A 72,089-nucleotide genomic window follows, 5' to 3' on the forward strand; every position below is an offset into this window, starting at 1 on the left:
GCAGCTTCTCTTCTGGCAGGGCTGGCACACAACTTCAATCTGAGACATCTCCTGGATGGGTCAAGAGGGAGCTGATGTTGATGACTTCTTCTGGTGGCGACTGAGATGGCAACACGGGGTCGAACTCTTCTTCAAGCTGGACTGGCTCTTGTAGCTCCTCAGAGGGCGGCGGTGCTAGCGGGGTGCTTGCAGCTTCTTCTTTGATCTCACAGGACGGTGCTAGAATCTTCTTCATGGTGAGGGGCTCAAACAACTCTAGCGGGGGATCTTGGGAGGATTCGGGGTGCTCTTGCTTATCCATAGCCTTAGGGGAGACTGGAATTCCTTCCAAGACTATGGCTCCTTCCGGGAGTTCCCAAGCCTTCTTTTCTCCTCTCGTAGAGACCGGGTGACCTTCAAGAATCTGGGGGTATTCTACTCTCCTGGGTTGAACTGGGTTGGATGAAGCGGGCTCTTGGATCCGCAGGGCTCTATGTTGGTTATGGGTTACCAAGTAGGCCTCCATCAACTTCTGGACGTGCTCATCCTTGGCTTGCTTCAGGGCTTCAACAGCAATGACTTCACGACTCTCCAAGGCAGTTGCACGGGCTTGAGCTGTGGTGAGATCCACATGGAGCTGACGGTTGCGCTTCTCTGCATATTCTGCTCGGGCAATCATCTGACGGTGGTGCCGAGCCAAGAAATCATATTGTGCATCCAGGGTGAGCAGGTATGCAGTGAGGTACACGACTGTGGGGTCATCATCAAGCAGCTGCTTCCCTTCCAATGCACGCATCCTGGCCATCCAAGCGGGACGGTCTCTCTGAAAGGGCAGAAAGAATCTGAGCGGGGTGTCGGCCACTTCTTCTTCGTAGATCTGACACAGGGCCCTCAATGCCTTGTGAGCGACGACTTGGCAGGTGTCTTTGAATCTGTGCCCAGCAGCAGTGACACTCCATTCCACATGGTGTGGACTGGATCCAATGTATACAGTCACGACACATTTCTCTGTGCCATGCTCGACGAATTCACGACCATCATACTCTAGCTGGCTCCTGATTCCAAGGCGGACTGTGCATGCTCTCAGCAACTTGGGGAAACCATCTTCATTCTGGCAGAAGCTGGTTTGGCACTGAACCTCCATCTGACTTCTGAGAGAAGGGAAGGGGGAAAACATTTTTGAAATGAAGGGATGAGAGCAAGAATTTTTTTTAAGAAAATAGTTTGGACTCAAAAACTTTTGATCAGGCTAAGGGTTACGTCCTGCGGCCAACCTAACACCTCCGATACCACCTGAAGCGTCCCAATCCTCTGGGACTCAAATGTGATACAATTACTAGTCCCAGGAGGCTAGTAAACACATTTATACATCAGATGATTTCAGATCTGCTTAAACGAGACAAACCTATAAAGGTGGCGATCAACTTTAAGAGTTGGTCCACAACTCGGGACATATCATCAGAGTGGGGCTGAAGCAGCCCGATATACGCAGCGAAGCAAATCAGCGGTCCAACAGCCACAGGCAAGGTTGGGAACAGTCGTAACTCTTACCCGATCTCCTTTCTCTGAAAAACAACAAATAAGCAAGGGTGAGTACAAACGTACTCAGCAGCCCACCTTCACCCGCGGAATGGGGAAATCAGATATAATGCATGGAAAATGTGGAGCTCAGGATATTTTGCAGAAACAGCAATATTTTATGCAGAGTTGTTTTGAAAAACATTTTGTATTTTTGCAAAGCGCATCCTCTCCAAAAGGAGCAGGAAGTTTTTCAGTATTATAACAAAATCCCCTGGACTAAACCATCCAGGTATCTCAGCAGTTTCCCACTGGTTTTTCTTTTCAAAAACAGCTACTGGACTTCCCGTCCACCATAGCTTACGGCTCAACCGCCGAACCTTTTAAAAACCACTTTTCTCAAACACACCCTTTTTTTGGAAAACAAAACATTAATTGCCATACCATACCAGACTCGTCCATTCCTGTGGACACAGACTATTCGAATAGGTTTTCAAACTCTGCGCAGAGGTGTACACTTTACCCACTAGTCCGGCTCTGCGATCTCATGATCAATGAGATCCGAATCCGAATCTCTTTCTTTCCCCGCACGTCCTAACCTTAATGGTTATCCGGAAGGAGTCAGGCCACCACCATGTCCAAACCGGACAAAACTTTCCCCCTCCTTATCCTCCCGGTGCTCCCCAGCCTTCATAACCCTGGGGTTGGACCGTACGAGTTCAGATTGAGTGACTGCCCACACAGTCTCGAGTGGTTGTACTATTAAAGAGTACAGGTAGTGAAGATGACAAACCGGTCCTTATATGAGGGGACAATCCTTCTGCTCACGCCTAAACCAGCTGAGCCAACACCTTAGGCCCTCCCCTAAACCAGGGAGTCCCTGATTATCCCACTCAAAAGGTGATAAGGGTGAAAACCCTCCATCATACATATTTTGAAAAGCATTTTCTTTTGAAAACTCACCCTTTCCTCAAATCATTTGTAACAAATATATCAAGGATTGATTGCGGCAAGCGGCTGGGTGGCCATAATAACTTGTCTCAAAATCATATCATGCATAAAATAACAGGCTGAGGGTTGTGGTTGAAACATCATAGGTAATTTATGCATCAAAGGGATCCAGTGAGATTGCCTTGCTTATTTGGCGAAGGGGGAAGGGGAGCTCGCAGAACTGGCTTCTGGCTCCACCGCCTAGCGTAGACTTGCAGATCTGGCCTCCACGAGACGGCACGAACGCTCCGATAACTATGCAACATGAACAAGCAAACATACAAACCAGCAAGTATACCAACAAATATTTAGTATAGTGGTCAGAAAAGCGATATATGGATGGGTAGAGTCTTGAGTAGAATCTGTGTCATGTGGTGTTGTGATATTACTGGTGGTGGAGCGGAGGTGCTTACCAGGAGGGTGGACTGGAGGCGAAGCGACACTATGCGTGTAGCCGGCAGAGCGGAGTAACTGAGTGGGTGGGGTGTTTGCCTTGGTTGAGGGTGTTGAGTGTGTGTCGAGAGGGAGAGGGTAGTTGGGTGTATTTATAGCTGGGTGTATGTGGTGTAGCACAGTGAAGTTCACTGTTGGTGAGAATAGTGACGAATGAATCGTCTGACTTAGTATGAACAAGAGAGTTATAGGCAGAATATGGGACAAGAGTATTTTGGGAGTCTTCTGGAATATGAACCATGCTTAAGAGATGACATGGTTGGATAGGGAATAGTTTGATAAGAATTTAGAAACAAAAATTATTGGAATCTGAGTTTGGAAGCCCGGTTCGAAGGAATCTCAAAGTCAAGCATGCTCAACTTGGGGAAACCTGGGATGGGTGACCAGATGGGAAGTTCCCACTGGAAGGAAAACCACAGTCACCGGAGTTCGTATGATTGGAACATGGGTCTGGCTGGTCTTAGGTGGACTGGACAACATGATGGATGAGTAGTTGAAATTTGGGATGACTAGATGACCGATGAATAGTAACGATGAATAGTGGCGATGGAAAAGTAATTATAGATATCATCGATGAATAGTAACGATGATAAATAGTAATAATAAATAGTAACGATGATGAATAGTGTATGTGAATAGTAACGATGAATAGTAATGATGAATAGTAATGGTGAATAGTGATAGTGAATAGTTCGTATGGACGAACGATGAATAGGAACTATGAACGAACGATGAACGATGAATAGGGACTATGAACGAACGATGAACGATCGAATGATCGAACGATCGGAATTTCGGCAGCATAACGGCAGGACAAAAGATTATCTGGAAGAACGATGAATAGGGACTATGAACGAACGATGAACAATGAATAGGAACTATAAACGAACGATGAACGATGAATAGGAACTATGAACGAACGATGAACGATCGAATGATCGAATGAACGAACAATCGGAATTTCGACAGCATAACAGTAGGAAAAAGATTATTTGGACGAACGAACGGACGAACGATCGAACGATCGGACGAACGGACGAACGAACCATGAACGATCGGACGAACGATCGAACGATCGGACGAACGAACGAACAAACTAAGAACAGGGGACGAACGATCGAAGAACGATCGAATGATCCTTGTGCTAGTGTGTGCTTGTGTGGAACATGGAGTGGGTGTGTGTGTGGGGGGGGGGAGAGTTGCCATGAAATGGCTTGGGGTGGGATGAGAGGAGGCCCTTGCCCCTCTATTTATAGCCATGGTGGGGGGATTAGGGGGAGGGATGAGAGGATTAGTGGGAGGATGAGAGGATTAGTGGGAGATTAGCATGTATTTGTCTTGTATAAGTGAGATTAGCTTGTAGAGCTCACCGTATGACACTGGAGGCATACGTATACGTATGAGCATGAGGAAAGTTATGAAGAAAATATTTGTGGGGACTTGAAAAATGATTATGAAGGTATTTCTCAAGAGGAAAATATCTGGAGATATATCGGTGGAATATTTGGACAGTATTTCTGGAAAGAACTTGAAGGGGATTACTCGGGAAATATCTGGGCGGTATTTCTGGAAGAATTTGAGGGGGATCACTAGGGAAATATTTGTAGGATATTTTGAGGAGGATTTTGGAGAGAATATAGACCACTATATTTTATTTGTTGATATCAACTCGCAAACAAACATTTTGAAATGAAATTTGAAATTCATTTTGAATTTAGAGCGAGTTTGAGAAAATTCCAAGATTTAAATTTTTGGGATGCTACAACAAACTTCCTACGATCTTCCACAATCTTTGGAGACTCACAAGCAACACCTAGCCGTCTAGGAGCTTGGAGCTCCAAGAGAAATGAATCCATAAAGAACTTGTTCTTGCACCGAAGCTTGAGAGATAGATAAAAAAATGAGAGTTGAAATCGTGTTTGAGATCTAAAAACTTATCTCACATCAAAGGCTCTTCCCACCGATCCAAGGGAGGAAGACTTGGGGTGCGAGATCGGAGTTGAATCGCTTTGAATTGAAAGGAGAGCTACCGTCCATGGGTCTAGGGTTGAGTCTCTTAGGGTTTGGAGAGAGGGAGGGATACTTATATAGCTGTCCCGAATTAGATTTAGCAGTTATAGGGCGGCTGTGCATATCCTGGTTCAACTGGTATAAATCCCAATTAAACCACAATTCAACAGAGAGCTCACTGCAAAATCCTGGTTGAACCTAAATTCCAATCATGGATGAACTTGGATTCTCAGAAAACTCAAACTTGGAACAAAACCAAGATAAACTTTGCAAAGGTTGAACTACAAACTTCCCCTAAGGATTAACAAGGGTAAAATAGAAGTTTTGAATCAAGGATTTTGAGCTTTTTAGTGCAAGTACCAATACTCATTTGTGGATCCATCTTGATAGTACGACAGTTCCTAAACTCAAGAACTCAAATAAAATCAAACTTATTCTCCAATAGACACTTGGAACTCCAAACTTCAAATCTAAGCAATCATCTTATCTCATTGAGTTCCAATATGCTGCAATGGTCACCAAAAACATGTCCAAACACTGGAATGACCCAAACTCTGATTCTTTCTAGATTTTTCACATTTTGGTCATTTCTATCAAAGTCTTGCACAACTATGAGCCCTTTCGAAGTTCTTTCTTTGATACCTCTTCCTTGGACTTGTTACCATGCTTCTTCACTTGTTTTGAGCTAGCAACCCCCGTGTCATATGATTTGAATCATTTCATCACATATGAATTAAACCGATGACTTCAAATCACATATTCTAATGTTGTGATCTTCGTCACTGTATAACTCTTCATAATCTGATTAGTTTGTCGACATCTTGCAAGTACTCTCTTCTTCACCTTAGCCATGGTACCTCGGTCCACAAGCCATCTACTTGTCCTTCACCTTCGCTTAGTCCCTTGAAGCCCTTGCCTTGCCTATTTTCACCATATCATACTGTCTATAAGTCACATTTCATTGAGCATCATTTCTTCAATATTGTCAACCTTGCTTGAATGTCATCTAGATATGAGTGTTAAGATCAATCAAGCATCAATGTGGTCCTCATAGAAACATATATGTACCAAAAATCAATATGGTCAAACCAATTCACGATTCCTTATATCATATTCCTCATATCCTCTCATTTATTTCAATCTCTATCTTCAATAAAGAACTTATATGTACCAAAAGATCACTCATCCTTATATGACTTCTATCTATCTTGATTTGTCCCTTGACTAAATACAAGACTTGCTTCTCCACTTGATCAAGCTTTCCTTAAGCCATACCTCTTGAGCGTACATTGAACCCTTTGATGTCTAATTATCTGATAGATGATCTTTTGACTTTTGATCTTCTTGGAATATCCCATCTCCACATATCCAAATGACCTTATTTATAGGATATCCTTATCATTGTTTGATGTCGATCCTTTATACTTTTCTATCATGAATAACCCATGTATATGATACATTTTCATATCAATCCTTGTCTCTTGACTGTTTTCAATCATGATTGCTTTTTATACTTTCCTAATCACCACTTAGCAAATTGATTAGCCCTTTAAGAGTGTTGTTATCTAAATCACTAAAATCCACAAAAGGGCTATATGCACTTTCAATAACCCACTAGGCTCGACCACCGTGACTACCATGTGGATTCACTACTTGATTCCTAGTATCCTAAGGCAAAGTACCTATAGGCCTAGCAGCATGCCTCTAAACAAGAGAATCATGTACACTATAGGGAGAGTGGTAATGTTCCTTTTGTTTACCTCTAACTCCTACGTTCTTCTCTCTTCTTACTAAATCAAAACTCAACCAAGTGACCTTCCCTATGATAATACTCATAGTGATACCTCACCTCTCTCCTAGGTGGTGTTCTCTTTTGGGTATGGTTCACTTTGGGTGGCTGTGGTGATCTAGGAAGGGGTCACTAGAGATGTTAGGGAGTGTCAAGTGGGTTCTTTGGGTGGTTTAGTTTTAGAATCCACTTGATTTTTAGGTGAAGCTCTTAGAGGTTCTTCGAACACTCCATCTTTCATGTCTGGGGTGGTAGGTTTGGGTGGTGTGGGTTTGATATAGTTGGGAATGATTGTATGTTTTTAGTAGATGTCAAGCCACTACACAACCACATCCACCAATTCTCCTCCTAAATTGGCTAACCATCATGCCCAACTAGGGCTCACTACTAGACATCTAGCACATGACTGACCGAAGGAATCTATTTTCTTCTTTAGTTTGCATCTAGTTGCATGTTAAGAAACAAATTTGAGCTCCAAAGCCTCACACAACATACAATTAGAAGCAATTGGTGCACTCACTAAGTTGGCCTTCTCAAGCACGTCTATCTTAGCATTCTTCTATGCTAGCTCAGTCTACAAAGCAGGACAAGTTTGACAAGCACCCAACAAGATAGATCTAGATTTTAACTCATCACACTCAGCTAATAGGGTGACATACTTATCTATAGTGTGTTAATGTTTGACATGTGAAGAGCACATTCTTCACATTCAACCTCATCATTCACTACCATAGAAGCTGTACCAAACTAAAATTCCTTGAGCGTAGCCTCATACTTGCTCTTGTACCCTTTCCTATTATGTGTCGCAAGCCAAAAAAACTTGTTCTGACTAGCTAAAGTAGTCATTAGCTTATATACCTCAATGGAAAGTTCATTAGCAAAAAGTGATACCTTAGAGGTAGTGTCGTTATCGTTGTTCTTGCCATCGCTACTCAACATGTCCCCACAAAGGCCTCCAATGGTGTTGGTGAAGAAGCGTAGCCTGTTCAACTTGTCCTAGACCTACTTCTCTAACTCGTCGTCTCTCAAAGGGGAAGACGCGTGGTCTAAGAGACTAAGACAGAGTTGTTGTCAAGATTGCTAACGGAGGCAAGGAAGGCATGCTCCTTGAGCTTGGCCTTGTTGAGATACTTCTGCTTGAGTGCCTCCTTGTTGAACCTCTCCTTAGAGTTGTGCTTGCTGTAAAAGTACTCACACTTGCCCTTACACTGGAGAGAGTGGTACTCACACTTGCTAACCCCTTTCTTGCCCTTCATCTTAGGGTGGTTGGCAATTATGTAGTCAGGTTCACCATAGTTGAAGCAACCATCCTTGCCCTCACCATACTACTAGTTCATGTTCTTGTTGTTGTGAAACTACACAAATTAATTGATAACAAGTGCTAACGCCTCATCCCTAAGAGACTCACCCTAGTCCTCTAAAAATGATAGCAAAGAGGCTAAAGCAAACAAAGTAGGAGAGGGTCTAGCCAAAGAAGGACCACCACCTGAGATAAGGTCCATTATGGGTGCGCTAAGATTCTTAATCTTGGTCGAAGTCTAGTGGTCAATATCTATGTATTTGAGCTTGCTAAATAGCTCATCCATGGTGAGGTCTCATAGTTTGGCGACTCAATGATATCCGACACCTTCACCTCCTAAACCCTCTAATCTAAGGCATGAAGCAAGTTGAGAGCCCTCACAAGATCATCATAGGGTAGTTGTGCCTTGTTTGTGCACATCTTATTCACAATTGATTGGAATTGTTAAAACATGGAATCAATGGACTCCCCAATCAACTAAACAAAGTCCTCATACTCTCTATGTATGTCTCGAAGAGCTTAGTCTTGAGATGATCATTACTCATATGAAATTTCTCTAGGGTAGACCAGATCTCATGAGCAGTACCAAGATGTGAAATTCGATCAAACTTAGAAAGTGAGAGACATGGGAACAAAGCGTTGTAGTCCCTGTTATTTGAATCATGGCTCTCCACTTGGAAGGGAGTAGCTCAAACATGGAGGACCATGTAGGTGTTGTCTAGATAGATCTCCCAAACTCATGAGCTAATGCTCCAAAAATATGTGAACATGCAGATCTTTCGATTTAGGTAGTTTGATCCATTGAAAAATGGTGGCTTGCCAATTCCATGCTTCATGTCTTCTTCTTGGGTCAAGAACCGGCTAAGGTGGAATGATTCTTAACTCGCTTTGACACCAATTGAAAGATAGAATCAAACAACTAATGAGGGGAGAATGGGAGCCAATAAAAATTCTTTGCACAAGGAAATCTTGGCTGGTTTCTCAAATATTCACTCAATCCTCCAAAACACCAAAACTCTAAAATGAGATGCTCTCAAGCCAACAAGCAACTAGACATCTCTTCCGGTGCACTGTCCGGTGTGCCACCGGACAGTCTGGTGTGCCATACTGTGCTGAGTCTTGGCTGCACACAGGCACTCTCTTCCAATCTTTTTCTTTTCCTGTTTCTAGCACTTAGGTAACTTCATTAGTACCCAAAACAAATGAACTAAGTCTAGAAACATACCTTCTTGTTGATTTGCACTTCATTCATCATTTGGCATATAATAACTCACTTAATATGTGTTGGACACTTAATCACCAAAATATACTAGAAATGGCCCAAGGGCACATTTCCCTTTCAGCAAAAAAATGAGGTTTAAGGTTAAGTAAAGTTGCATGACCATGAATGGTGAATACTCTTATGTACAACTAATATCTTTTATTTCTCTTGCTCAAACCACCACAAATTTTTGTTGAAGAAAAGGACATTAACATGTATACATAGAGTGTGAACGTGTGATCTAATAAAAACATAACTGGTAACTCTATGATGCATCCAAAGATGTCGAGCATGCTCATAACTTAGAGCACATCAATTTGAATTGATTTAAAAACCTTACAAGGGTGTACTTGTTTACCCATATGACAAGAGTACCATGTGACTCATCCACCTGACCAAAGATGAACAAAGGGGTGCTCATGTCAACCTTTCCCAAAGATCCCTGAATGTTGGGATACACACTTAGCTTGTGCGGAGTCCTACCTAGGTCCACTGGGGACACCCCAGACATCCTCTAAATAGTCAATCTTGACCACACATATAGGAACGTGTCCAAAAGAACAAGCCAACTAAATCAATTAACTCATACTTCCAATTCACGGATATGTGGTAGCACAAAAAAAGTTGCTCTAATTGGCGTTAAGAACGAACGATCCTTAATCAAATTAAGTGGTCTACGTCATCGAGACTCCATTACTGTGACCCTACAACCCGCTCAAGTCTCGTATTCATTTAATCATCAACTTCATCTATTTTCAAGTTCATATAACCAAGTATTCATGGATAAAAGGACCCATCTTGTAGCGTTGTTGATTAACCTACAAAAGTTCCCTCCCTTGGCCTAAAAGAGCTACTCTATGTCTAAGCATGGCTAAGAAGTTAGCAATATAAATTAAGCACGCTATATGAGAGATAAGGTACAACATAATTAAAGCAAGGAAGGTGAATGCATAAAAGTATAGGTGCTACTTGATATGTAGAAATATATCCTAAACTAGGTGAGTACCCGTGCGTTGCAACGGGAACATATAATACCATGATAACTTATATACAAAATGTGTCATATATTGTTATAAGAAAATGTTTCATAATCCATTTGTGATCCTAGCCATACATAAATTTTATTATTTTAATTTAGTTGTTTCACTACTACATTGCAACCATCAGTATCATGCAGACTTCGATATATATCATGATTTACATGGTCTCATCATTGGAGAGCACGTGCCAAACCTGCCGGTAGAAGTTCCGTCGTACATCGTTAGTCATCAGGCACGCACCACCATACACGCTTCTTAAACAAAAAGGCAAGTGTGTGTTTGCGAAGAGAATTGAAGGCAGACCGGCACAAAAGCTACCCCGACGATGGCGAGTGGTCATTGTTGTCAGTCCTCCTCTGCGTCACCTCCGGCGCTGAGATGTCACAACAATCCTTGATATAGTAGGCGTCGAACACGCGCGACATGGTGAGATGACTCTTGGCTGGGCTGCCAAATGAAGTGCACCCCAGGCTCATCAGCGAGGTAGTAGACCTGGTCGTTGCACCATCGAATGTGCTACTCCTCTACATACATCTTGTTCGAGGACACTCACACAACAACAACAATGGCCGTCATCCTAGCGCCCAACAATTCATGGCCAGTCAGTAGCGACTTATGTGGCAGGTTGGGCTTTAGGTGGATGATGAGCTGGACGGCGTGATGGCGCTGTCATCGGTTGCGATGCCCAGAACAACCCGAGAGTCGTCGGCATTGGCAACGATCATGAGGTCCCCCTGCTTGACGATGGACAACGCGGTGCAGCCGCTCTGGACCGCGTCCAAGCGGCGGCTGCGCCGGAGCTTGCCGTACACAGCGGCGCATGGGCCACGTAGGATTGCTTTCAGAGGTCGAACTGGCAGTCGCCAAGCTTCTTCTCGTCGTCGATGAGCGACGCCAACGCGAGCGCCTCGTGCTAGTGGTGTTTGTTTGGGGTTTCCAAGTAAGAAATATGGATTCATCTTTGGCATTGGTTTATGAAAATGACTCATAAGTCAGATCCATGGAAAAATATTACGGAGAATAAATGTCACACATGCAAAAAAAGAATTTAAGTTGAAAACATAATTCAAACAAAAGAAATTCCATGCAAGGCTCTTCTTTAAATACTACTCCCTCAATCAAAAATATAATTTAATAATCTCGGTGATACTTATCTACTACTACACATTGTGCAAGGGTAGCGGGTGGGCTTCGGGAGAGATGTAGTATATGTTTTTACTATAATAGATGTAGACATGAACACACATGTGGTGTAGTGGTAGCTACAAGCATATTTGCTTTAGAGGTCGTGGGTTCGAATCCCCTTGGTGCTTGTTTTTTTAATTTAATTTTAGTTAGGCGTGGGGTGTACGTGGGAATGGGAATGAGCTTTGTGGAGGAGGGGAGAATGAGAAAGGAAATAGGGGGGAATCAGAAAGGCAGAACAGGGAATGGTTAGAATAGGCACAGGGAATGGCAGCCTACCCCTTACTGCCTTAATAAGTAGTATAGATATAGTCTATGATATGACATAGTAATAATTTTATTTTGCAAAACTAGGATATAAATCATGATAACTACTTGCCTTTCAACTCTTCAGGATCAACACAAACTTCAACCTTGGGTTCAGGCTCCATGATCTTGCTCTCTGAAACTTCGCTCACTAACATGATGAACAAATGTGTGTATTAGGATGATGCCTTGAGTGAAATGACCATGAGATGCTTGAGCTTGGATGATGCATGAGACCAAGTTAGCATAACTTTACAAAAACTTCTAAGAGCACTCATACACAAACAACTTTATTTTCATTACTTTAAGATACATCAAGTAAGGCATATTTCTAGTCCAAACAGGTTTTACCAACAATTTTAATACATACTAGGTAGCAAGACAAGATTGACAAAGTTGGATTTACTAATTTAGCATTTTTTAATTTAGTTATCAATTATTTAAATTTAAGCACTATTAAATATGTTTATTCATAAAAGGTGTGGAAAGCGTCATGAATAGTAGCAATATTAGTTTTCTAAGTTCCTATGTAGGATAACAAGGCCAACAAAACTTATTTTAGCAATTTTAGCATAATTGAGCGAATTACTATGCATTAAACCATTTTCAACTAACATAAAGAAATCAAATGCATAAAGGTAGGAACCATATTTATTTCATAAGCACAAGTTGTGGATCTAATATGTACAAGTCAAGAGGAGTCTAACAAAGTTAATTTCATAATTTTAGGTGATGTACACACTTAATCATGAAATTACACTTACAAGCATACTTAAGTTAACAGAGATAAATTTATAACAACAGCATGATCAAACTACATTTTTAAAATGAACTACATCATAATATAAATATAACAAGATAAGTTGTACAATTTTGGGGTTGTATAATATTTACTGTGGATTTTACATCATACAATATTTTCTTAATTAATTTAAATTCTTGTTTTTCATATCTATTTTCTTTGTTTAATATGAAATGTCAGGTCTAAATGTATCAAGAGCTAGCTTAGCTCCAGCCATTGATAGGTCGGCCTTAAGCCATGATGTCAGCCCAATCCGAATTAGAGACCCGCCTGGTCAAGGCACTCGTGGGACCGTGTGCTGACACACGCGTGATGTCCATGGCGATGAGGGGAAGGTTACTATAGAGAGGGAGGTGAAGGGGAGGTAGAGAAGGGACACATGTGTATGAGTGGTGCCAAGAGAAGCTCACCGAAGTAATTTATTGGGTGGAGGAGGATCGGAAGATGGTCGACGATGGAGAGGAATTTGATGGAAGAACGGAAAGCAACAATAGTCATGATACTTCTTGGTGAAGCTCAGCAAGGCTCTAGGATCGATGAACCAAGAGTAACATGCATGTGTGAACTTAGTGGAAAAAGGGGAAGAGAACATTATGTCAAGGCTTAAAATGGCATAGAGAGGGTGAGAAGGGCAGGTATGTGTGCCGGCGTAAACACCAACATCATTATGGCTTGGAAATGACTCCTTGATGATATCCAACACTCATGGATAGAAGAGGGGCGAGTGAAGGCGAGGGTGATCACCAACGTGGCATTCTAGCGCAAGGAAGAATATAGTGATGTTGACAACTAGGGTTTAGAAGGCAGAGAGATAAGTCTAACAATACAAGGTGTCAACACATTTGATAGGTGGGATCTAGACATCAGAGGGAGAGAACACAGAATCCAGCAAATATGTCGACAAATGGGCCATATTATCAACAAGATATAGGAATGGTGCGGACACAATTGTTTGGCTGAGCAGGTCAAAAAGCGGGTCATAGAGCAGGCAGATAGGGAAGGGGGAGACATGGCCACCGTTGGGATAATTTCATTGTTGGGATGGATAGGGAGGAAAAGACAGAGAATAATACTACTGCCCGCCAGCCTAACTACATGGACACGCCAACAAGTAGGACCCATACACCAGCCTCACCTTACCTCCCCTCGCACGTACCAAATGCCTCACTGGCCTATGGACCCATTCGACCAAATACTTGTCTCACGTGTTCATGCTTTTCCTGACTGTCACCACCATGTGGGTCCGCTCAGTCAGTGGCTCCATCGCACACGTCGCATCCCTATTTCGCTGACTCATGGGTTGCCTCAACAGATGTTTCATCTATGGCACCAGGTGAGCTCTCGTAACCAGCTTGAGTTCGTTGCGAACTCATTGCCGACACCATCCAAGATCTTGCAACTGAACGTCGCGGGCTCGCGGCTTGGGATATGTCCACCCCGGCATATATAACCAAGCCACAGCAACCCCCCCGCACCATTGCAGTTAAAATCTAGCATGTCACAGAGGTGTGTCGATGTTGCCGAGCACCTCTCGTAGTCGCAAAGAACTCACCACCAAGAAAGTTGTCATAACTCACGCCATTGCTCCAACATAGGGAGAGTCTAGGATGATTCCTAGAGCAATGTTGTTCAATTAGCCAGAAGGGATTACACTTGAGCTTGGATTCATGGCCATGCAACACTGCAACAAGGTCGACCATGTCTCTATCTCCATCGATGGTGAGCAACACCCTTGCCGCTTCACCATGTTTCTCGCTTCAATTAGCCATCTTTAGTGCTTAAGTTCGCCCACCACAGCGACAGTTGCGATCTCTTCGGCGAGCGCCACAACGGGCGTATGAACATTATTGTGGCCCAACATTGGGAGGTAGGGGAGAAGCCAGGAGCCGTAGATCCTAGATTCGGTGGCCGCGATTAGAAGCAAGGAAAATGCTTCACTTAAGTGAATCAAAACCGTAGATCTTAAGAAGGGTGGATAGGATTAGATCGTGTAGTTACAAAATTTAGACCGCGGATCTTGGATTATACGGATCCAAGCCTGTACCGGTTCAGTTTAGGTCAAATCTATTCTTGACCATTGATCGGCTAAGGGGTGGTTTAGATTAGATTGTGAGTACCCTTTCGTTTAATTAAACCGTGACCATTAGTTGGGGATCGGTTGGTCAGAGTGTGTGCACGTGCGATCAACTGAGCACTTCTCCTAAAGAGGCCCTAGAGAACTGCAGAATAAACATGCTATCCTTTCCATGTTAAAAAAATTACAAACATGTCCTTAGACTTTGCAAATTAACCGTGGAAGCTATTTTTGGTATAAAATTAATATTAAAACATCCGAGAAATTGTGTAACCATAACTTTCTCATTTTAATTCCAATTTTTGGTTCTCAAACCTACGGATTTGACTCGACGTGTAAATTTATTTTACACAGTTGTTTTCCATGTTTTGTGTAATGTTATTTTTATTTATTGTATGCCTACGTATATATTGTGCTGCGAGTAGGAGAGCGAGGTTACGAGGAATCTGAAGCCCAACATCGGGAAGCATCTGAGCAGTTGGAGTTTACCAAATAAGATAAGTTGTATACTCTATCACGTCTTTTTGTGACAAATTAATATTTACTGTTATGTTCTCACCCTTGCAGGCATATTTAGGTTAAATTGATGGGAACCTAATAGGTTATCTGAATTTGTTTTCCCTATACCTTGTTTATACCTGGTCCACTTATTATGTAGATTTGCTATTGCTATACTTGGTTATGGATAACGTTACACATGAACCATTGATCATGAGTTATTATTGTGAATTTTTTATACATGTGGGGTCTGAGAAACGAACCAATTCCATGAGGGGCTACTGTTGGTGGCCCTCTTTGAATAAAGGTCCTCAAAATATTAACTTGCCAGTCATTTCTAAGTCTATTTTAGAAATAATAGGGTAACTGTTGAAGGATACCTTCGTTTGAAGATGACGCATAGCCACTACCTTCACAAAGACGAAGTTGCAGACTTTGGCTCAATGACATAAATGCATGTCAAGGGAGCTAGCAAGAGCATGGGTGAAATCTTCAAGACTTGATCAACAAGACTACGAGGGGAAAAGACAATAGTATCCTTAGTTGACTTCATAGTTCATATGTATAGGATTCAAGACATGATTGTAATTTTCATGAAGTTGTACTCAAATGACTATAGATAGAGGAACAATGTCATGTATAGGGGGACACTTTTTGGAATGGAGACGAACCAAATCTCTCTACCTACGAAGTTGCTTTGTTTATTTATTTTCATATTGCTTTCTGTAAAGTCGAAGGTATAACTGCAATTACTTTTTGTTAATAAAGAAATGAAGAAGAATCATGTTCATATGTTCAAGATGAGTTATCCATTTTACTTTTATTTTACTTTTTACGCTTCAATATTTTCAATTATTTATTGGTTATGGCTCTAATCTTCTCATTTTAATTAATCTCTTTAAGAAAAGCTAATTAAAAGGTGAAGAAGGTTGATTCATTTATGTTGCCTTGTTTTTGGCATCCTTCGAGAACCAAGAACAAGTGACCAACAATTACTTTTATTTAGTTAGTACAAAAATTTTATTATATAATAAAGTTGTGACATTGCTTTTCTGTACACTGAGGTCATCATATGTGTGTAAACTGATCCTAGCGCACATACGAGATGCATCTGGATTTGTCATTAAATCCGGGTGTGATAAAAGGGAAGCATATGTACTTGACTTCACTGTGCAATGCATTCTATGGTTCTCGTAGCCACGCTTGGATGTTCTAACTCACTTGCAAACATTATAAAGTACAAGTAGTTGTACCATTTATCAGCTATGTCGTACCGTCGGTGTGATCTCTAGCGCTGCCATTATGAGAAGACATATCGACCTCTACATCACGACGAGCTCAACGCTATGACATGGTCAAAGCATGCACCATATATGACTCCATATTTGAGATATGTATTGCTCTCTCCTCCCTTGGTATTTTGTATGCAATCTAGGATTTTAGCTTCCAGACTTCTTGCCCTTTTGGCCCTAGGCATCAATCTCTCAATTCTACGTTGCATACGCTGAGATAAACTAGAGACTAATAATTAGTCTAAAATTCTAGGTTTCATACACAGAGATAAACAGAAGTGATAGCTAGATGACAGCGGGGCTCACATGATATTTGAGCGCATAATCTGCTTCATATTTGTATTTATCAATTGACCATATACAAAGAGGACCTAGAGTATTACGCATGTATGCGGTCTACAAAAGCTCTATAAATCTCTTACATGCTAGTAGCTACGGCCTTTATTCTGCAGTTCATGCTCTATCCTTTACTAATCAATACTCTTGATATGTTGGTACCATTTTGCGGCGATAATAATAATAATAATATATGGATATGTATAATGTTAGTATAAAGATGTCTTTTATGACTTTGTATATCTGTGAACACACCATATGGATATCCTTTACTACTGAATATTTGGCAATCTCCCTATGCCAAATGCGGCGTACCCATTTTTGAACCCAAATGAATGTCAGCCTTTATTTCCCTATTAATGTGCATATAAAAATAATCCATCAAGATATAAGATATCAGAGTTGATCTGATAGAATCTGGTTCATTCATTTTATTTCTTCCCCGTATTCGCACTCTTGCATCTCCTTCCATTGTTTGCTGTGTCTTCCTCGCAGAGAGAGAGAGAGCGAGAGAGACAGACAGAGACAGAGGGAGAGAATGCAGAGGTCTCTCTGGAGACACACCTCGTCCCCTGCCTGTGTCCACGCCATCGAAAGTTCCGACGATGGCTCGCGCCGCTCCACCGACGAAGAGCCACGCAAGAAGGTGAACAAGAAGGTAATGAAGTTACTTCTCCTGCCCTTGAAGCACAGGCAGCGCATCCCCCAAGCGTTCAGATCGCTCTCTTGGGGTGCCAAGAAGGAGGACGCCAGCAAGAAGGATGGGAGTCCTCGTGAGCGTGAGGAGAGCGACGACGCGGATACGTTCGCGTCCGCGAACAGCTCCGAGCTGCGCTCCTCCTCCAGGGGCATCGACGACGACTCCCAGGCCCCGTCGTTCCGGCTCAGCGCGCCGCCGATCTTCCCAACCGGCAGCGTCGAACGCCGCCCTCCCCCGGCCTCTCCCGTGAAGATCGTCCGAAAGCTTCCGTTCGGGTACGTGATTGGCCGTCAGCTGGACGCCCCCGCGCTACAGCCGCCGCCATCTGTGACGACGCTGTCAAGAAATGTCAAGACGGTGGTGATGCCATTGATGGCTTGGCTGCACCTCCGGTCGAGGTCGCTGGCGCTCAAGAAGAAGGCCGGCCGTGCTTTCAAAAAGGCGTGTCAGCGAGGCAGCAGGCGTGATGAGCGTGAAGGTGTACAAGAAACCGACGATGGTTGTTGCGGCAACGACGATGAAGATGTGTTCTGGAAGAAGGATGTGAAGGGACTTCGCTGCAGGCAGGTGCAGGACGACGACGCTCCATACTGAACGGACGGCGGGGACGTGTCACGTGTGGATCCAGCGCTTCTATCGACGACATTCACCCTTCACATATAACACCCACATAATTTGTAGGGTGCCGACGAACAATAGAAATCTGGATACAAGGATGTATCAAAAAAAAGTATACTGCATCCTTCTCTGGTATTGTGTTAATTACTGGTGTTCCAAAACAAGTTTATAGACTTTTTTTTTCATGTCTGTGTTAATTGCTGGTGTTCCAAAACAAGATTACGGGGTGTTTGAATGCACTATAACTAATATAACTAATAGTTAGTTGGTTAAAAATTATGAGTGAAATTAACTAGCTAACAAACAACTACATAACTATTAACTAATTTACCAAAAATAATTAATAGCTGAACTATTAGCTAGGGTCTTTGGATGTCTCAACTAATTTTAGCCACTAACTATTAGCCCGCATTCAAACACCCTTACGTCCCGTTTGGATCATTGGAATTAAATTCCATTCTAATAATAGTAATTTAGATTTATATCAATTAAGTTAATTCGGTATTATTCAAAATATGTTTGTATATTAGTATTAGCAAGATATCGGAGATATTTATGTGCTACATTTTTACTATAGATGAGTGAGACAAAGAGTGTCATGTAAGTTACAGAGTAGAAACAAATTCTATTAATGCATAAAATCATTTCTCGTTCTCCACCCTATGAATTTGAGATAGGTTTATATCTGAACTTTCGAAAGTGATGGAACGTCAAATTCCAAACTAAATAAGTTACTTTAGTGAGTGAATTCTAATTCCTATAAAATGAAGGGATCCAGATGCTCCGTTATAGAATTTTTCAATCAGTCGTATTTTTGGCATTTGGCGCTACTATTCTCCACCTCTTGTCAAATAAACGTGACAATCATAGATAGATATACACATATAGATAGAGATAGATAGACAGACAGACAGGCATGCAGACAGATAGATAAATAGATAAACAAATAGATAGATAAACAGACAGACTTCGTATAAAGCATGATCTTCTATGCCGGCCAGTAGGCTCTTTCTTTCACTTTAAAAAAAATCTTGAGGATAAAATTGATTTTAAGGATGGTTTTGAGACATCTCTAAGCAAGCATCTGTAGACACAATATGTTTTCTAGGTACTGTCATGCAACTATCCAGAGGAAATAAATTTCTAGGAGAGCAATGGTGGATCATGTATTCATGAAACTGATTTTCACATCTTTAAACTTTTAAACGTTTGTGTGAACTATAATCACTTTTTCTATGCTTTAGTTGTCCGAATTTGAAGACAATTTTCCAGACTACAATCTTTCAATCTTATACTAACAACGGTATAAGAAAAGTATTACTTTTATAATTTATTATCAGTCTTTGTGTTATAATATAATAATATTTTTGGTTATAACAGACTATACAAACCATTCTAATTTGTTAATTGTCTTTGTGACAACATAAATCAGATTTTATTAGGTTTGTAGTTTTGTCTGCCGGTGTTGGTCACCTGCTTTAATTCCTGAGGGGACCAAAACAGGGCAACACAATTAGAGATAAAAGACTTTCATTCATTCAATCTATCTAATGGATAGATTGAGGAAGTTTATTATAATTAAAGGCCTTCGGATAATAGAATAGAAATGCTTGAGAGAGATCATTACTATTGTGTTTCCTTTATTATCTTTTCATGGCTGCAAATACATATACCTTCAAGGGATGATATGAAAGTAAGGTAATTGCAGCTTCGGAGGCAGAGCGATCCGGATCTTTCCATGAGATCCTCTTTGTACCTATATTTGTAGTGACGAGTCACCGTACAACTTCATATAGAATTTTAAATATACTTTCGGGCCCTATACATAGAAACTATATGCCCTCAGGCTCTATGGCGTGTCTAGAACACAGGGCTGAAGCTTCATAATCTCACCTCCATGCATACACCGTTTAACCAAAGGTTTTCGGACGATAGCCAATTTCATCACTGTTTAGAAGGACCTGAAATAGACTTAAAACCATTGGTGTATTAATGTTTTGAGTAGCTTCGGCAGGAGAAGAGCCCCCAACAGTAGCCCATCGTGGTATTACTTCGTTCTTCGTAACGAGCTCAGACCACGAAATAAATGGAGGCCTCGTGCTGAAGGTCTGAAAAACACCTTCTCGGAGCTCGCTACTAAAAAAGAATTCTTAAAAAATACGCTTTTGCAAATGTCTAACACAGGGGACCACTTTGTAGTGAGTGAGTGTACATGAACCTCGAATTTCGTTCCCTTTTTATATAAAATGAACCGAGAGACCGGGAGCCAGACACAACATTTGTTGTTTACTGTCTCTATTTTCTTTGCCTTCGAAGCTTTCTTCAACTTTGCTAGTTTCGCGCACCAAGTTTGTTAGCTTTTTTGTTTGAAAGCTTCATTTGTTGAGCAATGGCGGAGAAGTCAAGCACTGAGTTGGTCATCGTGATAGTTTCAGATGCTGCTAAGAGAGATGCGATCAACAAGGTTATGAAGATGTCTTCACTGAGCTAGTCGAAGAATCTGGCGAGAAGAGTGAAGATTTTGAGTTCGAAGAGGATGATGGCGAAGATCGACCATCGAAGCTGAGCCATGTATGCTTCAGTAAATCGACAATGATGAAGGGTCATATTTAGGTTTTGAATAATACTAATTATATTAGCAATATTGACATTGTTAGACTCGATGGGGAATATATTGTCCCGTTACTAGAGAAGAATGAGGTGGTGGTATTCTGAAGCTTTCTAAAAGCTTGGCTTCTATTCTCGCTCCATAGGATGGTTATGGAAGTGTTGAAGAAATTGGACATATATCATCATCAATTGACTCCCAATGCGATAATGAGGCTAGAGGTCTTTATCTGGGCTGTTAGAATCCAAGGTGTCGAACCAAATGCAGAATGCTTCTACTAGATCCATGAGCTCCGTTATAAGATGAAGGCAATTGGGAAAGAACAAGTGCATAATAACTTCGGATGTTATATCTTTCAATACTGGAAAGAGGCCCACTACCTAGCTTAGCATATCACAGCAAATGGCCAAACTCCTGAACGAAGGAGTGGTTTTATGTGAAGAATGACTTGGAGAATAGGCCAGACATCAGTAGTATTATTCAGAGTCCTATCAAACCTAACTTTAGCATTGAGAGGTTGACATACCATATGAGCTCAGGCTGCCCTGATCGCCTTTAACGTTGTGTGCAGCTATGTTGGGACAAGGTACCTTGTCCATGAACACCTAGCCTTCTGTATATGGCCGCTTCAGGCCAGTGGGCAATGCTGGAGCCGAAGGATGATGATTCGACAAAGCAAGAGGTGGGAAGTGGGAGTCTTGTGAGAATGAAGTATACATACAAGTTTAGGAATCAATTCGAGGAGCCGTGTGATGAATGGATATATGGCACTGAAGCGAAGTATAATGAACTTCTTGGAAACTATGTGAAGGAGGACGAAGCTCTAATCGCTACCTTCAGAGCTCGAGGCAAGAGGAGATCGAATCGCGTTTTTATGCCATAGGGTTCTTCTACCCTGACTACCCTCGATTAGCGCAAGGTGAAAAGAAAAGAAAAGCAACTAGGAAGGCAATTGTTGATGCCCCAAAACTGAAAAGGGCAAAATCACCACGAAGTGTCGTAGGCTGCCCAAAGAGTCTAAGGATGCTATATCTTTAATAATTGAAGTTGCTGCTATATCGTTGGTGCCTGTCAAGCCAAAGGCCACCCCGACTCTGGTTATGGCCCCTAGAGAGGTTACGAAGGTAAATTATACACTTAACTCTGTACATAACAAAGAGCTTTGTTTTAAACAATACTTAAAATAGGTTCTTTTTCACATGAAAAGAAAAAAATATGAGGTGGAGGTGGTGGAAGTTCTCATTCAAGACGAAGTTCCACTAGCTAGCATGGGACCTGAGCCGAAGCTAGCTACTGAAAAACGCCGAAAAAGGAAAAGGATGGCTTCGGTCTTCCGTAGATGCACCCATGGATGAGCACAAAGCTGATTCTCCAAAGAGCGAGATAAACGAAGGTGCGCTAGTCATGGTTTCACCACAGTCGGCCGAAAGTGTGATGGTTGTATCGTTACCTAGGCTAGCTGAAACCTTCAACATTACCCTCGAAAGTGAGAATGTCCCCGAAAATGTTGAAGGGGATAAACATGAGAAAGCTATAGAGCCAGCAGAGAAAAAGGAATACTTTGAAAAGTAAACACAAATCACTACAACACGTACAGTTTATAATGCCAGAAGACAAGCAAGTGACCAGGCTGCTCGAATATGTAATTCGTCACGCTATCAGTAAAAAGCTTACGGTAGAACATATTGTCGAAGCACAAAACTTTGCTAAAGGTTAAGGTATCCTTTGGTGGCAACCATCTTTGGTGGTGGAGAAGATGAATATCTATACTGTTGCCCGGATAACCTGGAAACCGAAACATGTCGTTACATGGCAAAAAATGGGTTTCCAAAGCTTTAGAGTGGACTAGCCGCTATGCCCAGTCGGGATCACGCTAACTACTTGGCCTAGACAAGCACGAAGGTAACAATGCTATTTCTGCTTCGGTGAAAGGTCCCTTGTGGGTTTTGGTGTTTGGATGTCAACATAATTAAAGGACTAACTGAGGAGTTAAGTGTTGAGCATGTACTCAATGTAAAGCTTACAAAGAACACAAGGAGTCAAGTGTGATATTCCATATAAGCTGAGGTGAATATGGATTATGGATATCACAAGAAGATAGTTGAAGGATGGACACTAACTAAGTGGGACTCAGTGTGCATGGCTTGGAGGCAGTAGATTGAACCATGGACGAAGGCAAGAAGGACTTCAAGGTACTAGAGCAAGGAAGAAGGCAAAGAGGACTAAGATATCTAAAGCCAAGGTCAAGAAGAGGTTCTTGCAAGACGTCAAGATTGATCAACTTGTGATGAGGCATGGTGCATTATAGACCACAATATAAGAACGTGACTTGAAGCCATTGAGGTAATTCATATGGTTTTATGGTTTAAGTCGTAAGGCTCAAGATCCTAGCTCGAGTGGAGTAATTGCCACAAGAATGAGTAGAAATATCAAAGTTAGGACCTAGAAGGGCCCAAAGAGCTAAGTGTAATTTGATTCAGAGTTTGGGTCACTCCTATGTTTGGAACTATATCCGTTTTGATCATATGCCCCCCATGTTGTCGCATATGCATACGTTGTTAAATCTTTCATTTGGTATCACAAGAATATTTTTTATCACTTACATGTACATAGATTAAGGGGGTTAGTCTATTCAATCATGTCTTGTTTCCTCTTGTATTCTTATGCTTTTCCTAAGTGGAGAGTTTTCTGACAGGGGGACTATGTATTTTTCTAAAAAGGGGGGAGAATGCTTTTCCAAATGGGGAGAACTTTCTTTTAGGGGGATAATTTTTTTAGAGGGCAAGTCTTTTATTGCTTCATATATGCTTTATCATGTCTTCCTTTTCGGTTTGATTCCAAAGGGGAGATTTTTTTTGGACCAAAGCAAACCAAAGCTATCAAATACCAAAAACCACCATTTTAATCTTTTTTATGACCTTTGGATTGGGTTATGATCTTTCAAGTGGTTAATTATGTTTGGTTTCGGTCCTAGATAGGAAGTGTGTGGATTATGGAGTTAGGGGGAGGCTTAAGTCCATAATCACACATTAGGAACTAGGTGCATATGCAAGAATGTGTTTAAATTCTAAATGACCTTATATCTGTCAATTTGGTACCTCATACATCTTGTCTGTGCACATGCATCAATTGCAAGTAGATTGCATATTTCAATTTGGTATTTAATATTTGCTTGCTTTAGTTGTGTTGTCATAAATCATCAAAAAAGGGGAGATTGTATGGAAAATGGACTCCGGTCCATTTGACTAATTGATTTTGGTGTTTGATGATCCACATAACCGATGGACTAATGGTTGTGCAAGTGTTTGTGTTTTGTAGTTCACAACATGCGAAGTGGATTGGACTAAGGCATTGTGGAAGCAACATCTCAAAAGAAGACTCCAAAAGACCTTTATAGAAGATATGCAAGTATCAAGAGAAGTCCAAGATGTGGAGAAGAATTAGTCATGGGTGGAAGGTCTGCTCTCCCTGGGTGGACAAACCAAAGGGTCACCGGACCGCTTACGTAGAGAGGTTGTTTTTCAGCACCTCTACGCGGACGGTCCGGTGCACATCGCGGACGGTCCGGTGCACCAACGGCAAGTACATGTGGAAGCCCGGAGGGTTAGATATGGGCGGTCCAGCGCTGGGACGGTTCGGTGTACCAAGCCGCAACGCTCCAACAACTAGTGTATACGGATGCCACAGTGTGCTGCAAAAGGCTACAGTCAGCTCTCCAACGGCTATTTCAGTTTGGGCCTATTTATACTCTACCCCACCATCCATTTGAGTGTGTGGGAGCCCAAGCAACATACAGCACATGTGATACACATCTCCAAGGCTTCAAACACCCAAGTGCTTAATAGAATCACTCGGTGATTAGGATAGGTGCTTTGCAAAGTGATTAGGTTAGTTAGACCACATTAGCTCTTGTTCTAGGTTTGTTCCTAGTTGTGTGAGAGAGGTTAGCAAACCCACAAACCGCTCGGCTCTTACATGAGCCGTTGTAATTGTACTGAGTGGGGCAACGTCTTGCGAGACCACACCAACAACGCTTGTGGTGTGGCTGCCAACGCATACCGGAGGGAACTAGACCCGCGGCGTTTCGGCCAGAAGCTCGATAGTGAAGACGCCGGGGAGCGTCCGAGAGGAGGCTGGAAGCGGAGCATCACTTGCGTGTGGAGATGGCTGATAACTCTCTACAGAGTTACCTTTCATGGTTTTTGGCCCTCGCATGGGTTACCCTTTGTGTAGGGACAACAACGAGGATTATTCATAACCTTGTGCGGTTCTAGATACCTCGGTAAAAACCAACGCATCGACAGGAGTTTGCTTTCTCTACCTTTGCTCTTTAGCTTCCGCATTTATATCAAGTACTTAAGTTTGAACCTCTCTATTCCTAGTTTAGAATATTTAGGATTGAAGCTTAGGTAGCATAACTCCTTTCGCAGTAGAGATAACAACACTTAGACAAAACCTAGTTTACACATTATTGTTTAGTTATTTTCATAGGTTTTGTTTAGGAGATTTATTTGTGGCCTAGATTAGTGATATTTTTAGAAGTCCTAATTCACCCCCACTTAGGTGTTCGTGTCCCTTTCAGCCATATCCGTGATTGCATTCGAACTAGCCATCTACGAGAAACACTAACAAAATATGAAGGCTTAGGAAAGGTGGGAGGGGGTAAGCTAATGGGCTAAACATAATAGTGTAAACCTTATATTAATTCTATGGAATGCTAGGAAATAGGGAAGATATAATGGTCGTCCAATAAAAATACCGTAGGATAATGCACCCAAGCCTAGAATCTGCACTCACTCAGAGGGATATGTACTTAGGCCCAACAAATCTTCAACTATGGCTATAAAGTGGTAATTGTAGCACCATCCATTAAATTTATCATCAACATATGATGATGGTACCGATTTGGTGTTAGCTACTACTTAGTGATCTTGGACACAGCCAAGCAAGCAAAAATGTCCTTAAAATTGTACATAGAGGTAAAATTGCCTACCGCCAAACACTCATTGGTATGAACCCAATAGGATAGTACACAAAATGCAAGTTGCATGCCCTGGCCGAGCTACAACTACAACACTGACAGACGAGAACAAAAATGTGTTGCAAATAACATATGGCAAGTTGAACCATTTTACTCTTCTAACTACAGTTATACACATATTTGTAAGTGTGCCTATCACCAAATGGAGTTCCAACAACAATAAGGTCATCTTTGGATTACAAGATTTCTGAAAGTATTATGGAGGAATAATTTTGGTGAAGGCAAGTTTCCTATCCTATGGTTTGGCCGGCATGATGTAATAATATTCCATAGGATTTCATCCTCTATGTGTTGATTGCATTTGGATTTGTAACATGCACTCATTGCTCTTAGAAACTTTCAACAAATGAAGTACGAGGAGTGGAATGCTATTGCTAGCAACTAATGGTCCATTATGGCTTGTTCTACCCAATCTCAAAGAGAGGAAACACACACGTTTGGTGTTGTTTTTATTAATTCTTGATAATCCTGCAAAATGAACCCTTCATTTTTATCCTTTGACCATACCTTCTTCACACATTCAAATAGATATGTCATGTGCACAGATAGTTTGATTATTTATTTTTGTCCACAAAAAATATGAAAATATGTATAGATAGTAGCGGCAAATTAGGGATAATTATAGCTTTGAATTAGGTGAATGAGCCACATCGAACAAAATATTGCTTCAACACAACTTGAGATACCAAACTGAACATATCTTTCGATACTTGGGATTGATCTAACTAGTGGGCAGTTGATGGAGTTCGGCTCCCCCGGTGACGGAGAAAAGGCGAAGCGGTGTTTGTACCAGGTCAACTAACTAATCAAAGAGAAGGAGAAGAAGGGCAATGAGATTAGAGCATGCTATTTGAATCTATGGTGGCACCAAAGAGTGAATGATCAAAGGGAATGCAGAATTACCTTAGAGCACTTCACTGATAATAAAGGCGTCGAGTGGTACTCGGGCCTCCAAATCGGCTACCACAAGGAGATGAAGACAAGTGAAAGGGAAGTGGGCATTAACCCATTTCTACATTAAGTTTTGGTGATTAATGACCATCACAACATTATGGACTAAGTAGCTTGTTAAGTGAATGGTTGAAAGCTCATAAGAATGAATATACAAGATTCAATATGAGTAGTGGTTCAAAACTCAGCTAGAAAGGGCATAATTTGGAAAAGGTGAACTATGAGTAGTTCAAGCACTAGGATAAGTTCTCAATATCCCTAGGAACATATTTGATCATTAGCATTTAAATTGGTGTTCTAGAGCTAAGTTTGAGCAATAATAAGAAATTGAATTGAAGAGATAACAAAGATGAAGACCTATGGCTTAGACCAGATGAATAGACTCTAGATATGTTTGTCTAAGTCATAGAAGTGTTCAAGAAGGCAACCAAACATGAAAGTTCCCTATGCAAGGAACACAGATCTGGATGTCGCCTAGAGGGGGTGAATAGGTGAATAAAAATTAACACTAAAAGCTTAGAACTTCCTTACTCTACTCGAAGATTGATAACAATGGATCGTAGCAGACTACAAGTCCTTGTCTCAAAAGATCTTGCACTTCAAAACATCTTATACCAAGATGAGAGCAGAAGTGCAAATAAGAAAGCAAACATGAGGTAAGGGACATAGAGATTTATCATGTGGTTCAACCAAGCCTGAAATGATTGCCTACATCCACATTGGAGTTAGCCAATCCTTGGCTTGGAGTATATCTCAACTTTTTCTTCCGGTTGCTTAGATCTATCACCAGGTGGCAGATCGAGACTTCTCCTTGTATTGAGTTGTGTTACATAGAACCGAGCCTATCACAAAAGTACGTTGGGAACTCTTTAGCAGAGTAACGGTATCACCTATTGCTCAAGATCTTTGTTCTATCTTCTAGCAACACTCATCTCTCTTTTGGCTTATAACTGCACCAACACTAGATTTAGAGAGAAATACACAAGAGAGGAGGCATAGAAATGTTGCACAATGAGTCTACACTTTCTTGCTACTTAGATGTACCCCTGTGGGGCGTGCAGGGGCCCTTTATATAGCCCCAAGCTTCAAATAGTTGTTGGAAACTTGCTACAAAAAACTGATCCTCAGGTGGCACACTGGACCTCCAATGGTCGCCAGGTCTCCAGGATTCTGATTGGTGGTTTCCTTCTCTAAGAGGCACTGGTCTGGTCCGGTGCACCACCAGATCGGGTGCCACGTCATCTATCCATTGGAGCCTGTGAAGTAGTCGTTGGCCGAGGTCTGGTGCACCACCAGACCCTGCACTGTTCACGGTCTAAAATTCCCGATAACGTGTGGTTCTTGTTCGGGGTCTGGTGCGCCATCGTACCACTCATGTAGTAGGTTCGGTGCACCCAGACAGCACCTCCCCAAACATTTTTCTTCCATTTTTTCACCAATTGACTTCAACTCTTTGGAGGGCTTTCCTTTGACTTAGTGAAAGCTCTCTTGTGTGTTTTGGTGGTTTAAATGACAACCATATTAAAGTACTAACATGTGTAATAAGTGTTGAACATGTGCGTAGTGCAAAGCTTGACGAGTTCAACACAGGTGTTCAAGTGTGATGGTCCAAAGGCTGAGTTGATCATGGTAGTGGAAATCACAAGTAAAGGAGAACATTGATTATGTGAGACTCGGTGTGCATATCTTGGAGACAACTGATCAAGCAAGGATGGAGGCAAGGCAGCCGAGGAACCCAAAGCCAGAGGTGAAGAAGAAGACTTGCGAAGTCAAGGTTGATCGAGTTGAGAAGAGGTATGGTGCATAGAGGATCACAATCTAAGGACGTGACTTATAACCAATGAGGTAACATATATGGTTATGTGGTTTAAGTCATAAGGCTCAAAATCAAGCTCAAGATGTAGAACAAGGTGGAGTAGTGTCAATGCCAGAACCTGGAAGCAATCCAAAAGAGCTAAGTTGACTTTAACCATTAGTTTGGGTTGTTCCTGTGTTTGGATATGTCCTGTATGACCTCTGTAGGGTGTTGGAGCTCATAGATGGCAATCTAGATCAAGTTGTGGAGACTTGGAATTTCGAAGTCCAACATTGACCTCAAACAGGCCAAAAGGAGCAAAACAATGAAGAAGGTTAAGTATGCAGGTTTGAGTGTTCAAATAATGTCGCATACACCTTCTACTATGCATATGGTACTTTGGTTTTGCTCTCTAACCATGTATGTAGAGAAAGTGTCATTTGGAGCTCTTTTTGAGGTGAAACAGAAAAACTAGAGAACAATAGAAAGCGGTAACCTTTTGAGACTTAGTCAATTGGTTTATACTCTAAATGTGTTTGTCTAAGTCACAGCAAGGTCCTCCCAAAAGTTGAAATCAAATGGATAAGCAAAGGTGGAAATAGCACTCAAGTGTGTAGCTGTCTGGGCTATACCGAACAACCTGGTGCGCACGCTAGACAGTCCGGTGGCGCTTACGTCCGAGAGCCTCGATCTCAGCAAGTTTTATTACAAAATTTTTGGACCATCCGATGTCTTCACCGGACAGTCTGGTGTGCTCTCCAATGGCTACTTTGGTTTCTCACCCGGTGCCCAACAATTGAATTGGGTCATCGGACAGTCCAGTGCCATCACCGGACAATCCGATACCCTAGAAAAGGAAAGGTGTCAATCACGGATTTGCTGACTATTGCTTCAGTAGTGCACCGGACAGTCCGGTGCCAGCACTAGATAGTCTGGTGTCCCCGCGAAGAGTGTAGATTTTCCAACAACTTCTAATTGGAAGGGGCAACGGCTAGGGCCTTTTGGGGCTATAAATGGGACCCCTATTCATCCATATTCAAGACACAAGTGCAGCCAACAAGTGTATACATCACGTGATCAAATTATTTCTCTCCCTCTCTTGTGTATCTCTCTAGTTTTTATAGTGGCAAAGTTATAAGACATTAGAGAGAGGCGAAGTGCTGCTAAAAGCTAGAGCAAGATCTTGAGCGCAATGTTACTCTGCCGGAGTGCTGTCAAGATGATTGTAAGCAGTCGTGGCATCGTTGTAACCAACATCGACATAGTGGAAGGCTCTATCCATCGCATTGACATTTGAGCAAACGAAGGACAGAGTAAGATACTCCAAGCCAAGGTGTGGCTAACTTCAACATGGACTAGGCAAGCATTTTAGGCTTGGCCGAACCATGGGATAAATCCCTACGTCTGCGTGCTTCGCATTGTGCTGTGTTCTGTTTCTTTATCTTGATTATTTTTCTACTTGCACTTTAATATTTATCTGTGGTATAAGATGTCTTTGAAGTGCAGAATATTTTGAGACAGGAACTTCATTTTCGCTGCAACCTACTCGATGTGATATTTTTCCCACTGCAAACAGACTTTGAGTAGAGTAAGATTTCTAGTTTTTAAGTAATAATTTTTATTCACCTATTCACCCCCCCCCCCTCAAGGTGACATCCAAATCATGTTCCCAGACAAAGGGAACTTTCACTTAGGCACACACAATTAGAGTGCCACTCAATTGACTAAGTCTCAGGAACTTACATCTATCCTAATCTCTTCTCAATTTCTCTGTATCTCCTCAAACAGAGCTTGGAATGACACTTTCTCTACAAATCAAGTTAGAGAGCAAACCAAAGTACCCAATGCATAGTAACAGGTGTATGCAACTTAATCACATCCAAACTTTGCATACTTAACCTTCTTCATTGTTTTGCCCTTTTTGGCCTGTTTGAGGTCGAGGTTGGACTCAAAATCATCAAGTTGCCATAACTTGATCTTAGTTGCTATCCATGAGGTCCAACACCCTACAATGGTCACATAGAACATTTCCAAACATAAGAATGAGCCAAACTAAAAGTCAAAGTGAACTTAGGTCTTTTGGATCCTGTTGACGCTTTTTTGGAGCGCCAAATACTCAAGAAGAACCGGCGGCGGTGCTCTCTGCACAGTGGCGGACGGTCCGGGCGCGGGGGCCGGACGGTCCGCGGCCTGGCGTGAGGCGACGGTGCTCTCTGGTCAGGCGCGGACGGTCCGCGGCACAGGGCCGGACGGTCCGCGACCTGGTGCAGGAGCCTGGGTTCCCTGCCTGACGGCCGGACAGTCCGCGCCCTAGGGCCGGACGGTCCGCGCGTGCGCAAGGGCGGCAGAAGATCACCGACGGCGCCTGGATCTCGCTCCCGGGAGGGACCCCGTCGGGGAGTAGAGATCCTAGGTGCCGTCGGCGATCTTCCGCCGCCCCTGCGCACGCGCGGACCGTCCGGCCCTAGGGCGCGGACCGTCCGGTCGTCAGGCAGGGAACCCAGGCTCCTGCACCAGGTCGCGGACCGTCCGGCCCTGTGTCGCGGACCGTCCGCGCCTGACCAGAGAGCACCGCCGCCTCGCGCCAGGCCGCGGACCGTCCGGCCCCCGCGCCCGGACCGTCCGCCACTGTGCAGAGAGCACCGCCGCCGGTTCTTCTTGAGTATTTGGCGCTCCAAAAAAGCGTCAACATACTTTTTGGCGACTCCGCTGGGGAAAACACATCTAGGCTCATCAAATCGGCCCTCAATGGCCGGTTCAAGGGAGAGCTCTGATATTTCTCCAAGCAACATCATAGAGCCGACTTGGGAAACCTTGCCGGCTGACGAGCAGCTCCAGTTTGAGGAGCACAAGGAGCGGATGATCCAGGAGGCGAGAGCGAAATTCTTGGCCAACTTCAAAGTGGACAGGAACAACAAGGTCGTCCGACATCGGGCGACGGATCCGGCTTCGCTCCAACCCACGCCAGATATCCCCAATGTAAGTAATACCAACGAGCTACAATCTCTTAGAAATTATGTAGAGGAGCAGCGTGAACAAATGCAGAGCATCATAGGGGGTATGCAAAGCGATGTTAAGAGACTAGTACGTGCATTTGATAAGTCTAACATCGCAAATTTTCCTTCACACGAGGTTGGGTTAGGAGATAACGCGTGTAACACATCGGCTACAGGTTGTCACGACCAGTCACAACCCCTTTATGGGATGCCGATGGACACATACCCTAAGCAACCGCAAATCGGCAGCAAACCAGCCGATCTGCACATGCCCGGACCGTCCGCACGTGAGCGCGGACCGTCCGGGCCAGCAACAGTCGGGCCTATTTTTAATGAGTTACCTAGATATGCGCCCGAGCCACCACACACGGCACAGAACCCAAACTACCCAGTCGGACGGTCCGCATACAACGACGGACGATCCGCATATAACCACGGACGGTCCGGGTACGTATCCGGACAGTCCGCACATGAGTATTTTGAGGAGGATTATTACATGAATCCTCGCCCGTCCCAGCAACACTTCCCATCACACTATGCGATGCACCAGCCCATTAATTCAGGATCCAAAGCCCAGGAAAGCTTTTCGGCCCCACCTCGAAGGCCGGAAAGAAACGATCAAACCTATGACCCATATAGGGCAAATGAAAATGCACCACGTAACTCAAACCAATGGGGGAAAGACAACATGCTAATATTCAGCCAACCCCACCTATGTTTGACTAGAGAGCCGGTGGTCTTGCACCGGCTGCCATTGATATAGTAAGGGAAGAAATAGCCGGGGCGTTCCGAGATAAGCTCGGAGTAAGCATGGTCCCTGGGGGGCAATCATATCGGAAACCTTATGACAGCCGATTTGATCATCACCCATACCCACAGGGAACCAGGATACCCGAATTCGCAAAATTTTCGGGTGATCAAGGGAAAAACACACGCGAACATATAGGCCAGTTCTTAGCATAATTGGGAGAATTGGCCGACACAGAGGCATTTCGCGTACGTTTATTTTCATTATCGCTAACAGGAACCGCGTTTGCATGGTATGCTACTTTACCTCCTAATTCCATTTCATCATGGGGGGATCTAGAACAAAAATTTCATGATCATTTTTTCTCCGGTGACTATGAATTGGATTTGGTAGATTTAGTGTCGTTGCGACAAACAAAAGATGAATCGGTTAATGATTACATCCGGAGATTCCGAGATACAAGAAACCGATGCTTTCAAATTCATTTAGCAGAGAAACAGCTAGTAGGATTAGCCTTTAATGGTCTGCGATATTATTTAAAAGAAAGATTAGAAGGCATCCAATTCTTTACACTAGCACAATTACACCAAAGAGCTTTGGCTTGTGAAAGCCGAAGCAAAGAAACTGCTAAAACAATTCGTCACAACATACATGTAGTAGAATGCGACCAAAGTAGCTCAGAAGACGAATCAGCAGAGGTGTATGCTGCTGAAATGGTTTGGCCAAAGCAGGCCAAATCTTCGGCTTGTGCCTCCCTACAGCCGGTTCAAAAGAAACGGCAAGAGGAGGTTAAGTTTACATTTAATGTTGGTAAGTGTGATAGAATATTTGATGAATTACTTAAAAATGGCAACATTAAAATAAATCACACTGTTCCATCCGCCGACGAGCTAAAACGTCGTGCATATTGCAAGTGGCATAACTCATTTTCTCATGCCACTAATGATTGTAATGTATTCCGTCGACAGATTCAATCGGCCATTAACGAAGGACGATTGAAATTTCAGGAAATGCAGGTGGATGCAGAGCCCTTTCCGATGAACATGATTGACTTCGAGGGCAAGAAAGTCCTAGTTCGGCCAAACACAGCCGATAAAGACAAAGGCAAAGAGATAATCATCGGCAATGCTAAAGAGGCCGATGGGGATCGTAAAGTTTCTTGCAGGAAAGTGGTGGCCGAAAAGACTCCCGATGGAGGGGAGACCCTAAAGGTGACCATCACAGCCTCCAGTACTGGGGGGCAAGCGCAGACAGGGAGACAGATGCAGGAGCCCGTGCTGCGTATCCCGGACGGTCCGGCACGTAGGCGCGGACGGTCCGGGACCCCACCGAACGGTCCGGAGAGCTCCAGCGGACGGTCCGGCCGTACTCAGGATTCACAACGTCCACGTACTTTCAAACCACGACGACCAGAGATAGGTACGTGGAAAACAAATACATTCAAAGCAGCTGGTCGGTTGGTTAAAGCCGGCCCAACTTTTGATCAATTACTGTCTAAATACGTTAAAAAGAAGGCCGGCCCCAGTGACCGGCCAGCAAAGCGACCCCGCTCACCCATGCATGAGCAGCGCCAGGTCAGGCCGATTGGACCACCCCACCAATCGGAAGAAATGAAAGGTCATACTATACAAGTGAGACCTAACATACCTGCATGGACAACTCCACCTCCATATCCACCTATGCCATATCCGTACACATATTTACCTCCACCATATGTCCCAAATCAAATGTGGGGCATGCCACCATATCCATTTGGGATGCCACAGTACCCCGCCTGGGGGGCACCCCAAACATCTGTTTTCAACAGGTTGACGCCACCAGTACAAGACCGATTTAGCACTGCTCAATCCGGTCACCAGGCACAAACCCAACAGGATTGCCGGACTACTCGGCCTTCAAGGCCGACCAATCCGGCAGGGGGGCATATGCCTGCAGCAACTCAAAAAACAACAAAAGGGGACATCATCAAAATAGGCACCGCAGATGTTGTCATACAGGGAGACAATAAAGGGCCGATGATTTTCGGCGAATCGGCCAACGCAACCGAAAAGGATACGGCTACCATCAAAACAGCCAATCCAAAATACTCCATGCCTCGATGGTGCCCAGCGGGATTGACACGATCCCAAAAGAGAAAATTACAGCGCCTAAGAGCAAAGGAGAGCCAGGAGAAAGAGGCGGAAAAGACATTTAATGACACACATCCATTATACCCGCCACCGCAAAAGAAATGGAGACCGAAGGCCGTTGAGAAAAAACAAACGGCCACAGAAATAGAAAGTCAATCTGCACCAAGCGCGGACCGTCCGGCCCCTGCGCGCGGACCGTCCGGCCCCTGCGCGCGGACCGTCCGCCGTTCACCACGAAGTCTCTGAACAACCTGCACCAGGCGCGGACCGTCCGGCCCCCGCACGCGGACCATCCGTCGTTCACCAGGAAGCCTCCAACGACACGACAACATCAATGGAAGAGGACGACCTGCTGGGAGAAGACCTGGTCGACTACGAGGCTTCTCCAGAACGCCCAGGTATGGATGTAAATATTATTACATTTTCTGCCGATTGTACTATTATCAGCGACGATGAACCTGTTGTTGCCCAGTTTGATTTTGGTCCTAAAGAAGCCGCCTTTACTAAACCAAAAGAATCGGTAAATCATTTAAAGCCGCTCTTCGTGCGCGGCCACATTGATGGGATACCGATTGCTAAGATGTTGGTAGATGGAGGGGCAGCTGTAAATCTAATGCCTTATTCATTATACAGAAAATTAGGTAAACAAGATGACGAACTTGTTAAGACCAACATGACCCTCAGCGGTGTTGGAACTGATAGTTCGATCAAAGCCAGGGGAGTCACGTCCGTTGAATTAACCATCGGGACTAAGACCCTTGCTGCTGCATTCTTCGTCGCTGATGTAGAAGGAAATTACAGTTTAATTCTAGGCAGAGATTGGATTCACGCCAATCAATGTATACCTTCTACATTACATCAAATGCTGATACAATGGGTAGGCGATGACATAGAACAAGTACATGCTGATGTATCGGCCTGCATCGTTGTGGCCGATGCCCCTGTACTCTGGACTTATGAGACTGCTACATGTCTCACAGGAGTAGACTTTTCTGATTATCAATTCATAAGTATAGATAAAAAAGGTTTCATTCCTGTAATGCTAGAGCCGATGGAGAATCGGCTAAATCCTAAATAAAGTTAAATGATGAATATACACAAAGTTCATGGCATATGCCTGCAGCAACTCAAAAAACAACAAAAGGGGACATCATCAAAATAGGCACCGCAGATGTTGTCATACAGGGAGACAATAAAGGGCCGATGATTTTCGGCGAATCGGCCAACGCAACCGAAAAGGATACGGCTACCATCAAAACAGGCAATCCAAAATACTCCATGCCTCGATGGTGCCCAGCGGGATTGACACGATCCCAAAAGAGAAAATTACAGCGCCTAAGAGCAAAGGAGAGCCAGGAGAAAGAGGCGGAAAAGACATTTAATGACACACATCCATTATACCCGCCACCGCAAAAGAAATGGAGACCGAAGGCCGTTGAGAAAAAACAAACGGCCACAGAAATAAAAAGTCAATCTGCACCAAGCGCGGACCGTCCGGCCCCTGCGCGCGGACCGTCCGCCGTTCACCAGGAAGTCTCTGAACAACCTGCACCAGGCGCGGACCGTCCGGCCCCCGCACGCGGACCGTCCGTCGTTCACCAGGAAGCCTCCAACGACACGACAACATCAATGGAAGAGGACGACCTGCTGGGAGAAGACCTGGTCGACTACGAGGCTTCTCCAGAACGCCCAGGTATGGATGTAAATATTATTACATTTTCTGCCGATTGTACTATTATCAGCGACGATGAACCTGTTGTTGCCCAGTTTGATTTTGGTCCTAAAGAAGCCGCCTTTACTAAACCAAAAGAATCGGTAAATCATTTAAAGCCGCTCTTCGTGCGCGGCCACATTGATGGGATACCGATTGCTAAGATGTTGGTAGATGGAGGGGCAGCTGTAAATCTAATGCCTTATTCATTATACAGAAAATTAGGTAAACAAGATGACGAACTTGTTAAGACCAACATGACCCTCAGCGGTGTTGGAACTGATAGTTCGATCAAAGCCAGGGGAGTCACGTCCGTTGAATTAACCATCGGGACTAAGACCCTTGCTGCTGCATTCTTCGTCGCTGATGTAGAAGGAAATTACAGTTTAATCCTAGGCAGAGATTGGATTCACGCCAATCAATGTATACCTTCTACATTACATCAAATGTTGATACAATGGGTAGGCGATGACATAGAACAAGTACATGCTGATGTATCGGCCTGCATCGCTGTGGCCGATGCCCTTGTACTCTGGACTTATGAGACTGCTACATGTCTCACAGGAGTAGACTTTTCTGATTATCAATTCATAAGTATAGATAAAAAAGGTTTCATTCCTGTAATGCTAGAGCCGATGGAGAATCGGCTAAATCCTAAATAAAGTTAAATGATGAATATACACAAAGTTCATGGCATATGCCTGCAGCAACTCAAAAAACAACAAAAGGGGACATCATCAAAATAGGCACCGCAGATGTTGTCATACAGGGAGACAATAAAGGGTCGATGATTTTCGGCGAATCGGCCAACGCAACCGAAAAGGATACGGCTACCATCAAAACAGGCAATCCAAAATACTCCATGCCTCGATGGTGCCCAGCGGGATTGACACGATCCCAAAAGAGAAAATTACAGCGCCTAAGAGCAAAGGAGAGCCAGGAGAAAGAGGCGGAAAAGACATTTAATGACACACATCCATTATACCCGCCACCGCAAAAGAAATGGAGACCGAAGGCCGTTGAGAAAAAACAAACGGCCACAGAAATAGAAAGTCAATCTGCACCAAGCGCGGACCGTCCGGCCCCTGCGCGCGGACCGTCCGCCGTTCACCAGGAAGTCTCTGAACAACCTGCACCAGGCGCGGACCGTCCGGCCCCCGCACGCGGACCGTCCGTCGTTCACCAGGAAGCCTCCAACGACACGACAACATCAATGGAAGAGGACGACCTGCTGGGAGAAGACCTGGTCGACTACGAGGCTTCTCCAGAACGCCCAGGTATGGATGTAAATATTATTACATTTTCTGCCGATTGTACTATTATCAGCGACGATGAACCTGTTGTTGCCCAGTTTGATTTTGGTCCTAAAGAAGCCGCCTTTACTAAACCAAAAGAATCGGTAAATCATTTAAAGCCGCTCTTCGTGCGCGGCCACATTGATGGGATACCGATTGCTAAGATGTTTGTAGATGGAGGGGCGGCTGTAAATCTAATGCCTTATTCATTATACAGAAAATTAGGTAAACAAGATGACGAACTTGTTAAGACCAACATGACCCTCAGCGGTGTTGGAACTGATAGTTCGATCAAAGCCAGGGGAGTCACGTCCGTTGAATTAACCATCGGGACTAAGACCCTTGCTGCTGCATTCTTCGTCGCTGATGTAGAAGGAAATTACAGTTTAATCCTAGGCAGAGATTGGATTCACGCCAATCAATGTATACCTTCTACATTACATCAAATGCTGATACAATGGGTAGGCGATGACATAGAACAAGTACATGCTGATGTATCGGCCTGCATCGCTGTGGCCGATGCCCCTGTACTCTGGACTTATGAGACTGCTACATGTCTCACAGGAGTAGACTTTTCTGATTATCAATTCATAAGTATAGATAAAAAAGGTTTCATTCCTGTAATGCTAGAGCCGATGGAGAATCGGCTAAATCCTAAATAAAGTTAAATGATGAATATACACAAAGTTCATGAGTCTTTGGTCACGGACAGTTCGGCCGCCAAGGCCGGATGGTCTGGTCTTTCACAAAAGAGTTCGGGCTTTAAGACCGAACCTCTTCCACAGCGAAAAGACAGTATTACGGATGATCCGGTCCCCGAGACCTGAAAGTCCGCCATCACACAAAGATATTCTAATTCCTCTGTGGGGAACATGATAGAGGAATTCAGAGATCTTGATAAACTAGGACAGGGGTTTACATCGGCCGATCCTTTGGAGGAGATTGACATAGGAGATGGTAAAACTCCAAGGCCGACTTTTATAAACAAGACCCTGGAGACCGATCCTAGAGATGAGATGATCGGTCTATTGAAGGAATATTCAGATTGCTTTGCTTGGAATTATACTGAGATGCCTGGATTAAGCCGAGAGATCGTAGAGCATCGGCTGCCTATTAAATCTGGTTTCAGACCTTTTAAGCAAAGAGCTAGAACATTTCGTCCAGATCTTCTCCCACGCATCAAGGACGAAATCCACCGGCTGCTAGAAGCTGATTTTATCAGACCTTGCAGATACGCAGAGTGGGTCTCCAATATTGTGCCGGTGGAGAAGAAGGAGTCAGGTAAACTTAGAGTATGCATTGATTTTCGCAATTTAAATAGAGCAACTCCTAAAGACGAATATCCCATGCCTATAGCCGACACATTAATCAATAATGCATCAGGAAATAGAATTATTAGCTTCCTTGATGGTAATGTCGGATATAATCAGATTTTCATGGCCGAAGAAGATGCGTCTAAAACGGCCTTTATATGTCCAGGCTTCATTGGTTTATTTGAGTGGGTTGTCATGACATTTGGTTTGAAAAATGCTGGTGCTACTTATCAGAGGGCTATGAATTTGATCTTCCATGAATTGTTAGGAAACACTGTGGAAGTTTACATTGATGATATTGTAGTCAAATCGGCTGAGTTTAGTTCTCATATAGCTGATTTGCGCAAAGCCTTTGATAAAATGCGTCAGTATGGTTTGAAAATGAACCCACGTAAATGTGCTTTTGGAGTGTCGGCTGGTAAGTTTTTAGGATTTGTCATACATGAACATGGTATAGAGATAGACCCTGACCGAATCGAGTCTATTCGGAATGTGGGACCTCCGACCTGTAAGGTCGAGGTACAGAGGTTTCTCGGCAAGGTGAATTATTTACGAAGGTTTATTTCTAACCTAGCCGGGAAGATTGATGCGTTCACCCCTATTCTTCGGCTTAAGAATGATGCCGAATTCGCTTGGGGGGCAGAACAACAAGAAGCATTTGATCTTATCAAAAAATACTTATCTTCGGCCCCCGTATTAAAAGCACCACGAGCAGGAGTACCATTCCGATTATACATTGCAGCTGAGGATAAGGTCATTGGGGCTGTTCTGACACAAGAAACTGAGGGGAAGGAGCATGTGGTGACATATCTAAGCCGAAGGTTGGTGGATGCTGAAACAAGGTACACTTTTATTGAAAAGTTATGCTTATGCTTGTTTTTTGCATGCACCAAATGTAGATGTTATTTACTGTCTAGTCATTGCACTGTTTCTGGTCAAGCCGATGTGATCAAATACATGTTGCATAACCCAATTATGAGTGGTAGAATTGGTAAGTGGGCTTATGCACTCATAGAATATGACTTGGCCTATGAACCATTGAAATCTATGAAAGGCCAAGTCATAGCGGATTTCATTGTAGAACATCGGGTTAATGATATTCATGAACTAGACATGTCATACCTCACTATTACTCCTTGGGCTTTATATTTTGATGGATCGGTTTGCAATGAAGGGCAAGGAATTGGCATTGTGCTTGTTTCACCAAGTAATGTCTCCTTTGACTTCTCTAGCCGATTGAAAACTTGTTGCACTAATAATCAAGCCGAATATGAGGCCCTCCTATTCGGCTTAGAACTTTTAAATGGTATGGGAGTAAAACATGTGAAGGTATTTGGTGATTCTCAGCTGGTTGTCCAACAAGTGTTAGAAGAATATCAATGTTTTGATGGTACTCTAAATAGTTACCTTGAGAAATGTTGGAGCATAATTCATTCTTTTGACGAATTCAGTATTCGGCATATCTCTAGAGTTGAGAATCATAGAGCTAACGATTTGGCACAAGATGCATCAGGTTATCGGATAAAGAGAGGGAAGTTTCACAAAACTGAAAATCTGATAACCAGTGCAGAGCCAAATTCCCAGGTCGCGGACCGTCCGCATGATGGCGCCGGACCGTCCAGGGTTACCAGAAATGTTCTCTTAATCGATTCGGCTGACAATGAAGCCGATGCAAGAGATTGGAGGACACCTATACTTAATTATTTACGAGATCCCAATATCAAAACAGATAAGAACATTCGGCGAACAGCTTTCAAGTATGTTTTAATGAGTGACGAACTTTACCGCCGAACAGTCAATGACATCCTGCTTAAGTGCTTGGGCCCAGATGATGCTATATTAGCCATGGCCGAAGTACATGAAGGGATTTGTGGTACTCATCAATCAGCTCCAAAGATGAAGTGGTTGTTGCGAAGGTCCGGTTTTTATTGGCCTAGTATGATAGCTGATTGTTTCAAGTACTACAAGGGTTGCCAAGTGTGTCAAAAATTCGGCGACCTACAGTTGGTCCCTGCAGCCGAATTACATCCTATTATTAAGCCTTGGCCGTTCAGAGGATGGGGATTAGACTTTATTGGAGAAATTCATCCTTCATCATCAAAGGGGCATCGGTTTGTGTTAGTTGCCACTGACTACTTCACCAAATGGACTGAAGCCGTTGCTCTAAAGAACATGACACACAAGGAGGTAATCGAGTTTATAACTGAGCATATTATTCATAGATTCGGCATTCCCCAGACCTTAACTACAGATCAAGGTACTTCTTTTATGTCAAAGGAGGTACGTGAATTTGCTGAATTATACAAAATTAGGCTGCTTAATTCATCTCCATATTATGCTCAGGCCAATGGTCAGGCCGAGTCTAGCAATAGGACATTGATTAACCTGATAAAAAAGAAAATATATGATAATCCTAAACATTGGCATAAGATTTTGTCTGAAGCTTTATGGGCTCATAGGATATCTAAACATAGGGCTACTAAAGTATCTCCTTTTGAGCTTGTCTATGGGCAGGAAGCAGTGTTGCCTGTGGAAATAAGTTTGAATGTTGTCAGGTTCGCCAGACAAAATGATCTAACTGCTACTGATTATTATGATTCAATGATTGATAATATTGATGAGGTGACCGACAAGAGGATGATAGCTTTGGGAGCAATAGAAAAGGACAAGATCATGGTAGCCAGAGCCTACAACAAGAAGGTCAAAGCAAATTCATTTCAAGTAGGAGACCTGGTGTGGAAGACCATTCTGCCTCTAAGGAATAAAGACCGGAAGTTCGGGAAATGGTCACCAAGCTGGGAAGGTCCTTATAAAGTAAAACAGGTGATGTCTGGCAACGCCTATTTACTACAAACATTACAAGGCAAGGACTTGCCTAAGGCTTTGAATGGGCGTTTCCTCAAACAGTACCATCCTAGTATGTGGCAAGATGCCTAAGAGAACCGATGTAATCACATCGAGTTAGTTGCTTTTGGTTTGCTCAGCTCCACCAAAAGGCAGGGGGGCATATGTTGAACCCCAAATTGAGCAGGCGGACGGTCCGGCCCTGAGGCCGGACGGTCCGCGGTCCGGACAGTCCGCGCCTGTGGGCCGGACGGTCCGCGCATGCGCAGAGCAGTTTAGGGTTCCGAGTTTTGTGCTATGTTTGTTGGCTAGATTTGCGGAATTAGCTCGGAATCCAGTCGTGTAAAGGGTCCAGCCCCCCTCCTCTATAAAAAGAGAGGTCTACGGCCGATTTATCATCAACAATCGAATCAATACAACTTCTATTTCGCATTTTATCCTAGGAGTAGTTCTAGTCTAGTTTAGGTTTAGCCTCTCGATCCCCAAATTCTTCGTCTCTCTTCGACTCTACGTCGATTAGAGGAGTCTAGGTCGGCCGGCCCGAGCCTAGACACAACCTAGGATCTCTACTCCCCGACGGGGTCCCTCCCGGGAGCGAGATCCAGGCGCCGTCGGCGATCTTCCGCCGCCCCTGCGCACGCGCGGACCGTCCGGCCCTAGGGCGCGGACCGTCCGGCCGTCAGGCAGGGAACCCAGGCTCCTGCACCAGGTCGCGGACCGTCCGGCCCTGTGCCGCGGACCGTCCGTGCCTGACCAGAGAGCACCGCCGCCTCGCGCCAGGCCGCGGACCGTCCGGCCCCCGCGCCCGGACCGTCCGCCACTGTGCAGAGAGCACCGCCGCCGGTTCTTCTTGAGTATTTGGCGCTCCAAAAAAGCGTCAACATATTTTTGGAGCGCCAAATACTCAAGAAGAACCGGCGGCGGTGCTCTCTGCACAGTGGCGGACGGTCCGGGCGCGGGGGCCGGACGGTCCGCGGCCTGGCGCGAGGCGGCGGTGCTCTCTGGTCAGGCGCGGACGGTCCGCGGCACAGGGCCGGACGGTCCGCGACCTGGTGCAGGAGCCTGGGTTCCCTGCCTGACGGCCGGACGGTCCGCGCCCTAGGGCCGGACGGTCCGCGCGTGCGCAGAGGCGGCGGAAGATCGCCGACGGCGCCTGGATCTCGCTCCCGGGAGGGACCCCGTCGGGGAGTAGAGATCCTAGGTTGTGTCTAGGCTCGGGCCGGCCGACCTAGACTCCTCTAATCGACGTAGAGTCGAAGAGAGACAAAGAATTTGGGGATCGAGAGGCTAAACCTAAACTAGACTAGAACTACTCCTAGGATAAAATGTGAAATAGAAGTTGTATTGATTCGATTGTTGATGATAAATCGGCCGTAGACCTCTCTTTTTATAGAGGAGGGGGGCTGGACCCTTTACACGACTGGATTCCGAGCTAATTCCGCAAATCTAGCCAACAAACATAGCACAAAACTCGGAACCCTAAACTGCTCTGCGCATGCGCGGACCGTCCGGCCCACAGGCGCGGACTGTCCGGACCGCGGACCGTCCGGCCTTAGGGCCGGACCGTCCGCCTGCTCAATTTGGGGTTCAACAGATCCCTTCTAGGTTTTGACTTTGATACTTTTCCACCTTCTTGTGACCATGTCCAATTTCTTGAGCTATGATCTTGAGCCTTATGACTTGAACCATAAACCTTAGAAATTAAATCAATGGTTCCAAGTCATGTCCTTATGTTGTGATCCTCGATGCACCAACTCTTATCAGCTTGACCAACCTTAACTTCTTGCAACCCACCTTATTGTGATATCCTAGCCCTAGTGGATGGTGATATCCTGGCCCAAGGCTTAATATAATTAATAGAGTATTCATACCAACAAGGTGCATTTTATTTTTCGGAAGCCTATCTCGAAAGAACCTCCAAGTTAAACCTGCTTGGCTTGGAGTAATTTAGGATGGGTGACCGACTGGGAAGTTTTCTCGGGTGCGCATGAGTGAGGACAAAGTGCACACAAAAGACCTGTGTTGATCTGTGGGGACAATATATGATCCTAGAGAGCTGCCAGGAGTAAGTACCGTCGGTCCGGAAGTGGACGGGATGTTACAAATGGTATCAGAGCTGATCCTCGCGGATTCATGGGCGTGTGTGGGTTAGGGGTTCGGGTATATGGTGCATGGCGCATGTGGGCCCGGAGTTGTCACATGGCATGGCATGGCATATGACGACACTAGACACAGACGTGGCCAAGAGGGGAGGTTCCTTGCTTTGGGTTGACCGACGAGGACGTAGGTTTTCTAAGGAGGTGGATTGTGATATCCTGGCCCTAGTGGATGGTGATATCCTGGTCCAAGGTTTAATATAACTGATAGAGTACTCATACCAATAAGGTGCATCTTCTTTTTCGGAAGCCTATCTCGAAAGAACCTCCAAGTTAAGCGTGCTTGGCTTGGAGCAATTTGGGATAGGTGACCGACTGGGAAGTTTTCTCGGGTGCGCATGAGTGAGGACAAAGTGCACACAAAGGACTTGTGTTGGCCTGTGGGGACAATATATGATCCTAGAGAGCTTCCAGGAGCAAGTACCGCCGGTCCGGAAGTGGACGAGGTGTTACACTTATTCACCCCTGACTTCAGGTACCTCGGTCTTCTTGACCTTCTCTCGTGTACTTGGTTCCTCGAAGTTCTTCTTGCCTTCGTCCTTAGTTCAATCAGTTGTATCTAAGCTATGTGCATCACATTCCATTCAGTAAGTGTTCATCTTTCAACTTTACTTGTGATGACCATAATCCATTGTCATCTCAACTTGTGTGGATCATAATATTTGTCTCCATGTGTTGAACTTCTTAGACTTTTCACTTAGCATCTGTTCAACACTTAACACCCATGTTAGACCTTTAATTGTGTTGTCATCCAAAACACCAAAACCCACAAGGGACCTTTCAAAACAAAGACAATAAAGAAATGCCTAAATGGACTAAGTCCGATACTCTGCGACGCACGGGGCTGGCTACGAAGGGAACATGTTTTGGCACACTAGACCAGTCCAGTTTTGCAATGGATGGGTCACTAGAACAGTTACACAGAGGGGTTATACTTTGGAGCAAGGGCAGCTGGCACAGCGGACTAAAGTCTAGTGAGCACTAGACCTTCATGACTCAACGGTTGCATTCAAGATTCAATGGTTAGTAGTCCATGTGTTAGGTCTGGTGGCGCATTGGACTGTTTGATGCCACCTAACACCTTTTTAGAACGATCACTGGAACTGTAGGGGCAGAGGTCTGGTGTGCACCGAACCTGCTACAATGAGAGGTGTGGTGCACTCGAATTCAGCCCAACTTTTGAGAACTAGTTCCAACAGCTATATGGTTGGTTGAAGTCTATAAATGCACCTACAACGAGCTCATTCAATACAAAAGAGCTGAGCAATAACTCCAATACACTACAGCAACAGTCCCAAAGAGATCAAGCCTCCCAAGTGCCACAAATGAGAGAATTGAGCATAGAGGTAGCCTTTTGTGTGTGATTTGAGATAGAGCCTTGTGAGAGTGCTAAAGAGAAAAGTGTGTGCTATGTTCTTGAATCTTGGTGCAAGACACCCATTCATTGTAAAGCTAACAAGATCCTTCAACATGTGAAGAGCCTTGCGGAGACTTCAGTCTCTCGATTTAGATAAGAGAAGGAAACTCAAGTTTAATTTTGGTGATCACTTGAGTGAGGAAAGGGTTGAAAGAAACTTGGTCCTTAGTGGACTACTCAACAGAGACATATGTTTCTTTATGAAACCGAACTCCAGTAAACAAATTGTTGTGTCTCTTTTGTTCTTATGATTGCAATTTGTTTACTTCTTTCCTCCCTAAGTTCTCTTGTGGTTGATCATATTTACACAATCTCTTGTTGCTCTAAGTTTTAATTCCTCATATTCAACAGAGCAACTACGCAAGAAGAACTTATCTCTTTACTCTGATCAAGTCATATTTTGTTCTAACCTCTAATTAGAATTGAGTTGCGTTTTTAGTTGATAAATTTTAGATTTCGCCTATTCACCCCCTTTAGGCACTTTCCACATGCCTTGTTAGCAGAGAGGGAGCTGTGTGGTGGCAATGGTGCAGTGAAGAGAGTGCATGAGCCCTATCTCAAAGGATTCTTGGGGTGGCACCAACACGCTCTAGTCAATAACTTTGCGCTGGCGACTCCAAGGCATTTCCCAATGGCGGCAATCTTATGTTGAGCCGAGACATTGCAGTGCTCCGGCGTGTGGGGGCGGCGACACAGACAAGGAAGGTAGGGGGTGAAACCCTAGCTACATGCGGGCGAGAGAAATGATGAATGGGAGGGGTACCGGTTCAATTGTGTGCGGGGGAATCCACCTGCTTCTCAAATCAAGTGGAAACCTCGCTTCCAAGAGAATCACTTCGAGAATCGGCTCCAGAAGCAATGTGTTTGAGGAAAATCTGCTTCTAGTAGTCACAAATCAGCCAAACGTCATTCCAAACACAGTCTTAGTTTTCTACTTTTTCAAAGTAGAGCAAGCTAAACCAAACACACAGTTATTGACGAGGTCAATCAGATTATGACATGGTTGATAATCAAAATAAACGTGACCCTGAGAATACAAGGTTCAGATCTTTATAATATAAAGCCAGATCGATGTGTCACTTTATAATAAATTAATACTTGTCATGAACTTGATGTAAGATTAAAAACCAACGTCCTTATCATGAACTTGATGTAAGATTAAAAACCAATGTCCCGTGCATGGGTCAACTTTTGAATGTCATCCGTAACACTCCGTCCAAAAATAACTAGTTCGAAGCATGACACAGGATAGGAGAGGTAACATTAGAACACTAAGGGCTAGTTTAAGAACTCCAATTTCTCAAGGGATTTCTATTTTCCTAAGGAAAAATGAACTAATTTCTCTTAAAAAATGAAAATCCCTTAGAAAAATGAAGTTCTCAGACTAGTTCTAAGATATTAGGAGAGCTGAAACTGTAATACAATTAGGTTAACCATAATCAATAAACTTCACATCTTTCGGATTTCCAGCACCGAATGTTTTGTACATGCAAACTATGTCTGAGACAAAAAAAAAAATAGCCCATATATTGATTGCCATGAAATTGACTAATCAGGGAAACAATCAGTGGACAAATCAGCCATCCTGCCATCCTTATGAATAAAAGAATGTAAAATGAGTACGGTCATTGGAAGCTGTCTGTAAAAAAGTAAGGGCGTGTTCGGCTGGCTACAAGCCGACACTGTTGCAGCTGTTTGGACTGCTGCAGCTGCAATCCATAGAGAGAAAAATACTGTAGAAGCCGCAGCCGCAGCCGGATTGCAGCCGCAGCAAGCCGCAGCGAACAAGCTGTAAATCAATGGTGACCAGTTTAGTCTAGTCATTCTGAGGCGACACTTGACATGTTCTATCTATTCAGGCCTAATTTACCTATTCTATTACTTCATTTCATCCTGCAGAATGCGCCTACCTTCTCAGGTCCTTGCTCGTTGCTCCTATATGCTAGATAGTTTCTGTCCATCTGGCAGTTTAGCCTTCTTTGGCAGCTTCTCAAGTGTCCTCATTGACGCAGGAACTACTGCAGACTTCGATAACCAGTAGTCTAAACACTGGTGATGGGGATCTAGAGCCTCGATTTCCTATTGATGAATAAGTGAATTTCTTTGTTATATTATAGTTCCTGGTGCTAAAAGTTACCAACTTTCAAAAGAAACATTCTTGGTCTCACTAAAATTACCTGGACGATTTGTGGGGACAAGAACCCAAACATTTCGAGCCCGTTTACAGAATCAGGTGGTAAAAAATTAGGAACGCCACATTTTCCAATTCCTTGTAGGTTTTCTATTTCTTCATTCACCTTGTCTCTAACACTATCCCAACAACTCATCGGTGAGGTATGAGTGAAAGAGACATCAGGAACTTGCTCTAAGGTCACCTGTAATTAATTCGTCAAGAAATCTTTACTGTGGTCCACAACAAATCAAAGAGAGTTCCACCCAGAAAATACAGAAGAGCATGAGAATCATATTTATACCTTAAACAATGGTCCAAGAGGTCCAGCATCCAGGACTTCTGAAACATAAAAGCACCACGCTGTCGGATCTTGTATATTGTAAAATGTAACTCGACTTCTGAAACCTGCAACCACATTATTTACTCTATTTGTCACAATTCTAGAGGACCATTTAATCATCCCAAATGCAAACTGCACTAGTTTATTACCTTTAGGGAAAATAGCTTGATTATTGAACCACCTTTTGTCAATCATTACCATTCCATAGTCTAGTGGCTCAACCTGGTGCCCGGACATTGGCCTAGACGATGCATCAGATTGCCCTGAAGCCATTACCATTTGACCAACTTGACCATTAGAATGCTTTGCTAAATTTCCAATGTCAACGCCAAATAGTTTCTTAGTAGTGTTGCAAGCTAGGCCAGAATTGCTAGCTTGATTTCTTGAAGGAGAGACTAAGTTGCCTGAACAATATAAAGACAATGAAGAACTGCACTCAGAGCTCATTCTAAATGGACTGTCAGTTTTCTGTAAAGGCCTATGATCAAGAAACATCCTATCCTTGCCATGCTCTTCTTTTATTCTGGAACTGCATGGTGGATCTTCTATGTTGAGATTAAGACAATTATCCTGGATTCCTTTCTCTTGCTGGAATCCTGCTGGCTTTTGAAGGTCATGGCACTGATTTTGAATACCACCAAATACAGAAACATGATTGGCATCAATAGCTAATCCTGAAAATTCTGTGCTTTTACATGAGTCCATTTTGCTGTGCTTCAGAGAACCTGATTGGCAAACTAAGCCTAGGTGGTCCTGTACCCAGCAACAAACTGCAGCCAGATCACCCTCCAGAGCTGCTACAAGAGTATTAAGCTCCTCCATGCTATATCGAAAGAATGTGATTTTCCTGTCCATTCCGCATGAACAAAGAAGATTTGTATGGTTTAAGCAAGCAAAGCGGTCAGGTGTGCACTGGCAACTGACAGCAGACAAGTGCAGATCATAAAAGCATGAAAAGCACTCTCGGTCATTGGAATCGTAATCCTTGTCCATCTTCTTACTTTTCAAAGGAACATTTGCCTCCCATGCAGCAACCTCCATCTTAACTCTTGTCTGAAATAGTGAAAGAACACAATATAAAATATCATTATATTAATTCATTAAGAGACAGATAGTAAGTTCCAATATTAGTGAGCTACTACCTTAATTGCACTTGTCAGGACTCCATCCTTTCCACATGTGTTCAGCCATCTGTATTCTCCTTTACCACTTCTGCAATTCAAAACGTTCATCCAAAGTTGTCTGATAGCTTCTTTTGCAGCCTTCAGTAATAACTTGTCATGTGATATTGATGTCTTGCGATGCTGATCTCTATAGAGCTCAACAGCACACTGTCCATGAGGCAGCCAATCCACAGGAGCGACATTTACTGCTTCCGCACAGTTGAAACCACAGTTGAATCCAGAATGGTATGCTCGTGGTAGTGTCAGAACAAACTCACCTGACTTCTGAACAGCACGGTAAACAGAAACTCCTTCTGCTTTCAGAACAGATGGAGATAACTGTGTAACCTGCTCCAAGAAAATTCAGAATGAAAATGGATGAGATACATAAGTTCCCTAGCACAGGAATTCTTCTCAGATAAATAATTGAAAAACATTGTTTACAGAAATCAGCCACCAACAGAACATCTCTAACAACTAATTTGCCATCTCTTTTCGGTTAGATCAACATACAAACATCTACACCAAAACAGTCAAGGCGTGTTCCACGAGCAAATATGGAAGGCCAAGTTGCCACTAAAAAAATAAAGTTTCCATGTGGTTAATGTTTCAGAATGCAATTTTGACAAAAGATAATCTTTTGATCAGGAAATGAAAGGATGATAACTTTTGTCTCTTTTTCCTGGAAAAGGAATCATGAATCATTTGGTTTTTTAATGTCCTGCGAGTAAATATATTTGGAGTATTCAGGCTTATGCCTCTGGAGTGAATGTTAGACCTGCTTCATTTGCACAGTTCTGGTTATGGGTTATCTGGTGTTTACCAAGAGGCTTAACAGTTCTATGCAGTGGGATTGGCTGACGATATGGAAAACAAGAACTACTTTGTTTTGAGGAGAAAAAAATCAAAGCTCACATGGAGATCTTATGTTTGATTTCTTCATTGTTATCATATTGGGCAGGGTTGCTGAAGGATGGGGAAGCTGCGCAGCTGGAGCACAGGACAGAAGAGTTGAAGTCGGTGGCGATCCATTTCCATCATAAAGGGGGAGTGAAAGTTGCGTTGAAGTGAAGTTTGGAAGTTGGTGTTCTGAGAGCTCAGCCTATGTGCTGCTTTTGCCTTACTGGGCATGTAATAGTTTTCATTTCCTAGAAAGTCTATACACTGTCTTTTGTTGGCGTGGTGGTTCGCGGTTGTTCACAGTGTGACGTGCAGGTTGGTAAGGCTTGCCTGTTGGCTGAACCTTGTCTGTTCAGTACAACTTGGCTCAGTGCTGTTGTGGGAGCCTCTTCATCGGGTTGACCATGGCTAAGTATTGGGAACTAATTTGGAAAACCTGGTCCCCTCCCAAATGTAAATTCTTTTTATGGCTTGCTGATCTTGGAAGATGCTGGACAGCAGATCGTTTGCAGAAGAGAGGTCTTAGCCATCCTGACAAATGTGTCCTGTGTGACCAAGAGCAAGAAACCATAGATCACATTTTGGTGGGGTGTGTTTTTGCTAGGAGTTTTTGGTTTCAGCTGCTGGGACAGGTCAACTTATCTGCCTTTACTACTGTGGTGGGAGAAACTAAAATGATGGAGTGGTGGAGCAGAAGCAGTGAGCAGTTACAGGGGATTGCTAAAAAGGGGCTCAATTCTTTGATTACCCTTGGGCTTTGGACTCTCTGGAACCACAGGAATGGATGTGTTTTTGATAGAGCTACGCCTAGCATGGAGGGTGCTATCAGAAGAGCTGAAGAAGAAATTATTATTTGGAATTTTGCGGGGGCCAAACATCTTGCCCTTATTACAGCTCCCATTCCAGGTGTCATGTAGGGATCTAGGAGTGAGTTCAGTAGTTAACCTCATATGGGAAGGCTGTTGGTTAAGTTTAGATTGTGGGGGCAGGATGGCCTTGTTTGCTTTCTTTCTTCTCCTTTTTCTTTTTCTTTTTCTTTTTATTTCTTTTTCTGTTGTGTTTGTAATTGGTCTAATTTTTAGACCCCTCTTCTTAATACAATGACACGCAGCTCTCCTGCGTGTTCGAAAAAAAAAGTGCTGTTGTGGGAGTGTTACTTTCGCTGAACTCCTGTAATTTTGTTGCTTATTAGTAATGAAATCCGGTTCGTCAAAAACTAGTTTGCCATATCATAATGTAGTAATAGATCCTACAAAATAATATGATCAATACCAGGTAATAATACAAAGTACGACATTCATGACAAAAAGAACAATGTACTGCTTTTAATGCTTAATAACTTTAGTAGCATTTAACTATGTTATGTCAGAACAAAATAAATATGAACTTGGCAGTAGGTCACTACATAGGGATCTGCCAATTATATGACAGAAAAAAGTGGTTACCAGCTCATGAAGTAGGTCAGGCTGCTCTTCAAACAGTTTGGGTAAGTTTTTTCTCATAGATTCTTCCAGCTTTACTGCCTCACCACCAGGAACACCATACCAAACTTTTGGTTCACCAAAATGCATATAATTTAAAGAATAAAGAAAATGGTCTTCCACATGCTGCAGCAGAGTAATATAAAAAGATATGTTAGGATGTGCTCCATGAACAATAATGTCATAAATCATTTATGCACTTCTGTTCCAACCACCATATATCAATGAAATCCAAAAAGAACACTGAAGAGCACATACACTAGATAATTTTTGCAGTGTCAATCACAAAAGCTTCTCTTTACTGAGTAAGGGATCCAAAATTCATGAGAGAAATGGGCAAACAGATTAGCTAAAAATCTTACCCAGCAAAATGAAGAGAAGCACATTCCTACATAAAGCCACGGGACAACAACACCAGATATATCGTCTTCCTCAAATGAGATAACAGATCCAGGCAGCCGTGGCAGATTATTCAAGTTCCAACAAGACACACCATATGGATCTTGCTTATTTCCATCTGAAGAAGATAATTTAACAAAACCACTACCAAAGGTTGCAGTGTCCAAATCAGCACCATAATCCACCTAGGCAAATGAAGTTTTGCATCAATAAGTAATAATTTGATAGAATACATAATAACACAATCTGCGTATTATCGACAGACATACCTCAACTTCATCAGCAGGGCCTATGACTATCCGCCAATATTCCCCCTCAATCTCCTCCACTGATGGTTCCCATGTTTTTATGTGGTTCTTAATTTCACAAATAGAAATTTCATCACTCGTTTTCATTCCAAAATATTCCTGCTTGAACTCATCAGCATATTTCTGAAACTCCTCAAATGTGAAGTCAGACCCAGATTGAAAGCCAAATTTCTCTTCAGAGTCCGCACTTGAAGTAGGACGTCTATGTGTCATCCCAAACCTCAGTCTCTTTCTTCTCTTTCTTTTCCTCTGAACTCGAGGTTGTGTTCTTTTCTTTGTGGGCTCCCTGTTTTGAAGCTTGTCAACTTGTTGAACTCGAGTATTGAACTCTGTACATTTCCAGAAACTCTTCTCCTTCAGAGGACACGGAGGTTTCCAAGAAGATGGTGGAATAATACGACAAATTCCATATCTTTCTGCTTGCGGGCGAATGCTAGCAATGTATTCGGTTGCATCCTTAAATTCCTGTCAGAAAACAATATTATTCAAATGAACCTATAGTGCTATTTCTTGTAATACTGCTCAAAATTAACTAGTCATAATACTTCTTGCAAGAAACATCAAGTTATCTAGTTTTTATATGTCCAACATTTATAATTTTAATATATGGGTGGACAAACATTAAAAACTTCAACTACATGAGTTCTAAAACATCAATAGAAAGACAACGGAGTACTATCTTATCAAGCATATCTCATTGCAGTATTGCACAATTTTGTGCAGAGAAGTATAATCAACAAACCTCTTCAGTTGGAGTGAAAACGGGGGCGTCATCAATTTCAGGTCTCCGTGATTCATCCGGACGCCACTTTCCACATGTCTACCCACAAAATATGAGAGGGGAATAGCTAAGTTATATACATAAAAATCACACAAATATTTGGAATTGGAAAGAACATGTCTGAGCAAATCAATTTGAATCTTCTCAACGACTTACAGTTGTATTTCCGTCAAAGTACTCTGTGAAACTTCTTGATGAGCAGTGGTTCTGAAACAAAAAAAAAGCTAGACATTCTAGTGTCAACTTTCTTGGATGAACATTACACTGTGTTTCGAAAGTATCCAACACTCAACCTAAACTTTCAATAAAACTATGTTATGATGAAATAACTAGAAATATAAAATTCTAGCTATTTCCGTACATTATGATTTTGTTCAAATAATATATCCCCAATTTACATTTGAGTTCAAAATTTGTTGAATCGACAATAGTATCATGAGTTTTCAAAACAAATGTGCAAGTGCATCCGAGCAGAATAGAAACAAGTTATGAATCAATTAGATAGGTTTATTTCTCAAAATTGAGAAACCAATAAAATAATTTCCCTTAAAAATGATCTTTTCTCCCAAATCTTTCATGTCAAAAGAACCCATTGTTACTCAGTGTTCCTGAACTTAATGGATACTTCCTCCCTTAAGATCACATTATCTGATCTGCCATAAAGTCGTCCCATCCTAATCTGAATCAAACAAATTCCCATCTGCAGATCCAGAAATGATCGCATCCACTCAATCACCTAACAGTGCCATCCGATTTAGTCACAATTCAGTACCAAATAATCAGCGTCACATAAATCCATGCACGACAACAAACAGCACGTGCAGCAACACATTCGCATCTCCTCAATGCAACCAGCACGTAATACTACTACTCTAACCACACGAAAAGGGTATCTTCTATCTTGATACGCAGTTGCCCATAACAAACATTTATTGGCCATATAAACAAGCAAGGAAACGGAGCAAGCATAGAATACACGGTGCAAACAATGCCTGAACTGCGTGCATATGTGCAGGAGACCCTTACATGCGAGGCCACGGCCGTGGCGCTGGGCTCGGGCGAGGTCACCGCACCTCCGCCGCAGCAGCGCATTCGCTTCTTCTCGCCGTGCAGCGTAGGGCTGGCCTCGTCGGGGGAGGCGGAGGAAACCATGGGCGAGATTTGGTGCGAAGAGGACGACCCTGCCCCGTGACGGAAAGGAAGACCTCGTGCAGTCGTGACGAAAAAGAGGACGACCACATCGCACGTCCTTAGAGATTGCAACGGGGTTAAACGTTCTACCCATACATTTTTTATTGGATAAAAATCTTTCATCAATAGATAAACGAGTATTAGAATATTTCACTCTCATTCATACCCATTAATATATGGATATAAAATACTCGATATAAACTTAGCTCAAAAACATCTTTTAACTATTTAACAATTTTTTGGACGATAATATTATAAAAGACTTACAACTATTTGATGATCATGTAATGAAACATGTAATGGAATATGTAATGTATTATGTGGTAATATTCTAGTGTTACTACTTTATCCAATTATCTATAGTATTCCTGAATAGATGATTGAATGATGTTATAAATTTTGTAATGGTATTTAGATGGATATACTTGACGTTTGTATAATGTAATGTTTTTTGGTACGGGTGACTCGACGGATAACTCATGCCCACATGGGTATGGGTATGAGATAAATCCATACCCATCATTAGATATAGGTGACCCGACAAGACTATTTTTCATCGTGGGTACGAGTATAAGATAGTAATATCCGGTGCGTATTTACCTATTGACATCTCTACACGTCCCGCGCAAGTCCTGTGCGGTGTTCGGATTCGACTCACGTCCGCATAGGGCTGAGATATTTGCAACGATAGAGGAGAACCAGTTTTGACGGTTTCACCATTCTGATAAGCATAAGAGCATCTTCAATAGCTACTAATTTATTAGTTCATAATATATTTATGTGGTGTTTGAATCACTAGAGCTAATAATTAGTGGTTAAAATTAGCTATAGAGATTCAAACACGTAGCTAATAGTTCAGCTATTAGTTATTTTTAGTAAATTAGTTAATAGTTAGCTAGCTATTTATTAGCTAGCTAATTCCACTAGCAATTTTTTAACCAACTAACTATTAACTCTAGTGCATTCAAACACCATCTTAGTTCACTCCAAAGCCTCACACAAGCATCAAAGATCCTCCAAGTGCAACAATTGTGATTGTGTTCACTAGTGATTAAGTGCCTTGCGAGAGATTCTAGAGAGTGTGAGCTAGTCTTTTATTTGTCGCTCTTTGTTGCTTGGTTTTTTTATCGTGCTTTCTTCATCTCCCTCTATATTTTCAAGTGACTTGTAAAGTTAGCAAGAGACACCTAATTGTGTGGTGATCCTTGTGGGATCTGAGCGACCCTCAAGATTAAGAAGAAGCACTCAATCGGTCTAAGTGACCGTTTGAGAGAGGGAAAGGGTTGAAAGAGACTTGGCTTACATGGCCTCCTCAAAAGACACTTGAAGGTTTTGATGGTGAAGACTATTCTATGTGGAGTGATAAAATGAGGCACCATGTAACCTCACTCCACGAAAGCGTTTGGGATATTGTTGAGTTTGGAGCATAGGCACCATAGGTGGGCGATGAGGACTACGACTCCAGTGAGGTCGCCCAAGTGAGGCACTTCAACTCCCAAGCCACCACCATACTCCTTGCTTCTTTATGTAGGGAGGAGTATAATAAGGTGCAAGGGTTGAAAAGTGCCAAAAAAATTTGGGATGTCCTCAAGGCGGCACACGAAGGGGACAAAGTCACCAAGATCACCAAGAGGGAAACAATTGAGGGTGAACTTGGTTGATTCGTCCTCAACAAAAGGTGAAGAGTCACAAGCCATGTACAACCAGCTCAAGACCATGGTGAACCAAGTTCGCAACCTTGGGAGCACTGAGTGGGATGACCACGAAATGGTCAAGGTTATTCTAATATCTCTTGTTTTTCGTAATCCCACTAAAATGCAATTAATCCGTGAGAGTGTTATGTATGAGCAAATGTCTCCCGAGGAGGTGATTGGCAAGTTTGTGAGCTTTGAACTTATGGTCAAAGACTTCAAAGACATTGTCAACTTGGAGCAAGGCGGTGCCTGCGCACTCGAGGCACAACTCGTTGCATTCAAGGCAATGGAAGAAAAGGAGGAGCCCACACCAACCAAAAAGGCTCCCAAGATGCCTCCAAGCTTAACAACGAAGAGATTGCTCTTATAATTAAGAGCTTCTAGCAAATCCTCAAGCAAAATAAGGGGAAGGAGTACAAACTCTACTCCAAGAGGGTTTGCTACCGGTGTGATAAGTTCGGTCATTATATTGATAAATGTCTATATGCAAGTGATAGTGACAGGGATGACGACAAGAAGGGGAAGAAGAAGATGGAGAACAAGAAGAACTACCACAAGAAGAAGGGTGGCGAGGCGCACATGGTAAAGGAGTGGAACTCCAACGAGAGCTCCATCAATTCCTCCTCTGACGAGGACGCCGCCAACATCGCCATCAATAAGGGTCTCCTCTTCCCCAACGTTGGACACAAGTATCTTATGGCCACGGAGGGCAAAACGAAAAAGGTATACTTTAGAGACACCCTCAAATATACTACTTTTGATGATGAGGGTATCTCTAGTGAAAAGAATGATGCTTTGTCTTCTCTCTTTGCAAACCTCACCGTTGAGCAAAAGGAGAAAATCAATTAATCGATAAAATCCCTTAACGAGAAGGATGTTGTCTTGGAATGCAAGAAGATTTACTCGTTAAGGAAAATAAAAAAATGTTAAACTAAAAATGATTTTGTTCTTGAAGTTGAAAAATATAAAAACTTGACTAACGAGCTAAAAGCAAACAATGATTCAATTTCTTGTCTTAAATCTAAAAATGCTAGTTTAATTGCTAAGATTGAAGAATTAAATGCTTGCCATGTCTCTAAGAGCACCTAGAGGGGCGAATAGGTGATCCTGCAAAATTAGCTCTAAACACACAAACTTGGTTTATAAAATGTGTTAGTGAGAACTAAAACCAAGTTAATATGAGAAGAGAGAAGAAAAGAAAACTCCTCACTTGATTGCTCCTTTAAGATGAGTATTAAACTTAGGAGCAATATTGCAAGTGCGTATGAGAACTCAAGACGACAGTAATCACAATAAGTAAAATGGACAAGCGACATATCGATTTTTACCGTGGTTCAGTCAATGCCTACTCCAGGTTGTGGTGACCTCCTTTGGTCAAGGGTTGCACTCAACCCCTCTCAAGTGATCCAAAGATCAAACTTGAGTGCCACAATTGTCTTCCTTATATCAATATCTCGTTGTGAGGAATCTCCACAAATTGGAGTCTCTCACGCCTTACACAAATGGTCATAATCAAATCTGATGTAAGGAGGGGAGTAGAGACGCACACAAGAGCACAACATAGCAACAACATGCACAAATGTGAAGAAGAGAGTGCAACAACAAAACGACAGAGTAACGACTCAAGAAATGTGCTCCAATTTCTCTAGAACACTTCGGAGGCGTGGTCGCAAAGTCTCGGAGTTGTAGTGTGCTCAAAGTACACTTGGGTTCCTGCTCCATGGTGCCTATGGGGTCCTTTTATAGCCCCAAAGGACCTAGGAGCCATTGGAGCTTCATTTGGAAGCTCCTAGCCTTCCTTATCTGCGAGTGCACCGGACTGTCCAGTTGCGCATCGGACACTACACAGTACAATGGTCAAAAGATCTATGATTGGCCACTTTCCTTCTCAGACGAGCACCGGACCGTCCGGTGCTCCATCTAACCGTTGGAACACACCGACGTGGCTGATAGCCATTGGTTGTTCTCACACCGGACTGTCCGGTGCTCGGCGAGGACCGTCTAGTGAATTTTAGCCAGTGGGGCTTGGCTGAGCCTGAGAGCGGCCACTTCGGTCGTTCAGACACCAAACTGTCCGGTGCTGCCCAGACCAGCCCAGCCTCTTCCTTTTCGTGCCAACTTCCTTTTGCTCTTTTTGGCTCGACTTCATATGGTCCCTAGCACTTAGACAAACATGATTAGCACCTAAAGTAATTGACTAGGTACTCGAAGCATACCTTTATCAATTTGATCCATAGAGGTTTGTAGTATGTTCATTATCAAGCCCAAAACTGCTTTTCTTATTTTCCTCAATTTGCTTTACAAACACCTATGCTCATGCTCATATGAGGAGTGTTACTTCATAGTAGTGCGTTGAGCATTTAATCACCAAAACAACTAGAAATGGCCCAAGGGCACATTTCCCTTTCAATCTCCCCCTTTTGGTGATTTATGCCAACACATCAAAAGAAACTTACAAGGCACTAACATAACCAAATATGAGCCAACTTTTGCAACTTGAAGTCAAATTAAGCATCAATAGATTATGTATAGGTTTTGACATATTTGGATCATTTTGCCACCACTTGGTTTATGTTTGCAAAACAAATTCATTTTCTTACTCCTAAGTCAAAGGCACTTTAGTTTTGTAAATCAAGACAATTTTCAAGACTAGTTTTGATCAAAAGCCAAAAAACTTCCCCTTTTTCCCATAATTAAGACTTCTCCCCCATAAGAGAGTAGTTTTGCAAATAGAGGGCCCTTCTTTCTGTTAAGAGGGTTTTGATCAAAAGACAAGTTCAAAACACAATAGTTTTTGAAATTCACAAGTGGCAGTTGATCCAGTTGCTTTGGCCTTAATTTCTCCCCCTTTGGCATTAAGCACCAGAACGGAGAACCTAGTGGCCTGAAACCTCATTGCCTCACCAAAAAATTACAAATTAAGAGCAAGAAGGCAATGAACACCAAGGGAAATTTGAACAAGGTACAATGATACCGTTATGCAGTGGAAGCATTTTTCATTGTTCAAGTCCATCATTTCCCTTTCAATTCACCTTTGAAACTACTTAAAAATCACTTAAGCAAACATATTAGTCTCAAAAGGGTCGAGTTGTAGTATATCCTCCCCCTAAACATATGCATTATTTGCACAAGGATTTGAGAGGTCCGAGGATGATATTTTACAACTTGAGCACCAAAACATAGAAACACATGTATGCCATAAATCAATCCAAGTTCCGCGAATCTAAGACATTTAGCTCACTACCCAGCTTACAAAATCTTTTCTCATCTAAAGGCTTAGTGAAGATATTGGCTAGACGGTGGTCGGTGATAATATGGCAAACATCGATATCTTCCCTTCGCTAGTGATCTCTTAGAAAGTGATGTCGGATGTCTATGTGATTAGTGCGGTTGAGTTCAACGGATTATCTGCCAAGCGGATTGCACTCTCATTATCACATAGGAGTGGGACTTAGCTCAAATTGTAGCCAAAGTCTCGAAGGGTTTGCCTCATCCAAAGTAGTTGTGTGCAACACTGACCTGCGGCAATATACTTAGCCTCAGCAGTGGATAGGGCAACATATGTTTGTTTCTTTGAACTCCAAGACACTGGGGACCTTCCGAGAAACTGACAAGTCTCTGATATGCTCTTCCTATCAAACTTGCACCCGACATAATCAGAGTCTGAGTATCCAATCAAGTCAAAAGTAGACCCCTTAGGATACCAGAGCCCGATGTAAGGCGTATGAATTAAATATTGAAGAATACGCTTCATAGCCACAAGGTGACATTCCTTGGGTCAAATTGAAATCTAGCACATGAAAATAGAAAGCATAATATCCGGTGTACTTGCACAAATATAAATCAAGGAACCTATCATATACCGGTATACCATTTGATCTACAGACTTACTTCTTGCGTTGAGGTCCAAATGTCTGTTAGTTCCCACTGGCGTCTTAGCAAGCTTTGCGTCCTTCATCCCAAACTTCTTTAGAATATCTTATGTATACTTTGTTTGATAGAGGAATGTCCCTTCCTTGAGTTGCTTCACTTGAAATCCGAGAAAGTAAGTAAACTCTCTCATCATGGACATCTTGAATTTATGCATCATCACCTTGATAAACTCCTCACATGACTTTTGATTAGTAGAGCCAAATATTATGTCATCGACATATATTTGGCATATAAACAAATCACCATTGCAAGTATTAGTGAAAAGTGTAGGATCACCTTTCCCGACCTTGAAAGCATTAGAGATAAGGAAATCTCTAAGGCATTCATACCATGCTCTTGGGGCTTGCTTAAGTCCATAGAGCGCCTTATAGAGCTTAAACACATGGTTGGGGTACCTGTCATCCTCGAAGCTAGGGCAAGCCATATTTACGGCTTCCAACCAAAACCGCTCCGGCGTCTTGTATTCTCCTAGCATCGTCCTTACCATATCAATGAACGTCATGTTCTTCCACTCCACTACACATTTTTTTCTTTAGAGTGTAGGGAGAGGAGAACTCAGGCTTGATGCCTTCCTCCTCAAGATATTCCTTCACTTGAAGATTCTTAAACTCAGACCCATTGTCACTCCTTATCTTTTTCACCTTTAGCTCAAACTCATTTTGAGCTCGCCTTAGGAAGCGCTTGAGAGTTTCTTGGGATTCAAATTTATCCTGCAAAAAGAATACCCAATTGAAGCGGGAATAGTCATCAACAATTACCAGACCATACTTACTTCCCCCAATGCTAAGATAAGCAACGGGGACGAAGAGATCCATATGGAGGAGCTCCAATGGTCTTGACGTCGTCATCACGTTCTTGCTTGGATGACTTGTTTCCACCTATTTCCCTGCTTGACACGCTACACAAGATTTGTCTTTCTCAAAATAGACATCAGTTAGTCCTAACACATGTTCTCTCTTTAGAAGCTTATGAAGGTTCTTCATCCCAACACATGTTAGGCGGTGATGCCAGACCCAGCCCATGTTGGTCTTAGCAAGTAAACATGCATCTAGATCGATATTTTCTTTAGTAAAATCTACTAAATAAAGCTTGTCGTCGGATACACCTTTAAATGCTAATGAACCATCACTTCTTCTAAAGATAGTTACATCAATATTTGTAAATAAACAATAATATCTCATATGACATAACTGGCTGACAGAAAGCAAATCGTAACCAAGTAATTCTACAAAAAAATACATTAGAGATAGAGTGCTCGGTAGTAATTGCTATTTTACCTATCCCCTTTACCTTGCCTTGGTTCCCATCTCCAAAGATGATCGTGTCATGGGAATCCTTATTCTTGACGTAGGAGGAGAACATCTTCTTCTCCCCTGTCATGTGGTTTGTGCATCCGCTATCAATGATCCAGCTTGAGCCTACGGATGCATAAACCTGCAAGGAATTTAGGCTTGGGGTTTAGGTCCCCAACTTGTGTTGGGTCCTTTAGGTTAGTTACATAAGATTTTGGAACCCAAATGCAAGTCTTACCTTTATTGCATTTCGGTCCCATATTAGTAGCAACAATTCTATCCTTCTTACAATAAATTACGTAGGAAGAATCAAAAGTACGAAACAGAACTGAAGGACCATGAGATGCATTCCTATCCTTAGGCGCATGAGAGACAACATGAGATGCACAGCGCCCAGGTCTACTCCTACTATGAGCATACGAACCTGTCGGCGTTTTGACCCCGGGGGGTCCCTGGACCGACGAGTAAATTGTCGCTGCGTGTCCCAGCCCAGATGGGTCGGCGCGAGACGGGACACAAAGGGGGGAAAACAGTAAGGGAAAACTGTGGCCTTCGTGTTGTCCTGCGCCTAGGGCGGATGCGCTTGCAGTAGGGGGTTACAAGTGTTCGCGTGGGAGAGAGAGAGAGCCTTGTGCGTCGGCCCGTTCTCCTGCGCGGCCAACCTTCTCGTACGAGAGCCCTGGACCTTCCTTTTATAGATGTAAGGAGAGGGCCCAGGTGTACAATGGGGGGTGTAGCAGTTTGCTAACGTGTCTAGCAGAGAGGAGCCAGAGCCCTAAGTACATGTCGTCGTGGCTGTCGGAGAGGTTTTGGCGCCCTGTTCATGTGATGTCGTGGCCGTCGGAGCAGCGCTTGAGCCCCGTGGAAGTACAGCTGTCGGAGCTTTCGGATCCTTGCTGACGTCTCCTTGCTTCCGTAAGGGGCTGAGAGTCGTCGTCATCATGGAGCACGCGGGGTGCCATCATTATTTGTTTACCGGGGAGAACCAGATGGGACGTCGGTCTTGTTCCCCGTAGCCTGAGCTAGCTAGGAGTAGGGTAATGATGGCCCCCTTGTGGCGTGGTCGGTCCGAGCCCGAGGTCGGGCGAGGCGGTGACTCCTCCGAGGTCGAGGTTGAGTCCGAGCCTGGGGGTCGGGCGAGGCGAAGACCGTCGTCCGAGGTCGAGGTAGAGTCCGAGCCCTGGGGTCGGGCGAGGCGGAGACTGTCGCCGAGGTCGAGGTTGAGTCCGAGCCCTGGGGTCGGGCGAGGCGGAGACCGTCGTCCGAGGTCGAGGTTGAGTCCGAGCCCTGGGTCGGGCGAGGCGGAGCTTCCTATGGTGCCTGAGGCTGGACTCGGCTGCTGTTAGCCCCACCCTGGCGGGTGGCACAGCAGTCGGAGCAGGGCAGGCGGCGCTGTTTTCCTGTCAGGTCGGTCAGTGGAGCGGCAAAGTGACTGCGGTCACTTCGGCCCTGTCGACTGTGGAGCGCACGTCAGGATAAGGTGTCAGGCGATCCTTGCATTAAATACTCCTGCGATACGGTCGGTTGGCGTGGCGATCTGGCCAAGGTTGCTTCTCCGCGAAGATTGGGCCTCGGGCGAGCCGAAGGTGTGTCCGTCGCTTGAGGGGGCCCTCGGGCGAGACGTGAATGCTCCGGGGTCGGCTGCCTTTGTCCGAGGCTGGGCTCGGGTGAGGCGAGATCGTGTCCCTTGAGTGGACCGAGCCTTGACCTTAATCGTGCCCATCAGGCCTTTGCAGCTTTGTGCTGATGGGGGTTACCAGCTGAGATTAGGAGTCTTGGTGGTACCCCTAATTATGGTCCCCGACAGTAGCCCCCGAGCCTCGAAGGGAGTGTTGATACTCACTTGGAGGTTTTTGTCGCACTTTTTTGCAAGGGGACCGGCCTTTCTCGGTTGCGTTTTGTTCCGGTGGGTGCGCGCGAGCGCACCCGCCGGGTGTAGCCCCCGAGGCCTCGGAGGAGTGGTTTGACTCCTTCGAGTTCTTAGCGTGTTTCGTGATGCCTCAGCCGGTCTGGTTGTTCTCTCATGCGAACTAGCCGTAGCCTGGGTGCATAGTCAGGTTTCAAGTTCTCGAGCTGGTATGTTGACGCTGTCAACGGTTTGGCCGGAGCCGGGTTTGCAAGAGTAGCCCCCGAGCCTCCGCACAGAGTGAGAGGACGGCCAAGGACTGACTCAGCTTTTTTCATACGCCCCTGCGTCGCCTTTCCGCAAGGAGGAGGGGGGAAAGCGCCATGTTACCCTCGGAGGGCGCCGAACATGGTGTCTCCAGTGAGTTGCTAACGGGTGATCCGAGTGGACGCCCGTTGAAAGGGAATTAGGCTTACACCTAGTCCCTAATTAATTTTGGTGGTTGAATTGCCCAACACAAATAATTGGACTAACTAGTTTGCTCAAGTGTATAGATTATACAGGTGTAAAAGGTTCACACTCAGCCAATAAAAAGATCAAGTTTTGGATTCAACAAAGGAGCAAAGAGTCAACCGAAGGCACCTCTGGTCTGGAGGCACCGGACTGTCCGGTGTACACCGGACAGTGTCCGGTGCACCAGAGGACTCCAACTCGAAATCGCTACCTTCGGGAATGTCTCAGGCCGGCGCGCTATAATTCACCGGACTGTCCGGTGTACACCGGACTGTCCGGTGCTCCAAGGAAGCGCGGCCTCCGGAACTCGCCAGCCTCGGGAACGCGCAGCAGCCGCTCCACTATAATTCACCGGACATGTCCGGTGTGCACCGGACTGTCCGGTGTACCAGCGGAGCAACGGCTATTTCGGCGCCAACGGCTACCTGCGACGCATTTAATGCGCGCTCTGCGTGCACAGAAGGCAGGCGCGCCCATACTGGCGCACCGGACAATGAACAGGAGATGTCCGGTGTGCACCGGACATCCAGGCGGGCCCACAAGTCAGGAGCTCCAACGGTCAGAATCCAACGGCAGTGATGACGTGGCGGGGGCACCGGACATGTCCGGTGTGCACCGGACTGTCCGGTGCGCCATCGAACAGACAGCCTCCCAACGGCCACTTTTGGTGGTTGGGGCTATAAATACCCCAACCACCCCCACATTCATGGCATCCAAGTTTTCCACTTCTCAACCACTTACAAGAGCTAGGCATTCAATTCTAGACACACCAAAGAGATCAAATCCTCTCCAATTCCACAAAAGGCTTTAGTGATTAGCGAGAGAGATTTGCCGTGTTCTTTTAAGCTCTTGCGCTTGGATTGCTTCTTTTCTTTCTCATTTGCTCTTGTGATCAACACTCAATTGTAATCAAGGCAAGAGGCACCAATTGTGTGGTGGCCCTTGCGGGGAAGTTTTATTCCCGGCTTTGATTTGAGAAGAGAAGCTCACTCGGTCCAAGGGACCGTTTGAGAGAGGGAAGGGTTGAAAGAGACCCGGCCTTTGTGGCCTCCTCAACGGGGAGTAGGTTTGCGAGAACCGAACCTCGGTAAAACAAATCCGCGTGTCGCACTCTTCATTTGCTTGCGATTTGTTTTGCACCCTCTCTCGCGGACTCGTTTACATTTCTAACGCTAACCCGGCTTGTAGTTGTGATTATTTTTGAGAATTTCAGTTTCGCCCTATTCACCCCCCCCTCTAGGCGACTTTCAATTGGTATCGGAGCCCGGTGCTTCATTAGAGCCTAACCGCTCGAAGTGATGTCGGGAGATCACACCAAGAAGGAGATGGAGACCGGCGAAAAGCCCACTACAAGCTACGGGAGCACTTCATCGGAAGAGTCCCGCACCAAGAGGAAGGAGAAGAAGAAGAGCTCCTCCAACAAAGGGAAGGAGAAGAAATCTTCTTCTCACCATAAAAAGAAGAAGGAGAGATCTTCCTCTCACAAGCCACATCGGAGTGGGGACAAGCACAAGAGGATGAGGAAAGTGGTCTACTACGAGACCGACACTTCATCAACATCGACCTCCGGCTCCGATGCGCCCTCCGTAACTTCTAAACGCCACTATCCTCGTACATCTAGGCATACTCCATTACTTTCCGTTCCATTAGGCAAACCGCCAACCTTTGACGGTGAAGATTATGCTAGGTGGAGTGATTTAATGAAATTTCATCTAACCTCACTCCACAAAAGTATATGGAATGTTGTTGAGTTTGGAGCACAGGTACCATCCGTAGGTGATGAGGATTATGATGAGGACGAAGTGGCCCAAATCGAGCACTTCAACTCCCAAGCCACAACCATACTCTTGGCCTCTCTAAATAGAGAGGAATACAACAAGGTGCAAGGGTTGAAGAATGCAAAGGAAATTTGGGACCTCCTCAAGACCGCGCACGAGGGTGATGAACTAACAAAGATCACCAAGCGGGAAACGATCGAAGGGGAGCTCGGTCGCTTTCGACTTCGCCAAGGGGAAGAGCCACAAGACATGTACAACCGGCTCAAGACTTTGGTGAACCAAGTGCGCAACCTCGGGAGCAAGAAGTGGGATGACCACGAGGTGGTTAAGGTTATTCTTAGATCACTCATTTTCCTTAACCCCACTCAAGTTCAATTAATTCGTGGTAATCCTAGATACACTCAAATGACCCCCGAGGAAGTTATCGGGAATTTTGTGAGCTTCGAATGTATGATCAAGGGCTCCAAAAAGATCAACGAGCTTGATGAACCCTCCACGTCCGAAGCACAACCGGTGGCATTTAAGGCGACGGAGGAGAAGAAGGAGGAGTCTACACCGAGTAGACAACCAATTGACGCCTCCAAGCTCGACAATGAGGAGATGGCTTTAATCATCAAAAGCTTTCGCCAAATCCTCAAGCAACGGAAGGGGAAGGATTACAAATCCCGTTCCAAGAAGGTTTGCTACAAGTGTGGTAAGCCCGGTCACTTTATAGCTAAATGTCCATTATCAAGTGACAGTGACAGGGACAACGACAAGAAGGGCAAGAGAAGAGAAAAGAAGAGGTACCACAAGAGGAGGGGCGGCGATGCCCACGTGTGCCGCGAGTGGGACTCCGACGAGAGCTCCACCGAGTCCTCCTCCGACGAGGACGCCGCCAACATCGCAGTCACCAAGGGGCTTCTCTTCCCCAACGTCGGCCACAAGTGCCTCATGGCAAAGGACGGCAAAAGGAAGAAGGTAAAATCAAGATCCTCCACTAAATATGAAACCTCTAGTGATGAGGATGATGCTAGCAATGAGGAGGATAACTTGCGCATTCTTTTTGCCAACCTTAACATGGAACAAAAGGAAAAACTAAATGAGCTAATTAGTGCCATCCATGAAAAGGATGATCTCTTGGACTCCCAAGAGGACTTCCTAATCAAGGAAAATAAAAAGCATGTTAAGGTTAAAAATGCTTATGCTCTACAAGTTGAAAAATGTGAAAAATTGTCTAGTGAGCTAAGCACTTGCCATGAGACCATTGATAACCTTAGAAAGGAAAATGCTAGTTTAATTGCTAAGGTTGATTCTCATGTTTGTGATGTTTCAATTCCCAATCTTAGAAATGATAATGATGATTTGCTTACTAAGATTAAGGAATTGAATGATTCTCTTGCTAGCCTTAGAGTAGAAAATGATAATTTGATTGCTAAGGCTAAAGATTTTGATGTTTGCAAAGCTACTATTTCCGACCTTAGAACTAAAAATGATTTGTTGCATGCTAAGGTTGTTGAACTAAAATCTTGCAAACCCTCTACATCTAATGTTGAGCAGGTTTCTATTTGTACTAGATGTAGAGATATTGATGTTAATGCTATTTATGATCACATGTCTTTAATTAAACAACAAAATGATCATATAGCAAAACTAGATGCTAAAATTGCCGAGCATAACTTGGAAAATGAAAAGTTTAAATTTGCTAGAAGTATGCTCTATAATGGGAGACGCCCGGGCATCAAGGATGGCATTGGCTTCCAAAGGGGAGACAATGTCAAACTTAATGCCCCTCCTAAAAATTTGTCTAACTTTGTTAAGGGCAAGGCTCCCATGCCTCAGGATAACGAGGGTTACATTTTGTACCCTGCCGGCTATCCTGAGAGCAAAATTAGGAGAACTCATTCTAGGAAGTTTCACTCTGGCCCTAACCATGCTTTTATGTATAAGGGTGAGACATCTAGCTCTAGGCAACCAACCCGTGCCAAGTTGCCTAGAAAGAAAACTCCTAATGCATCAAATGATCATGCTACTTAATTTAAAACTTTTGATGCTTCTTATGTGCTTACTAACAAATCCGGCAAGATAGTTGCCAAGTTTGTTGGGGGCAAACACAAGGGCTCCAAGACTTGTGTTTGGGTACCCAAAGTTCTTGTGTCTAATGTCAAAGGACCCAAAACCGTTTGGGTACCTAAAGTCAAGAACTAAAATTGTTTTGTAGGTTTATGCATCCGGGGGCTCAAGTTGGATACTCGACAGCGGGTGCACAAACCACATGACAGGGGAGAAGAAGATGTTCTCCTCATATGAGAAAAACCAAGATCCCCAAAGAGCGATCACATTCGGGGATGGAAATCAAGGTTTGGTCAAAGGTTTGGGTAAAATTGCTATTTCACTTGACCATTCCATTTCCAATGTTTTTCTTGTTGATTCATTAGATTACAATTTGCTTTCCGTTTCTCAATTATGTCAAATGGGCTACAACTGTCTATTCACTGATGTAGGTGTCACTGTCTTTAGAAGAAGTGATGATTCAATAGCATTTAAGGGAGTGTTAGAGGGTCAGCTATACTTGGTAGATTTTGATAGAGCTGAACTCGACACCTGCTTAATTGCTAAGACTAACATGGGTTGGCTCTGGCACCGCCGACTAGCCCATGTTGGGATGAAGAATCTTCATAAGCTTCTAAAGGGAGAACACATTTTAGGATTAACAAATGTTCATTTTGAGAAAGACAGGATTTGTAGCGCATGCCAAGCCGGGAAGCAAGTTGGAACCCAACATCCACACAAGAACATCATGACGACCGACAGTCCGCTTGAGCTACTCCACATGGATCTATTCGGCCCGATTGCTTACGTAAGCATCGGCGGGAGTAAGTATTGTCTTGTAATAGTGGATGATTATTCTCGCTTCACTTGGGTGTTCTTTTTGCAGGAAAAATCTCATACCCAAGAGACCTTAAAGGGATTCTTGAGACGAGCTCAAAATGAGTTCGGCTTAAGGATCAAGAAAATTAGAAGCGACAACGGGACGGAGTTCAAGAACTCTCAAATTGAAGGCTTCCTTGAGGAGGAGGGCATCAAGCATGAGTTCTCTTCTCCCTACACCCCACAACAAAATGGTGTAGTGGAGAGGAAGAATCGAACTCTATTGGACATGGCAAGAACCATGCTTGATGAGTACAAGACTTCAGATCGGTTTTGGGCCGAGGCGGTCAACACCGCTTGCTACGCCATCAACCGGTTGTATCTACACCGAATCCTCAAGAAGACATCATATGAACTCCTAACCAGTAAAAAGCCCAATATTTCATATTTTAGAGTTTTTGGTAGCAAATGCTTTATTCTTGTTAAGAGAGGTAGAAAATCTAAATTTGCTCCTAAAACGGTAGAAGGCTTTTTACTAGGATATGACTCAAACACAAGGGCATATAGAGTCTTTAACAAGTCCTCAGGACTAGTTGTAGTTTCTTGTGACGTTGTGTTTGATGAGACTAATGGCTCTCAAGTAGAGCAAGTTGATCTTGATGAGATAGGTAATGAAGAGGCCCCGTACATCACGCTAAGGAACATGTCCATTGGGGATGTGTGTCCTAAGGAATCTGAAGAACCTCCAAATGCACAAGATCAACCATCCTCCTCCATGCAAGCATATCCACCGACTCAAAATGAGGATGAAGCTCAATTTGATGAAGGACAAGATCAAGAAGATGAGTCACCTCAAGATGATGGCAATGATCAAGGGGGAGATGCAAATGATCAAGAAAAGGAGGATGAGCAAGAACCAAGGCCGCCACACCCAAGAGTCCACCAAGCAATCCAACGAGATCACCCCGTCGACACCATCCTCGGCGACATTCATAAGGGAGTAACTACTAGATCTCGTATTGCACATTTTTGTGAACATTACTCTTTTGTTTCCTCTATTGAGCCACATAGGGTAGAGGAAGCATTACAAGATTCGGATTGGGTGGTGGCAATGCAAGAGGAGCTCAACAACTTCACTAGGAATGAGGTATGGCATTTGGTTCCACGTCCTAATCAAAATGTTGTAGGAACCAAATGGGTCTTCCGCAACAAGCAAGATGAGCATGGTGTGGTGACAAGGAACAAAGCTCGACTTGTGGCCAAGGGATATTCCCAAGTCGAAGGTTTGGATTTCGCTGAAACCTATGCACCCGTAGCTAGGCTTGAGTCAATTCGCATATTATTAGCCTATGCTACTTACCATGGCTTTAAGCTTTATCAAATGGATGTGAAAAGTGCCTTCCTCAATGGACCAATCAAGGAAGAGGTCTATGTTGAGCAACCTCCCGGCTTTGAAGACAGTGAGTATCCTAACCATGTCTATAAGCTCTCTAAGGCGCTTTATGGGCTCAAGCAAGCCCCAAGAGCATGGTATGAATGCCTTAGAGATTTTCTTATTGCTAATGGCTTCAAAGTCGGAAAGGCCGATCCTACACTCTTTACTAAAACTCTTGAAAATGACTTGTTCGTATGCCAAATTTATGTTGATGATATTATATTTGGGTCTACTAACGAGTCTGCATGTGAAGAGTTTAGTAGGATTATGACTCAGAAATTCGAGATGTCTATGATGGGGGAGTTGAAGTATTTCTTAGGATTCCAAGTGAAGCAACTCCAAGAGGGCACCTTCATTAGCCAAACGAAGTACACTCAAGACATTCTAAACAAGTTTGGGATGAAGGATGCCAAGCCCATCAAGACACCCATGGGAACCAATGGGCATCTCGACCTCGACACGGGAGGTAAGTCCGTGGATCAAAAGGTATACCGGTCGATGATAGGTTCTTTGCTATATTTATGTGCATCTCGACCGGACATTATGCTTTCCGTATGCATGTGTGCAAGATTCCAAGTCGACCCTAAGGAAGCTCACCTTACGGCCGTAAAACGAATCTTGAGATATTTGGCTTATACTCCTAAGTTTGGGCTTTGGTATCCTAGGGGATCCACATTTGATTTGATTGGTTATTCGGATGCCGATTGGGCGGGGTGCAAAATCAATAGGAAGAGCACATCGGGGACTTGCCAGTTCTTGGGAAGATCCTTGGTGTCTTGGGCTTCAAAGAAGCAAAATTCGGTCGCTCTTTCCACCGCCGAAGCCGAGTATATTGCTGCAGGCCATTGTTGCACGCAATTGCTTTGGATGAGGCAAACCCTGCGGGACTACGGTTACAAATTAACCAAAGTCCCTTTGCTATGTGATAATGAGAGTGCAATCAAGATGGCGGATAATCCCGTCGAGCATAGTCGCACTAAACACATAGCCATTCGGTATCATTTTCTTAGGGATCACCAACAAAAGGGAGATATCGAGATTTCATACATTAATACTAAAGATCAATTAGCCGATATCTTTACCAAGCCTCTTGATGAACAATCTTTTAACAAACTTAGGCATGAGCTCAATATTCTTGATTCTAGGAACTTCTTTTGTTAAATTGCACACATTGCTCTTCTATATACCTCTGATCATGTCTCTTTCATATGCTATGACTAATGTGTTTTTTTCAAGTCTATTTCAAACCAAGTCATAGGTGTATTGAAAGGGAATTGGAGTCTTCGACAAAGACAAAGGCTTCCACTCCGTAACTCATCCTTCGCCGTCGCTCCAAGAGACTCTCCATCTTTGGGGGAGAGAGCAAAAGGACTTCGTCTTTGGTATAATCTTAACTCATTTATTTATGACCAAAGGGGAAGATAGCACTTCGAGGGCTCTAATGATTCCGTTTTTGGCGATTCATGCCAAAGGGGGAGAAAGTATGAGCCCAAAGCAAAAGGACCGCACCACCACCAACCAAATTCAAAAACTTCGTGTTTTCCAAAAATATTATCAATTGGTTTCCTATTGTGTTCAAAAGGAGGAGAAAGTAGTATTTCAAAAATGATATATCAAAACCCTCTTGAACACTAAGAGGAGGATCTCATTTAGGGGGAGTTTTGTTTAGTCAAAGGAAAAGCATTTGACACAGGGGGAGAAAATTTCAAATCTTGAAAATGCTTCTCAAAATCTTATTCATTTGCCTTTGACTATTTGCAAAAGAACTTTGAAAAGGATTTACAAAAGAGTTTGCAAAAACAAAACATGTGGTGCAAGCATGGTCCAAAATGTTAAATAAGAAAGAAACGATCCATGCATATCTTGTAAGTATTTAGATTGGCTCAATTCCAAGCAACATTTACACTTACATTATGCAAACTAGTTCAGTTATGCACTTCTATATTTGCTTTGGTTTGTGTTGGCATCAATCACCAAAAAGGGGGAGATTGAAAGGGAATTAGGCTTACTCCTAGTCCCTAATTAATTTTGGTGGTTGAATTGCCCAACACAAATAATTGGACTAACTAGTTTGCTCAAGTGTATAGATTATACAGGTGTAAAAGGTTCACACTCAGCCAATAAAAAGATCAAGTTTTGGATTCAACAAAGGAGCAAAGAGTCAACCGAAGGCACCTCTGGTCTGGAGGCACCGGACTGTCCGGTGTACACCGGACAGTGTCCGGTGCACCACCGGACAGTGTCCGGTGCACCAGAGGACTCCAACTCGAAATTGCTACCTTCGGGAATGTCTCAGGCCGGCGCGCTATAATTCACCGGACTATCCGGTGTACACCGGACAGTGTCCGGTGCTCCAAGGAAGCGCGGCCTCCGGAACTCGCCAGCCTCGGGAACGCGCAGCAGCCGCTCCGCTATAATTCACTGGACATGTCCGGTGTGCACCGGACTGTCCGGTGTACCAGCGGAGCAACGGCTATTTCGGCGCCAACGGCTACCTGCGACGCATTTAATGCGCGCTCTGCGCGCACAGAAGGCAGGCGCGCCCATACTGGCGCACCGGACAATGAACAGGAGATGTCCGGTGTGCACCGGACATCCAGGCGGGCCCACAAGTCAGGAGCTCCAACGGTCAGAATCCAACGGCAGTGATGACGTGGCGGGGGCACCGGACATGTCCGGTGTGCACCGGACTGTCCGGTGCGCCATCGAACAGACAGCCTCCCAACGGCCACTTTTGGTGGTTGGGGCTATAAATACCCCAACCACCCCCACATTCATGGCATCCAAGTTTTCCACTTCTCAACCACTTACAAGAGCTAGGCATTCAATTCTAGACACACCAAAGAGATCAAATCCT

General features: G+C 43.7%; 2 protein-coding genes across 2 annotated transcripts; one reads left to right on the plus strand and one right to left on the minus strand.

Annotated features, from left to right (window-relative positions):
- The first annotated feature begins 17,261 nt into the window (after nt 1–17,261).
- On the plus strand, nt 17,262–18,295 carry LOC100277697 (uncharacterized). The gene has a single exon (NM_001374034.1). The coding sequence runs from the start codon at nt 17,372–17,374 to the stop codon at nt 18,125–18,127; it is 756 nt and encodes a 251-aa protein (NP_001360963.1). The 5' UTR covers nt 17,262–17,371; the 3' UTR covers nt 18,128–18,295.
- Nucleotides 18,296–46,570: 28,275 nt separating this feature from the next.
- Nucleotides 46,571–53,958, minus strand: LOC103631461 (lysine-specific demethylase JMJ18). The gene is made up of 11 exons (XM_020539511.1): nt 53,727–53,958; nt 52,857–52,907; nt 52,662–52,739; nt 51,881–52,384; nt 51,575–51,796; nt 51,177–51,338; nt 48,811–49,179; nt 47,818–48,721; nt 47,630–47,733; nt 47,333–47,530; nt 46,571–47,234 (listed from the first exon to the last, which is right to left on the minus strand). The coding sequence occupies exons 1-11, from the start codon at nt 53,850–53,852 to the stop codon at nt 47,091–47,093; spliced, it is 2,862 nt and encodes a 953-aa protein (XP_020395100.1). The 5' UTR covers nt 53,853–53,958; the 3' UTR covers nt 46,571–47,090.
- Nucleotides 53,959–72,089: the final 18,131 nt, after the last annotated feature.

The sequence above is a fragment of the Zea mays genome, chromosome 6 (assembly GCF_902167145.1).
Source record: "Zea mays cultivar B73 chromosome 6, Zm-B73-REFERENCE-NAM-5.0, whole genome shotgun sequence".
In the NCBI taxonomy this organism is placed as follows: Eukaryota; Viridiplantae; Streptophyta; class Magnoliopsida; order Poales; family Poaceae; genus Zea; species Zea mays.

What these genes read in the sequence shown, in the direction of transcription:
- LOC100277697 (NM_001374034.1), top strand. Translation starts at nt 17,372, where the DNA reads ATGCAGAGGTCTCTCTGGAGACACACCTCGTCCCCTGCCTGTGTCCAC.
- LOC103631461 (XM_020539511.1), bottom strand. Translation starts at nt 53,852, where the DNA reads ATGGTTTCCTCCGCCTCCCCCGACGAGGCCAGCCCTACGCTGCACGGC. An exon ending in CTCTTGGACCATTGTTTAAG is followed by an intron (nt 47,531 to 47,629) that starts GTATAAATATGA and finishes AATTAATTACAG; the next exon opens with GTGACCTTAGAGCAAGTTCC. An exon ending in TGTCCCCACAAATCGTCCAG is followed by an intron (nt 47,235 to 47,332) that starts GTAATTTTAGTG and finishes ATTCATCAATAG; the next exon opens with GAAATCGAGGCTCTAGATCC.